Source organism: Phyllobates terribilis, unplaced genomic scaffold, assembly GCF_046119375.1.
Source record: "Phyllobates terribilis strain yellow unplaced genomic scaffold, ASM4611937v1 Scaffold_4__5_contigs__length_816908805, whole genome shotgun sequence".
Taxonomy (NCBI): Eukaryota; Metazoa; Chordata; class Amphibia; order Anura; family Dendrobatidae; genus Phyllobates; species Phyllobates terribilis.
This window is the reverse complement of record NW_027362764.1, coordinates 349,420,625-349,492,713: the sequence shown is the minus strand read 5'-3', so window position 1 is coordinate 349,492,713 and position 72,089 is coordinate 349,420,625.

Here is a 72,089-nt window from a genome sequence, read left to right as displayed (position 1 = left end):
CCCGCAGTCTCCTGGGTCCTTAGGGTTATCGATCCGGTACCCTGTTCTGCCAACCCGTCACCCGCAGTCTCCTGGGTCCTTAGGGTTCTCTCTTCCTTTTCGTTCCTGAGCCTTTCTGTTTCACTTGTTACTTCTGTTCTGGTCTTGTTCCCTTTCCTTTCCACTGTTCCTTCTCCTCTCTCTCTCTCTCTGGCCTCGGCCTCTGTGCTAGGCCTGCCCAGGGAGCAGAGCCCATGCAGCAGCTCTGCTCCCTGCCTTCTCCACTTCTCCTCATAGACTGAACTTCTTCTCCTTTCTCTTCCCAGAGCTAAGATGGTGCCCACCTTTTATACCTCCCTCTGACCATGAGCCCAGGTGACTAGCAACCAATGGACTCCTTCCTTTGCTCAGGAACCAACCCCTATCTGCCCCTACAGCACTGGGTATTCCACCCCCCTCCCCACTCCAGCCAGGGACAGATGCTGTCGTGCCTGCACTATGTCTAGTGGGAGCACCGTTGAGCTGTCCCTCGGAAATGGGGTGTGTGTGCTGTATGCAGCCTACTGAGCCTTGATCCATACTCCGTCCTTACCCAGGAGTGGGATATCACACCTCTGGTATGAGGTGCAATACCCTGGTAGCAGCCGAGCCCTCGGGGTGCTACAATTGCATATGTTTCCTTGGAGGTAACCATGGTTAACAGAAAAAGACAATGATTTCGAGCACCAGACCCCTTTTAAATAACCTATGTGCTCTTGTAATTCAATCAGCATGACAGATTTATCAGCTGCCTTATTAAGTCTTTCTCCTAATCTTACTAGAAGATCACTGAAGTGATGTAAGCAGATCATTTTGTGCAGGGTTGAAATTCAGTGGAAATGGGATTTTTGTGATTAAGTTAATTTTTATGTCACTGTAAGATCTAAAGCAGCAAATACTGTAAAAACTAAAATTTGTGTAAGTTTCAAAACTTTTGACCACAACTGTATATGTGTGTTTGTTGTATACAGTGCATATAAGGCTATATTCATATGTTACGTTTTTTTCTGCAGGTAAAACCTGCTCTCTGAGCAGTAAAGAATCTGCTTAAAAAAGCTGTTTTTTGGTGCAGTTTTGCTGCCTTTTTTGTCTGCATTTTTTGCTGCTTTTTTGGTGCAGATTATTTGTGTCATTTGTCTACAGAACATGTTTAATAAATTTAGTTATTCACAAAAAACGCAACAAAGGATTTGCTTTTTTTCCAGCGTTTTTACACTTTCTTATTGCTTTCTATGGTGACAAAAATGCTGCAAAACACTGAAAAGTGCAGATGTTAAAAATAGCAGCAGTTTTCCAATTCAGTCAGAAAAAAAAGAAGCGTTTCTGAAATCTCATAGGTTTTGCTGGTACTGTAAAAAGCAGCTTTTAATGTCCATAAGGCCTTGTTCACACGTTCAATATTTGGTCAGTATTTTACATCAGTATTTGAAAGTTAAAACCAGGAGAGGGTGATAAATACAGAAATGGTGACGTGTTTGTATTATACTTTTCCTCTGATTGTCCAACTCCTGGTTTTGGTTTACAAATACTGGTGTAACATATTGACTAAATACTGAACGTGTGAACGTGGCCTAAAATCGCACTGTGAACATAGCCTAATAGTGCCTATATAGTAACATATGTAGTATATAGTGCATATAATAGTGTATATATACAGTGTGAATGCAGTATATGTGGGGTGGCACAATGTACAGTAGGTGGACCCCTCTATTCTTCACTCCAGGCGCACTAACAACTCGGTGTTGCATTGATTTGGTGGTGAAACCAGTGGTGGGGACATTTTTTCAAAGTGTCCCAGGAGCCATTTTTCAACACAACACCGCCAGGCCACATGTTGCTCGGCCTTCTTTGAGCAGCCTGCCTGGCCTAAATGTGCTACCATGGCCTACTGCATCTCCAGACTTGTCTCCCATCTAGATCATCAGGTACGTCATTGGTCGGCACTTACAAAGGGAGCTGCCAGCCTTGGATGTACATTCCGCTGAAAGGTATTGCAGCGCGTGGGTTCGCACACCACAATACATGTTATCAGCCAATCAGAAGCTGATGTTGGGACTTGACGGGGTGCATGACAATGACATCACCCGCTCCCGTCGCACACCGAGTCCTGCTGGCTTCACAAGAGGAAATGCACTGCACGGGAGCGAAGGAGTGGTGAGTATTTATTTATTTTTTTAAAAATTATTGGCCATACTAGTATGGATTTGTATGGGGGTGCATTATACTAGTATGGATGTGTATGAGGTGCATTATATTACTATGGATGTGTAAGGTGCCCCAGCAAGGTAGTCGTGGGCGAGCTGTAGCCCCCTCTCGCTCTGGCACCCTACAGACAATTCGTGTCCTCCCTCTGATGTGTGGCTGTGTATGTGGTGCTCTCCACTTACTTCAAACCATCCGATCGCGGCTGTCTCCAGGCATTTCTCTTCTGGGACCAAGGCAGCAATAAATTCAGAGGACACGAGGTTCTTAACCAGAACTTGGACTTTACTTGGGGAAGAGGAATATGTACAGTATTTACAGGCAACATCTTCAGCCCTGGTTCCCTCTTTGAATGAAGCATCTCTGTGACTCTATCTCTAGCCCAAGAGACTCTTCTGCAGTACCAACAGCGCTCCGGATCTGATATCTCCCCCATGTCTTAGGCTGGAGTCCTATTTATCTTCCTCTGCTTCCTGCAGACTAGAAGTGCCCCGGGTCCTCAATACCTCTGAGTTTCTCTGGCCGGCTAACAGGACTCTTGCGTAGGCAGACTTTTGCACTGGTGATCCCAATGTCTGAGGGTATGGAGCTCCCGTCTACCCTAGCATCCACCATATAATCAGGCTGCCCGTACGGTTCACTGTCCTATCTCTTACTGAACATCTCTTCCTGCTTCTGGAAGCTAAGCAGGGATTTACCTAAAGTGCCCACCCTCTGTGGACTGTCATAACACAACATTAACCCCATCACTGCCTGTAACACGGCTAGCAGACTCAACCTGACATCTGCAACCAGGACAGTGGCATCTTGTGGCTGATTACAGGTACTGCAGCCCACAAGGAATTATGTCAGGAACAAGCTCTACCACACTCAGGGCTTGATCAGGGCACTAAGTTCCCCCTCTACTCTACTGACTGGACCACTGAAGCTAACCCCTTAGCTTGGCCTACCAACAGTTCAGAGAGGTCTAACTGCAGGAACACTTCTTTTAACTACCTCAGTGCCAAGGGAAGGCTACGTCCTTCCCCACTATTACATTTCCCCCATGCTTTAATGTTGGTCGTCCCCGACCACACTAAACAATCAATACTTATCAGCAGCTATAACATCATATCACATTACTACATTTACTAAAACATTTTAGTACACGACTGGTCCTGAAGTCTTCTTCTTGAGTAGGAGACCAGCCCTTCTCTGTTAAGGGCTCCAGAACTGCAATTCTGGACAGTCCATTACCAACTTTCAAACTTCTCAAAAGTACTGGTCCTTCTTGGTAAGGACCCTGGAAACACAATGTCCATGTCCATATTTTTAAGACAGGTCACACACCAATAGCCCTCAATCTCCTTTGAAGGCTGCATTCTGAGGCACACGGTCACAGGGAACACCCCGTGAGTCACTTTCTTCTTGGCCCTAGTGGGGGTCACTGGTTCTTCCCGCTAGGCCGCAAGTTTCTTAGAATTAAAGGACAGTCATCCTCACAGTGTGCCTCAGTGTTTTAAATTCCAGCAGAAAAGGGCGCATCAAGCGCAACAAAAATAAAAATAGAAGTAAAACAAAAATAGCAGCTCTCCTGGGCACACAACTTTAGTGCTGCTTAAGGCCCTTCCGGCCTGGGAGGTAGGGGAACAGTCCTCCATATATATCTTTTTCTTTAACTCAATTCAACATGGGGCACTCCGCCCCCATCGGGAAACAGTCCCAGAAACAGGACCACCGCTGGTGGGTCCTGATAAAGGAAGAGGTGAAAGGTCAACGGACCTTTTAGCCAGCTAGCTCACTTCCTCTGGGCCTCCTCCCGTTCCTTCATGAAGGCGGCCCATGCTGCAGGCGAAGGTGGCTTCTTCCACTTCCAAGGCTAATCAGGGTATCTGCTAGGCCCAGGGTCCTCATCCGAAGACGTAGCACTGCCACAGCCGACCTGGGTAGGGCCATAGCTGGTCACTGTAAAGTGGTGGACTTCATGACTGGCACCAGCCTGAGTCTCTCTGGCAGTTCCTTGCTCAACTGCCTCAGCCCCTCCTGGGTGTTTGGCTGCTGAGTCAACATCAGGCGCCTCACTGGGAGAGTTGGCCCTGCTGCAGCTCGGGAAGACTTCCTCCTCTTCATTCTCGATGTCTCCCCACTGCCGCTTCCTGGGTTCCTCCTCTTGTGGGACACTGGCCTTGGGAGGGGGTAGGAATCCTTTACTGGCTTCTCTAGCCCAGCGCTGCAGAGCCTCTGTCTTGGCCCTTCATTGGAAGACTTCCTTGTCCTTCCCAAGGACATCCTCCCATTTATACGGTCGGGTGAGCGCAGCCGCGTACCACCCCCTGGAATACTCGCATTTGACAAAGTGGACTATATCCCCCACACGTAGGTTGTGGAGACAGTCGGGCAGGTAGTCGCGCTTGATGACTTCACGGGTGACGAATACCTCATGCCCGGTCCACTCCTCTTCCAATAACCCATACCCCTCACAGATATGGAACTCGAGGACTCGCCCCCGAGTCTGGGACGCCTCCACCGACTCCCTCCGCGCCCCGTTGGACCCCTCCAGCCAGCCTCTCAGGAAGGTATCGGTCCATCGCCGCTGTTCTCGTGGCGATTGCGGGTAACATAGTAACATAGTCTTCCTTCAACCTTAAAAACTAAGTCCATCTAGTTCAACCCATAGCCTAACATGTTGATCCAGAGGAAGGCAAAAAACCCCATGTGGCAAACACTAAGCTACACATTGGGGGAAAAAAATTCCTTCCCGACTCCATACGACAATCAGACTAGTTCCCTGGATCAACGTGTGTCACCCTGCCCTGGATGCCACAAATATAATAAAGCTGTGTCTGAGAGCAAGGGGGAGGTTCTCTAGTCAGGGGAACATTAGCATGCAATACCTCCTGTCTCAGGCCAGTAGGGGGAGCAGGCTGCCCCTATAAAAGCTGGAACTGGGGGCAGGGTTAGGGAGAACTGGACGATCTGTCTCAGGACTGAGAGGTGTCCCAGAGCAGAGAGAAACAGTTGTGTTGCAGCCTAAGAGCACTTGTGGCAGTAGGAGAGCCACAAGCCAGGGAAAAGAGGTGAAGTACGCCTGTCCTGGCAGACAAAGAACCAAATTTACCGGACTTTGGTGTCTGAGGCTGTGAGGATTCCACGTCCTACAGCAGATAACCAGTCCGCAGGGGACTGTACGTTCCTTGGCCTAAGAAGCCCGGAGGCTCCGCCACAGCAGAAGGGACCAGCAAAGCCGTACCAGGCCGAGAGTAGAAAGGGACCCACGTTGCAAACCATACGGGCGAGAGGACACGGTGAGCTCGGGAACGTGGGCTGTTACCCTATAAGGAGGAGATAGCCAGAAGGAGTGCAGAGAGCACGGTAGGCCTACACCCTCACCCTGACCAGGGCCAACTTCCCATTTTCTCTCAGACATCCAGGTCCCCTCCTAGCCGGGACTGTTTGTGGGTCAGTTCACCTGCTCTAGTAAAGACCCTGGACTGCAATCTGTTGTCTGTGTGCTCCTTGCTCCTCCAGCACTAACGGTACTGGGACGCCCTACACCATCACCCCCATTTTCCATTATACTGCCCTGGGGCCGCACTCTTCCCGTGGGGAGTCAGACTATCCCAGCTGCGTACATCATCAGCCCCAGCGGTCTGCCTGGCAGCGGCGGTTCGCACTGACCGCAATCCACGGGTGGCGTAGTCGGACATACCAACAGCACATAGCAGACTACCACTGGTCTGACCACCCTGAGCCGCGGGACCGGGCCGCCACTACTACCCCCAACTTTTCCCTATTGCCCGGATCCGCGTGCCCCACGGCCCAGGGGGCGAGTCAGCTTTGGCGTAGTCGGCAGGATTGTAACCAACCCACCACAAACGGGTATTGCGTGCCTGAAAGAGACTGTACACGTACCTGAAAAGAGGTTTCCCGCCATCCGGAGCCATTTCCCGCCATTTCCAGCCGTCTCCCACCATCTTCCGTCGGTTCCCGCCATCTTCAGCCGTTTTCCCGCCATCGGACGCCATCTTCAGGATGCCGCGCGGGAAGAAGAGTGGCGTGGACGTCCAAACCGCGCGAGACTTGAAGCCCCGCCCTACGCACCGACGCTGCGCAAGGTCCTGGAAGGGAGAGAGAGAGCGACGCTGACGTCACCAGGACGCGACGCAAGGTCCTCGTCCAGAGCTGCATGAGCGGAGCCGCGGCCTACTGAAGAGGATCATCGGAAGGTAGGCCACGCTTAACTAGGGGGGAGGAAGATGTCGGACACAGAGGCGCCCACTACCACCAACGCGGCTGCAGCAGCGGTGATGCCATTTTCCCTTCCCTACATCCCTGAAGCAGCCTGGCTGCCTAAGTATTCAGGGGAGCCCCATGCCCTAACTGACTTTAAGGAAAGGCTGTACAGTTTATTCCAAGTTTACCCCCTGACAGAGGAACAGAAGGTCAGCATACTAACAGGGCAGTTAACTGGCGCAGCCCAAAGGGACGTAAAGTCATGGCCCACTGAGGAGAAAAGGATCGTGAAGGGTATTCTGGCCCAGCTGCGGGGTACCTTTGACACACGTACCTCCGCTGAGATTAAAATTAGGTTCTATGGATGTAAGCAGCGGGCACAGGACAGCATCAGAGACTATGCCCTAAATTTGCAGGAAGCCTTGAGGGCCATCCAACAAACTGACCCTGGCAGTGTGCAGGAAACGGATAAACTACTAACAGAACAATTCATAGAAGGTCTACTGTCTAGTGCCCACAGGGCCCAACTGCGCCTCATGTTCTTTCAGAACCCTGATCTGACCTTTGTCCAATTTAAGGACAGGGCCATAAGGGTGCTCCGTGAACCCGCAACCAGTGGCGCTATAAACCCCCGGCGTTCTGCTCTCACCTACCACCAGGAGGCAGCGCCCTCCTCTATGGACTGTGTGGGGGCTGAGGCACAGGCCCTGAATCAAGCCCCATCGAAAGACCTGCACTACCAAGTCCAGGAGCTGACCAGGAGCGTTGCGGCATTGACCAGGACCGTCCAGGCATTGCAAGTGGACCCGTCAAGACCCATCGAGTTGGCTTCAATTCCGGAGGATGTCCCGTGGCGTTGACAGAGAAGGATCCCGTCGTTCAGAGGGAGGCCCACAGACCACTACGCAGAGGATGGACAGCCCATATGCCATCGATGCAAAGAGCCCGGACACATTTCCAGGTACTGTAATTTAAACGGGTCCAACCTGGGGCAGAGGGCCAACCCCCAGGCATAAGATCACCAGGCCCTTACAATTGGCGTGATAAGTACGTTGGGGGACGCCTGGTGTTACCCGTGGTGCTGGACGGTATCCCCATGAGCGCCTTGCTGGATACTGGGTCGCAAGTAACCACTATCCCTTATGTACTTTTTAAGCAGTATTGGACTGATGCTGATATCACACGGTATCCAGACAGTAACTTGAGCATCATCGCCAGTAATGGCTTGCCCGTGCCACAGATGGGGTTCAAGGAGATGACCACTAAAATTGGTAAAGTTGAACTACCGGCACAGGGAGTAATTATTGTGGACATTGACCGTCGTGAAAGCCACCCTAAAATAACTGTGGGTACTAACGTGATTGAAAATTGTCTTTCAGAGGTAATTGTAATTCTACAACAGGTGGCGGTGAATGCTAGTTTCAGCCAACAGAGAGTCCTCAGCAAGGAGATAAAAGCCCTGATGAGACGGCAGCAGGTAGAACTGTCTGGTGGTGAGATCGGTAGCGTAAGACTGAGTGACCCATTCCCCATTTCCATGCCTCCCAAAAGTGAAATGATGATCTGGTGTCGGACTGCAATCGGGTTGAGAGGTAGAGACTACCAAGCCATGGTAGAACCCGTGTACTCGGACAGCAGGCCCACCATTTTGACAGCCCGGGGGGTGGTTGATGTCCGTCATGGCAGAGTGCCCATTCGCATCCTCAACATTGGGGAGAGGGAGGTACACTTACCCAGGTACGCTACACTTGCCAAACTGTTTGTTGTCGAACACAAAGCTATCAGGACCGTGGAGCCTTTGCCTCCATCTCCACATGCGGAGGGTAATGGCTCCCAGAAACAAGAGGAGGACTGGTGCCAGAAACTCCATGTGGGTGCTGACTCCACTCCCCTGCACCAAAAACAAGGAGTCTACCGGGTGGTACAGGAGTACGAGAGAGTCTTTAGTAAGCACCCGCTAGACTTCGGCAGAGTAAAAGGGATAGAACACCACATCCCCACAAGGAGCCACCCACCAATAAAAGAGAGACACAGACCTGTACCCCCTGCACATTATCAGAACGCAAAGGGCATGCTAAGAGAAATGAAAGAAGCTGGGGTCATTAGAGATAGCTGTAGCCCCTGGGCAGCCCCCTTGGTTCTGGTGAAAAAGAAAGACGGCACCATGAGAATGTGCGTAGACTATAGACAAATCAACCGTATCACCCATAAAGACGCATACCCACTGCCTGGAATAGAGGAGTCTTTAGCCGCACTAAAATCAGCTAACTTCTTTTCTACTTTGGACCTTACTAGCGGGTACTGGCAGGTGCCTGTGGCAGAGGCTGACAAGGAGAAGACCGCCTTCACCACCCCGATGGTACTGAGTGAGTTCAACTGTATGCCCTTCGGGCTTTGCAACACACCAGGGACCTTCCAGCGGCTGATGGAATGGTGTCTAGGGCACCGAAACTTCGAGACGGTCCTCCTTTACCTGGACGACGGGATCATCTATTCGAAGACCTACGAGGACCATCTAAAGCACCTGGCCAAGGTGTTCGAAGCCCTGGCAGGCTATGGCCTGAAGGTGAAACCATCGAAGTGTCACCTGTTGAAACCAAAGGTCCAGTACCTAGGACACGTGGTAAGCGCGGAAGGAGTAGCCCCTGACCCTGACAAGGTCACGGCAATCAAGAGCTGGCCAAGCCCTTCAAACATCAAGGAAGTGAGGCTTTTCCTCGGGTTGGTAGGCTACTACCGAAGGTTCATCCCCGGGTTCACTAAGATGGCAGCTCCTATGCAGGACCTCCTGATCGGACAGTCTAAGTCCAGAAGTCAAAAGCCACCCTTCAAGTGGGATAAACCGGAAGAGAAGTCCTTCCGCCAGCTAAAGATGGCCCTCACGGGGGATGAGATCCTGGCCTACCCTGACTATGGCCAGCCTTTTATCCTCCACACAGACGCCAGTAATGTGGGACTGGGAGCCGTACTGTCCCAAAACCAACAGGGCAGAGAACGGGTGATCGCATACGCCAGCCGGAAGCTGAGGCCCACAGAGAGGAACCCGGAGAATTACAGCTCCTTCAAGCTAGAATTCTTCGCGGTGGTGTGGGCCGTGACGGAACGCTTCAAGCATTACCTGGCCTCCGCAAAGTTCACCGTGTACACGGACAACAACCCGTTGACACACCTGGACAATGCAAGACTGGGTGCCCTGGAACAGCGGTGGATGGCCCGTCTCTCCAATTATGACTTTGTGATCAAGTACCGGGCAGGCAAAACTAATGCCATCGCTGATGCCCTATCAAGAATGACTCACTTACCTGAAGGTGACGAAGACCCACAAGAGCTGGAGGAGGTAGAACTCCCCGCGTTTCACCGGTATGGGGCCGCTCAGTACTCCCACCGCGTGAAGGAGGAGGTTTTGACCACCGTTATGATCAACCCTCTGCCTCACCACAGCTGGGCCGAGACCCAAGATAGTGACCCTGCAATCCGCCTGGTGAAAGATCTGCTGACCCGGGAAGATGCCCGCTTAGATCCGGATGCCCCAGAGGAAGCCAAGCAGCTATGGAAAGAGAAGAGCAAGCTATTCCTCTACGAAGGCAAGCTGTGCAGAAGGCTTGTCAACCCGGACACATGAGCTGACCTGGCAAGTCGTGGTCCCAAGGCGGGATGCAGCTATGGTCCTGGGGGCTTACCATGACAGAGCGGGGCACTTCGGTTGATAGAAACTAGAGTTCCTGCTAAGAGGACGGCTCTTTTGGGTTGGCATGAGGGGGGCTGTAGAGAAGTGGTGCAGGGACCGGAAGGTGAAGAAGAGCAAGCAATTCCAGAGGCAGAAGAGCCTGTACCAGCAGCCCAGGAGAGTCAACCCTCTGCTGACAGTGAGCCTGCCATGCCTGCGGTAAGCCAAAGGACCCGCAGACAGCTGCCTGCCCTACCTGTACTCCCAGCTGGTAGCTGTACCCCTAACACTAGTGGGGAAAGCCAGGTCAGTCCACCACCAGACAGTGGGTTAAGGAGGTCAACCAGGAGCACAAAGGGGCAGATACCTGCTCGCTGGAGAATATAGGGTGCACTAAAACTGTAAATAACCCTGTTGCCAAATGTTGAAATGTTTGCCAAGTTACCTGCATGATTATTAATAGTGTATTTCAGTTTCTTGCAGTTACCATACGGACTCAAAGGTAATGGATTATTTATAACCGGGACCTTGTATGGACTGCGTTCGGAGCCTAACCCAGGAATGAACTAAGACTGTAAAGGACTTGGGGTAGGACAGACCCCCACCTGGTTAAGGCTTCCCGTTGTGTTGGTGATATGTACACCCGGTCACAGACCACACTGTGACCTTAAGAACTCAACCTGTGCGTCGTTTGTCTACTAATGTTTTATAGTCATGTATATTATCTTTGTTTACTGTTTAGTCCCGGAGTACTAAATTCTACTAGGGGGGAATGTGTCACCCTGGCCTGGATGCCACAAATATAATAAAGCTGTGTCTGAGAGCAAGGGGGAGGTTCTCTAGTCAGGGGAACATTAGCATGCAATACCTCCTGTCTCAGACCAGTAGGGGGAGCAGGCTGCCCCTATAAAAGCTGGAACTGGGGGCAGGGTTAGGGAGAACTGGACGACCTGTCTCAGGACTGATAGGTGTCCCAGAGCAGAGAGAAACAGTTGTGTTGCAGCCTAAGAGCACTTGTGGCAGTAGGAGAGCCACAAGCCAGGGAAAAGAGGTGAAGTACGCCTGTCCTGGCAGACAAAGAACCAAATTTACCGGACTTTGGTGTCTGAGGCTGTGAGGATTCCACGTCCTACAGCAGATAACCAGTCCGCAGGGGACTGTACGTTCCTTGGCCTAAGAAGCCCGGAGGCTCCGCAACAGCAGAAGGGACCAGCAAAGCCGTACCAGGCCGAGAGTAGAAAGGGACCCACGTTGCAAACCATACGGGCGAGAGGACACGGTGAGCTCGGGAACGTGGGCTGTTACCCTATAAGGAGGAGATAGCCAGAAGGAGCGCAGAGAGCACGGTAGGCCTACACCCTCACCCTGACCAGGGCCAACTTCCCATTTTCTCTCAGACATCCAAGTCCCCTCCTAGCCGGGACTGTTTGTGGGTCAGTTCACCTGCTCTAGTAAAGACCCTGGACTGCAACCTGTTGTCTGTGTGCTCCTTGCTCCTCCAGCACTAACGGTACTGGGACGCCCTACACCATCACCCGTGGGAGTCACACTATCCCAGCTGCGTACATCATCAGCCCCAGCGGTCCGCCTGGCAGCGGTGGTTCGCACTGACCGCAATCCACGGGTGGTGTAGTCGGACATACCAACAGCGCATAGCAGACTACCACTGGTCTGACCACCCTGAGCCGTGAGACCGGGCTGCCACTACTACCCCCATCTTTTCCCTATTGCCCGGATCCGCGTGCCCCACGGCCCAGGGGGCGAGTCAAATGCACTAATGGCACTAGTGACTTGTATAGAGGTAAAATTATGTTCTCCTCATGAGCATCTATGCCTCTTTTAATGCATCCCATTATTTTATTTGCCTTTGCAGCAGCTGCCTGACACTGGCCACTAAACGTAAGCTTACCGTCCACCAATACACCCAGGTCTTTTTCAGTTAGTTTTGCCCAGTGTTTTACAATTAAGCATATAATTATACATTTTATTTCCTCTGCCCAAGAGCATTACCTTACATTTATCCCCATTAAAGCTCATTTGCCATTTATCAGCCCAAGCTTCTAGTTTACATAGATCCTCCTGTAATATAAAATTGTCCTCCTCTGTATTGATTACCCTGCAGAGTTTAGTGTCATCTGCAAATATTGAAATATTACTCTGTATGCCCCCTACAAGGTCATTAATAAATATGTTAAAAAGAAGGGGGCCCAATACTGACCCCTGTGGTACCCCGCTGTTAACTGAGACCCAGTCTGAGTGTTTTCCATTAATAACCACCCTTTGTTTCCTATCACTGAGCCAATTCTTAACCCACATACATATATTTTCCCCTATCCCCATTGTTCTCATTTTATGTATCAACCTTTTGTGTGGAACCGTATCAAAAGCTTTTGAAAAGTCCATATACACAACATCCACTGCATTTCCTTGGTCCAGTCCAGAACTTGACTCCTCATAAAAACTGATCAGATTAGTTTGACAGGAACGGTCCCTCGTAAACCCATGTTGATATTGGGTCATGAGGTTATTCTTCTTCAGATACTCTATTATAGCATCTCTTAGGAAACCCTCCAGAATTTTACCCACAGTAGAGGTTAAGCTTACTGGCCTATAATTTCCAAGTTCAGTTTTTGTCCCCTCTTTGAATATTGGCACCACATTTGCTATACGCCAGTCCTGTGATACAAACCCTGTTATTATGGAATCTTTAAAGATTAAAAATAATGGTCTATCTATGACGTTACTTAATTCCTGCAGTACTCGCGGGTGTATCCCATCCGAGCCCGGGGATTTGTCAACTTTAGTGATTTTTAGACGCCGCCATAGTTCCTGCTGGGTTAAGCAAGTGACATTTAATGGAGAATTTTTGTTATCACTGATCAGGTTTTCTGTCATGTGATTATCTTGTGTAAATACGGTTAAAAAAAAATAATTTAGTATATTTGGCTTTTTCCTCATCCTCATCCACCATTTCACCCAGACTATTTTTAAGGGGGCCAACACTATCATTTTTTAGTTTTTTACTATTTATGTAGTTAAAGAATATTTTGGGGTTATTTTTACTTTCTCTGGCAATGATTCTCTCTGCCTCAATCTTTGCTGCCTTGATTTGTTTTTTACGTAATTTATTTAATTTTCTATATTTATTTAATGCCTCATCACTACCTACTTGCTTTAGTTCTCTAAATGCTTTCTTTTTGTCACTTAGTGCGCCCCTTACAGCTCTATTTAGCCATAGTGGTTTCCTCTTATTTCTAGCATGTTTATTCCCAAAGGGTATATATTCTGCACATGTCCTATTCAGGATGTTAATAAATGTCTCCCATTTGCTTCGTGTAGTTTTATGTCTCAGGATATCGTCCCAGTTTATTGCACTAAGATCATCTCTCAACCTTTGGAAATTTGCCTTCCTGAAGTTTAGTGTCATTGTAACCCCTCTACTACACATCTTATTAAAGGATACATGAAAACTTATTATTTTGTGATCACTATTACCCAAGTGACCCCCAACTCGTATATTTGATATGCGGTCTGGCCTATTGGTTAATATTAGGTCTAGCAGTGCCCCCCTTCTTGTTGGGTCCTGAACCAGTTGTGAAAGGTAATTGTCTCTCATAGTTGTCAAAAACCTATTACCTTTGCTTGAACTACATGTTTCTGTCCCCCAATGTATTTCAGGGTAGTTGAAGTCTCCTATAATAATGACTTCTCCTTGAGTTGCTGCTTCATCTATTTGCTTTACGAGGATATTCTCCGCTACTCCCATTATTTTTGGAGACTTATAACAAACCACTATCAGTAATTTATTATTTTTTCCCCCTCCCCTTATCTCCACCCACAGGGACTCTACATTTTCATTAGATTCACATATATCCTCCCGCAAGACGGGTTTTAAGGATGATTTTACATATAAACACCCCCCCCCCCCTCGCTTGTTTGTACGGTCATTTCTGAACAGACTATAGCCCTGTAAATTAACTGCCCAGTCATGTCTCAGATATCCCTACCATGTCATAATTATTTTCCAACAAAATTAATTCTAATTCCTCCATTTTGTTGGTGAGGCTTCTGGCATTAGTGTACATGCATTTTATGTATCTCTCTGTACCTCTATTCCTTCTTACTTTATTGACTGTTCTAACCCCACCCCCAATTTCTTTATTTGTGCCCAGGTCACTATCTGCACTATCTTCCCCCACCTATAAAATGAATACCCTCCCCCCCAATCCATAGTTTAAACACTCCTCCAACCTTCTAGCCATTTTCTCACCCAGCACAGTTGCACCCTCCCCATTGAGGTGCAGCCGGTCCCTAGCGTAGAGTCTGTAGCCAACTGAGAAGTCGGCCCAGTTCTCCAGGAACCCAAATTCCTCCTTCCTACACCAGTTCTTAAACCACTTATTAATCTCCCTTATCTCCCGTTGCCTCTCTGGCGTGGCACGTGGTACCGGTAGTATTTCAGAGAATACCACCTTGGAGGTCCTTGCTTTCAGCTTGCAGCCTAATTCCCTGAAATCATCTTTAAGGACCTTCCACCTACCTCTATCTTTGTCATTTGTGCCAATGTGCACCAAGACCGCTGGGTCCTCACCAGCCCCTCCCAGTAATCTGTCAACCCAATCAGCGATATTCCGGATTCGAGCGCCAGGTAGGCAGCACACTGTTCGACGATCCCTGTCTTTGTGACAGATTGTCCTATCTGTTCCCCTAATAATTGAGTCCCCCACTACCAGCACCTGCCTGGCCTGCCCTGCTCTCCTATTTCCCTCTTTACTGGAGCTGACACTCCTCCAGCTTTCAGGGGACATGCCTTGCTGCAGCAGTGCTACCCCTGTACTGTCACTCCCCTCATCTGCCAACTTTGCAAACTTATTGGGGTGTGCCAGATCAGGACTAGCCCCCCTGGCACTCTTCCCTCTACCCCCCCTTCTAACTGTCGCCCAACTAGTGGCCTCACTGTCCTGCAGGTCCCGACTACCACCCTCCCCCACATCTACCCCAGTGAGCTGTGCTCAGTGAGCAGCCGACTCCTTTCCATATTGTCAATGGATCTCAGTGTTGTCAGCTGCTCATTTAGATCCAGTACCTGGGCTTCCAAACACACAACGTGCACACATCTCGAGCAGCAGTAAGCAACCCCGACTGGCTGTTCAACGATTGCATACATGTGGCAAGATGTACACTGGATAGCATTGTCAATAATGGAGCTCATTTTCTAATGGGGATTGCAATAGACAGAATGTTAAGTAAAAAGAAAAGTAAAGAATTAATAAAATACAGACAGCAATTCAGTCCAAAGTCCTCCCTTCCAAACTCCCTGAATCCAAAGTCACTGAAAAACAAGTCACACACTTACTTTGGTTCGCACTTACGCTCCGGTCACACTCAGCTCGTTCACACTCGCAAACTAAGAGATTTAAAGAGTTTTTTTTTTTTTCCCCTTTTACAGCAATGCACCCTTAAGCTCAATGCACTTCGGCGTAACGCTTTGCCGAGGAGGCGTTTATGGCCTCCAATGCCAGCTGCCAAAAATTCTCCCGGGTGGCCTTCCTTCTAGGGGGCCTCGCCTCCGAACCATCCTCTTCAGGCCTAGGGGCCCCTGTCGCCACAGAAGCTATCGTGGCAGGCGCCGCAGGCGAAACCGGCTGCTGGGGTATAGACCGCTCACCTCCATCAAGCCCCGCTGCAGTTATTGCTCCGGGCCCACCGGGATGTTCTCCACCCTCCGCCAAGGGGGACGTGTCTTCCGGCATCCGGCTCCAGCAGCACATACGGAACTCGTGGACGAGCAGGCCCAACTCCGGATCGGGCCTAGTGGACCACTGGACAGCCACTGGGGGCAAAGACTCACGGGCAGCATCCGCGGGTGAGCAACTTCTGATTGCGGCCCCTGGGGTAATCAGCTCTAGAATTTCCTCCTCGCCGCTCATCTCGGACAGATTATCCGATCCTCCGGTTGCCATCTTCTTGGAGCGTCCACTACAGCACCTCCTTCCTCTCGAACGCTGAGCATAAAATGGCGCTGGTCGTTTACCGATGACACGCGTCCTGCGCGTCCAACTCCTCCTCTTCATGGGCCGGCCTTCTGATGTGACCGCCGAGTCACCCATCGCTCTCGGCAGCTCCGCCTTCAGTCGCGCCCCTTCTCTGTGCGCGCTGATACTCACGGGGCCGGACTTCACCTTGCGCCGCGCCGTCTTCCTCGCTGGACGTCCCATCCTGGGACGCATCTTCACTGCTGGTCCCATCCTTCTTTGGGCTGGAACTCGTACAGATTGGACATCCTTTCGTGCGCTCAGGTACCGTCCACTCCCACGATAGGCGGTACTTCTCCCAGACTTTACCGCCACTGTCACCATCTTGGAATCCATGCTTTGGGCCGCCATCTTGGGCCGCATGCCTTCCAACACTTTCTCCTCAGTGTTCTGCGTCAGCTCTTCCCCGCTTTCTTCATGCGAGGAGCTCGCATCCTGCCGACTACGCCAAATGTAAGGTGCCCCAGCAAGGTAGTCGTGGGCGAGCTGTAGCCCCCTCTCGCTCTGGCACCATACAGACAATTCGTGTTCTCCCTCTGATGTGTGGCTGTGTATGTAGTGCTCTCCACTTACTTCAAACCATCCGATTGCGGCTGTCTCCAGGCATTTCTCTTCTGGGACCAAGGCAGCAATAAAGTCAAAGGACACGAGGTTCTTAACCAGAACTTGGACTTTACTTGGGGAAGAGGAATATGTATAGTATTTACAGGCAGATATAATGGATAAGGCCCGACAGATTATTATCTCTCTCACAGGCGCTGGCAACATCTTCAGCCCTGGTTCCCTCTTTGAGTGAAGCATCTCTGTGACTCTATCTCTAGCCCAAGAGACTCTTCTGCAGTACCAACAGCGTTCCGGATCTGATATCTCCCCCACGTCTTAGGCTGGAGTCCTATTTATCTTCCTCTGCTTCCTGCAGACTAGAAGTGCCCCGTGTCCTCAATACCTCTGAGTTTCTCTGGCCGGCTAACAGGACTCTTGCGTAGGCAGACTTTTGCACTGGTGATCCCAATGTCTGAGGGTATGGAGCTCCCGTCTACCCTTGCAGCCACCATATAATCAGGCTGCCCGTACGGTTCACTGTCCTATCTCTTACTGAACATCTCTTCCTGCTTCTGGAAGCTAAGCAGGGATTTACCTAAAGTGCCCACCCTCTGTGGACTGTCATAACACAACATTAACCCCATCACTGCCTGTAACACGGCTAGCAGACTCAACCTGACATCTGCACCCAGGACAGTGGCATCTTGTGGCTGATTACAGGTACTGTATGCTCCAGTAATGAGGGGGAGGGGGGAAGTGTAGGGCAGGCAAGACAGGTTCTGGTAGTGGGTGACTCTATTATTAGGGGGACAGACAGGGCAATCTGTCACAAAGACCGGGATCGCCGAACGGTGTGCTGCCTCCCTGGCACTCGAGTCCGGCACATCGCGGATCGGGTTGACAGGTTACTGGGTGGGGCTGGCGAAGACCCAGCGGTCATGGTCCACATCGGCACCAATGACAAAGTGAGTGGTAGATGGAGGGTCCTTAAAAATGATTTCAGGGACCTAGGTAGGAGGCTTAGGACAAGGACCTCCAAGGTAGTTTTCTCAGAAATACTACCAATCCCGTGAGCCACACAGGAGCGCCAAAGGGAAGTTAGGGAGGTGAATAAGTGGCTAAAGAGTTGGTGCAAGGCAGAAGGGTTTGGGTTCATGGAGAACTGGGCCGACTTCGCGGTCGGCTACAGGCTCTACCGTAGGGACGTGCTGCACCTCAATGGGGAGGGTGCAGCGGTGCTGGGGAAGAAGATGGCTAATAGGTTGGAGGAGTTTGTAAACTAGAGACGGGGGGGGAACCAAGGAAATAGGTGGGATGTGAGGCAAGCAAGGGGGAAGGGGAGAAGTGAATATAATGAGGGTGGAGAGGGGGGTGGGGATAGTACAGTTAGATCATTAGAGAAGAATAGGATGCTAAATAACCCCAAAGTTTTATCTTGCATGCTGACCAACGCAAGAAGCCTGACCAATAAGGCGGATGAGCTGCGGGCGCTTATATCGGAGGAGAGGTATGACATCGTAGGTATAACAGAGACTTGGCTAGACGATAGCTACGACTGGGCGGTAAATTTATTAGATTATAGTTTATTTAGAAGGGACCGGAAACAGGGGAAAGGCGGAGGAGTCTGCTTATATGTAAAGTCATGTCTAAAACCCAGACTAAGGGAAGATATAGGAGAGGGAGAAGAGGGGGTCGAGTCCATGTGGGTAGAGATAGAGGGGGCAAAAAATAATAATAAAATATTACTGGGGGTCTGCTATAAGCCACCAAATATAACAGAGGAGAATGAGAATCTGCTATTAGGACAAATAGACAAAGTAGCAAAACATAATGAAGTGATTGTAATGGGGGATTTCAACTACCCCGATATTGACTGGGAAACAGAAACCTGTAGATCTCAGAAAGGAAAAAGGTTCTTGACAAATATTAAGGATAATTATCTCTCCCAACTAGTGCAGGAACCAACGAGAGGGAAGGCCGTGTTGGACTAAATATTGACTAATAGGCCTGATAGAATAACTGAGGTACAGATAGGGGGGCACCTAGGTAATAGCGATCATAATATTATCGACTTCAAAATGCCCTTCAGTAGGGTTATCAATAAGGGAACAACAAAAACATTAAACTTTAGGAGGGCGAAGTTTGATCAGCTGATAGAAAACCTTCAACTTATTGACTGGGACAAAGTACTTAATCAAAGGAATACGAATAGTAAATGGGAAACCTTCAAAAGAATTCTGAATACTCAGTGCGAGAGGTATATACCGTATGGGAATAAAAGGGCCAGAAATAAGAGGAAACCAATATGGTTGAACAAGAACGTAAAAGAGGCGTTAAATAGCAAAAAAGAGGCATTCAAGAGATTAAAACAGGAAAACAGTAAGGAGGCACTAATGTGTTACAAGGAAAAAACGAGAACCTGTAAAAAACAAATAAAATTAGCGAAGGAGGAAACAGAGAAACGTATTGCTAGGGAAAGTAGATCAAATCCCAAACTGTTCTTTACATTTATAAATAGTAAAAGGATTAAATCGGATAATATTGGACCGATAAAAAGTGAGGAAGGCAAAATCATAGAGAAAGATGAGGATAAAGCTAATCTATTAAATAATTTTTTTTCGATAACTTTCACAAAGGAAATAGAACTAACAGGAGAAATGAGAAGTGACAAGCTTAATCCTCCACTAAGTATGACAAATCTAACCCAAGTTGAGGTACAGAAACGCCTCAGTAGCATTAAAATAAACAAATCACCAGGACCTGATGGCATACACCCACGGGTACTAAGGGAACTAAGTAATGTGATAGACAGACCGTTATATGTTATATTTAAGGACTCTGTTGAGACTGGGTCTGTGCCACTTGATTGGCGACAGGCGAATGTAGTGCCAATATTCAAAAAGGGAGCGAAAAGTGACGCCGGAAACTATCGGCCGGTGAGTCTGACGTCCGTTGTGGGCAAAATTTTTGAAAGCTTCATTAAAGAGGCAATTACGGAGCATCTTGATGCTAATAATCTTTTAATCCCGAACCAACATGGATTCATGAGGAATCGCTCCTGCCAAACAAACCTGATTGACTTCTACGAGGAGGTTAGCTCTCGAGTAGATCAGGGGGAACCAGTGGATGTCGTGTATCTCGACTTCTCAAAAGCGTTCGATAGCGTGCCACATAATAGGTTGGTATACAAAATGAGAATGATGGGGCTGGGGGAAAATGTCTGCAAGTGGGTAGCAAACTGGCTAAGGGATAGAAGGCAGAGGGTGGTTATAAATGGAATATACTCAGATTGGGTAAGCGTCACTAGTGGGGTACCACAGGGGTCTGTACTAGGCCCAATGTTATTTAATATCTTTATTAACGACATAGTCAACGGGATAAATAGTAAAATATCAATATTTGCAGATGACACAAAGTTATGTAAAACAATTAATACAAAAGAGGACAGTGCATACCTACAGAGGGATTTGGATAAGCTGGGTAGGTGGAGCATTAAATGGCAAATGAGGTTTAATGAGGAGAAATGTAAGGTCATACATATGGGAAGGAAAAATGGAAGTCACCAGTACTCACTGAATGGGAAATCATTGGGGAATTCAGAGATGGAGAAGGACTTGGGCATCTTGATTGATAGCAAACTAAATTGGAGTGCCCAAAGTCAGGCCGCTGCTGTAAGGGCAAACAGGGTAATGGGATGTATCAGAAGAGGTATAGCTGCAAAGGATGAGAACATTGTTCTTCCACTGTACAAAGCACTGGTCAGACCACACTTGGAATACTGTGCTCAGTTATGGGCCCCAATATATAGAAAGGATATAAATGAGCTTGAAAAGGTACAAAGGAGGGCAACAAAATTAATAAAGGGAATGGAGGGACTGCAATACCCAGAGAGGTTGGCAAAACTAGGACTATTCAGCCTGGAAAAGAGAAGGTTGAGGGGGGACATAATAAATGTGTACAAATATGTTAGGGGACAGTATAGAGATCTTGCCCGGGATTTGTTCAAAAGGAGGGATATTACGGTAACAAGAGGGCACACACTAAGACTGGAAGAGAAAAGGTTCCAGCACCAGCATAGGAAGAGGTTCTTTACGGTAAGAGCAGTGAGAATATGGAATTCACTGAGTGAGGAGACGGTAATGTCAGATTCACTACACCAGTTCAAGCGGGGACTGGATGCATTTCTAGATACCAGGCAGATTTCAGCATATACTTAAAAATAAAATAAAATAGTAGGTTGATACAGGGATTTATTCTGACTGCTGGTTTCAGAGTCGGGAGAGAATTTTTCCTCCGGTGAAGATTGGCTAAATCATTTGGGGTTTTTGCCCTCCTCTGGATCAACTTTAGCAATTACAGAACTAACAGGTCGAACTTGATGGACGCAAGTCTTTATTCGGCTTTACAAACTATGTTACTATGTTACTATGTTACTGCAGCCCACAAGGAATTATATCAGGAACAAGCTCTACCACACTCAGGGCTTGATCAGGGCACTAAGTTCCCCCTCTACTCCACTGACTGGACCACTGAAGCTAACCCCTTAGCTTGGCCTACCAACAGTTCAGAGAGGTCTAACTGCAGGAACACTTCTTTTAACTACCTCAGTGCCAAGGGAAGGTGTTGTGCCAAGTTTTTAACACTAAGGTTCGGATACGGCTTTAAAGAAGGCAACCCTTTGCGATATAACGCAATTTTATTTATAATTGTTGATTTAAAAGGTAAAATACATAATTAAAGGAATAGTATGATATGATGATATTGCATACACTTTTGTATATGTTATAATACACAGGTTAAGTACATATATATATATATATATATATATATATATACTCACTTCGTCACCAAGGAGCTTTTAAACATCATCCGTCTGGAACATCAGAGAAGCAATTTCACCAAGACAGAGAGACCCCTGGAAGTCTTCACAACACTGCATGGGCAGGTACATACAACACTACACATCAGTGCAGGTATAACTTATGGCTTCTGTCTGTATCATGATTCCAGTGTCTTTTATAAGGTTTAGACAATGGAAGCATAAAGCTGGTTAATGTTTATAAGTATGACTCGTCGATAATCCAGAATTGGCCAGGTTCTGTAAACTCGAGAAGTTTATCCATAAACATTGTTTTAGACAATAGATCTGTGTATTTCTTATGGAACATAATAGTAAGTGTACATACATTATCTGAATCAGTATTTTGGTTACAATAACACTATTTGTCAAAGCAAATATAGCACTGGTCACTTGTGTACAAATCAGGATAATGAATCTTTGAAACACACAACTTCATAGACCATAGAACAATTAACATTGTCTTACTGTATTGACACCTAGCAAACACTTTGTGGATAGCATGCATCAAGGACAGTTCATGTGAAAGAACTACTTTATCAGTATCAGAGTATATCAATGATATTACACTGCAGTATATTGCAATATATTCCACACTTGGTCTAATGACCACACTTTATCAAAGCATATAAACAATATGTTACAATATGTAGGCTATAAGATATCCATATTTTGATTAGCAATGCAATCCACACTTGGATATCTTATAGCCACACATTATTTATACAAAGCACCCTATCCAAAGTGGATGGTTTTAGCGGATGATTGACATAAAATTAATAATGGAAGTGTACACTGTGTACAACAACACAAAGCAATGCATGAACAAATTATAGCAAAAAATAAATCAGCTGGCCTAATACTCAAAGTCTTCATGGCAATCATCTCCTCTGCCAAAAAACTTTCCCCAATGCAGTTCACACAGGCACAACATGGATTGCACGTGAAGTTCTGGGTCACAGCATCTCCTTCTGTGTCCTCATCTTGAGTAGCTACCCCTATAAGCTTTGTCCATAACTGTAAAGGGGGTCGGTACTGCCACCAAGTCTCAAATATATTGATAGCAGTGGTAACCTTTGTCACGCAAAAATGGCTAGTGTTCATCATTTGAGCTAAGTAAATCCATAGATTCTGTTTGGTTTTCCATGACGCCACATTTTCCATGGTTGGCCTCTCGATTTTCGGTCTGAATATCGCTTGGGTCATCATTTCCAGATTTTGATCTAAAGGGAAAACACATATTATTCTCTGCACAAAATCCCGGTCAGTTGGGACGTGTTCCCCTTTCTTTTGCCCAGGTTTCATAACTATCAACACATTGTCTGCTCCTTGAACAATTACCTCAGCAGGTTCTGGAGGACCTTTGTCACCCAGTTGTTTCACCCAGATTTTTGCACCATCATTGATAGGATGTGAGGATCCAAATCCTTCACCTCCTCTGACTTTCACAACTGCAGGGGTCCTTACTCTGACCACCTTCGTTTTAGAAATAGACAGTACCAGTAACTGAGTTATCTTATCTCTCTTCTGTATTATCATGACTTTTTCTTCATCATTGATTAAAAGTACTTTAATTTCTTCCTGATAATCCTTGTCTATCACTCCTCCCATTACCTGAATACCCTTTAAGGCCAAGCCTGACCTTGAGGTTATAAGACCAAAATGCTCAGGTGGCATTTGCAAGCCTATAGCAGTCCTGATTTTCTTTACAACTTCTTTGAAGTGACTTTCATTGTCACTTTGAATCTGTATTGGGATACAGTACAATACCATTGTTTCCAAAGTCTTAATAGTATTGTTAGCATTGGCCATTTTACAGGTACAAATCAACGTAAACCCAGAATGTGCATCCACAGCCATGCATACGCATCCTCCATCATGTAGAGTAGGGCCAATGTAGTCCATTTGCCAAATTTGCCCAGGAAGTTTTCCTCCAGCTTTCTGGCCTCTCACCACATGAGGGATTGGTCTCTGTTTTGAATGTTGACACTTCATGACAGTTTCCTTTATCAAATCTAACCTGATGGGCACCCCTCTGGTCTGTGCCCATTGAGTCAGTCCAAGCAGCTCCTCAGCGGTGTCAGTCTTTTTACTGGATTCAGTGACTGATATTTTGGACTGTTCGTCTGTTACTGAGTTGAAGAGTCTTTCCAGGGTATCTGAAGCACAAATAGCATCAACATGAAACACAGTCACTTTAATCATTTGCACAATTGCCCAGATATCTTGCCACAACTCTTTTCCCCATACTTCTTTGCTATGTATACTTGTAGTCTGATAGCCCACTGCGTTCCACACATGGTTGTTGCCTTGGTAACTAGCTGACCCTTCTGTAAACCACACTTGTTTCCTCTGCTCAGATATCAATTGTTCAAAGGGTATCTCCTGCTCCTGAAGTCCCATAGAGACTTTGCTTAACTTCTCATGCAATGTGGAGATTCCACTAACTCCTGCTTTTGCTCTGTCCTGAATTGCCTCAATTTGCTTTCCTCCTAATTCTGTAGTTATAACCTTGCACTCACTGAATTGTTTTGGAGTTCCCTTAATCACACTGGCCTCCGCCCCTGTATCTACCAACATATGTGGGGCGTGGCCAGCATGTCAGTCACTTTTATCTGTCTCCCTCCATCGAGCCTCCATTTCAGATGAAAACATCTTATTAGGAGAAAATGATGCCCCCTTCTGTTGGGCTTTGAATTCCTGTATCAAGGATTTAACTTCATCATAAAGATCCTCAAACCCCGGTGCTGTGGGCTTTGCTGGCGACGAGGAGGGAGTGGGCCCTCTCTCTCCCCATGTCCTGCCCGGCCCCTGCTGTGGGGATTCAGGATCTTTTCCTGTAACCTTTCTATTATGTGAAACCCCTGACTTTTTATTAAGTCCTCTCTTTAGATACAATTTCCACATCTCGTCAGTACCAATCCCATCTATTTTATCCCTGTGGACACCATCCTTTATCAGGGCCATAAACATATCTTTCCGGGTAATGCGGGATCTAGGATTGTAGTTACTTTTGACATTGTCACTCTGCTCTTCAGATGGAAAATTACCCTTTTGTTTGGGACCCCAATCTCCCAGATCCCCTAACTGTCTAATTACCTCCAATGTATTGGCGATAGTTTTCCCAGTCTGATTTACCATTAGGGTCATCATGATATGCTTATAGGCTGGAGGGGCATTTCTAATGATACGATTTCTAATAGATACACTTACAATAACTTGCATGTAATCGTCATATGTATTTGCTGAAATAGCATTTTTCATGACCTCCTCCTTCAATCTCTGAGCACAATCTTTCAATGTAAACCATGGTTTTTCATTTGGTGGCCAATTTGCCTCTGATGGGTATTTATGCTGCAATGCCATGGCCACAACATCAAGCATACTACACGCCACATGTGGCTGCTGAATTGTCAAGGTACGGAAGGCCTCCTTCACTACAGGTTCATGACTGAGTTGGACATCCACCTGCACTCCATGAGCCCCCATCTCCCATAATCTGACAGCCCAAGCTACCAAAGATTCATTTGGCTTTTGAGAAAAACGATCATGAAGGTCATTAAGCTCCTGCTGACTGTAATCCTCTACTGCATTCTTATTCTGTTTACCTGCAGCAGTCTCTACCATCCGTCTCCAATATATAGGATGAACTTTCACTGGGTTAAGAGGAGGATCAATTTCTCTCTTTCCATTGAAATATTCATCCTCAGTCTCTGGATCGGTGATCTTTTCGGAGTCAGTTGAATCCCATACATCCCCATCCCACTGATCAGGGCTCCACTCTATCCCTGCTTTGGCTATGGCCAAAGCTACTTTCTTTTTATTAACCTTCCCTCGCCTCCTTTTGTATTTATACTGCGCTACACATACAGCAGCCTTTTCTGCAACATGCTGATATCCATCACATCTGTCCATTAATAACTGATTCTGACACTGTGTTATAACCAATGCATTCTGGGCCTCACACAACTGTCTTTCCAATTCCTGAACTTTTGTTAATATACGTATTGTTTCCTCATGCTGTTTTCTATATGCATACAGCAGGATCCATCCACGCCTGCCAACAGCGCCCAACTCTTTACCTTTTTCTACTTTCACTTTCTGCAAGCATGAAACCACATCATCAGGTTCAGCATCATTCAAACATTTGTCCCACGCTTCACTCAAACCAGCACTGTGCTATCATTTGGTTGCCAAAATATTATAGGGAGTCTGTTCCCAACCTGGAATCTCAACAGACTCACTTACACCTACCTTTCTCTTAAAGAAAGGCATGTTTTACGCAATATAACAATATCACTCTATCACACCTTATCACACAGAGTCCTTATCAATTCAAGATGATTGTAATTTTTAACAAAAAAGAACTTCTGAGACTTCTGCGTATCCTGCCGACTACGCCAAATGTTGTGCCAAGTTTTTAACACTAAGGTTCGGATACGGCTTTAAAGAAGGCAACCCTTTACGATATAACGCAATTTTATTTATAATAGTTGATTTAAAAGGTAAAATACATAATTAAAGGAATAGTATGATATGATGATATTGCATACACTTTTGTATATGTTATAATACACAGGTTAAGTACATATATATATATATATATATATATATATATATATATATATGTATATATATATATATATATATATATATACTCACTTTGTCACCAAGGAGCTTTTAAACATCATCCGTCTGGAACATCAGAGAAGCAATTTCACCAAGACAGAGAGACCCCTGGAAGTCTTCACAACACTGCATGGGCAGGTACATACAACACTACACATCAGTGCAGGTATAACTTATGGCTTCTGTCTGTATCATGATTCCAGTGTCTTTTATAAGGTTTAGACAATGGAAGCATAAAGCTGGTTAATGTTTATAAGTATGACTTGTCGATAATACAGAATTGGCCAGGTTCTGTAATCTCGAGAAGTTTATCCATAAACATTGTTTTAGACAATAGATCTGTGTATTTCTTATGGAACATAATAGTAAGTGTACATACATTATCTGAATCAGTATTTTGGTTACAATAACACTATTTGTCAAAGCAAATATAACACTGGTCACTTGTGAACAAATCAGGATAAAGAATCTTTGAAACACACAACTTCATAGACCATAGAACAATTAACATTGTCTTACTGTATTGACACCTAGCAAACACTTTGTGGATAGCATGCATCAAGGACAGTTCATGTGAAAGAACTACTTTATCAGTATCAGAGTATATCAATGATATTACACTGCAGTATATTGCAATATATTCCACACTTGGTCTAATGACCACACTTTATCAAAGCATATAAACAATATGTTACAATATGTAGGCTATAAGATATCCATATTTTGATTAGCAATACAGAAGACTACTTCCTTCCCCACTATTTCAGATGTCTATGGGGGTGCATTATACTATTATGGATGTCTATGGGGTGCATTGTACTAATATGGATGTCTATGGGGTGTATTATACTACTGTGGATGTCTATGGGTGCATTATACTATGAGCTGTGCAGTATATTCTATGAAGGACTATGGGGAGTGCGTTTATACTTCTATGGAGCCCCATGATTTCTATGTACATCCCTGGTGAGTATAATGGATTATTTTCTTCAATAAGTTAAAGAACAGCGGCAGATCGAGGGACATATATACCAGGATGGGGGATATATACCAGGTTGGGGCCCAGGATAAGGGACATATACCAGGATGGGTGATATATTTAGTAGAATTGGGCCAGGAAGACGGACATATATATCAGGATGGAGAAAACTTATTCAGGATGGGCTCCCCGGTCCAAATCTTGCATCGGGGCCCATCAGACTATAGTTACGCCACTGATTATGCATATCACATACTTGCAGTCACGTGTCCGCTCAGTCCCGCCGCCAGCACTGGAGGATCCTCATAGCGTGCGCTGCTTGCGATGTGAGAATCCACCAGTTTGCAGACACGTAGAGTAGCTTCAGATTTTTGTGAAAATCCTGGACAACCTCTTTGACTATTACAGGTAACACATGTAGGTCGCTATCATTGTGTTTGTCTGTTGTGAATGATATCTATGGATCACATAGTTCTAAGCATTTCTTCTTTGATCGTCTTTCATCCATTATTATATATTATGTATGGAATTATGGTGTATTGGAGTATTGTGTTGTCTCTACACAAACCACTTAGTGCAACTCCAGACAATGTTCCTGTATCCCAGGCCTCACTAACAACTAGCGGCCAGGGTATGAGCACATGGTGTCTTTTAGACGTTGGGGTATCTTCATTTTTCTTGTAGGAAAACACTTGCGTTAAGCTCTGATGGTGTTTTACGTGAATCGTCTTTTGTAATTTTTTATGTATGTTTTTATGTGGCGGCTTCACTGCCGAAATCTCTATATACAGTCTTTATATAAAATAGTGGTGACTTCCAAGCGGAAACTGCTAGAAGAAAAGACCAATCACTTCTTTTAGCCACTTCACAGATTTTGAAGCCTGAAGCCATTAAAAGAAGTAACAAAAGACGGATCATATGCTCAGCAAGTCATTTTGACTTTTCAGTACTTATGTTCATTCTTTTTGACATTTATACAACTTTTTTTTTACACTAGACATTTACCATCTATCCACCTGTTTTGTGCACCATGTTATAGTATTCTCAATATGCATACCATGCAAATAAGGTGAAAGAAACAAATAATATAACTGGTATAACATTCTTTATTAGATTTTAAATAATATATACTGTATATTATATATTGTATACCAGAAACAAGGTCATGTGACCAAAACGTTGCACATTGCACACAGGCGTTTCCTGATGGTTCTTGTAGTACTTCTTCAATGGAGTGTGGTGTTCCTCCTCTGAGGTAAGGCCGGTGTGATGGTTGTGACCTAACCTTTTGCATCCAACACCACATTTCCACCAGAGGGAGCTAGTATGCACTAGGTGCTGCTCCCCTGGTTACAGGGAGACTGGGGAACACAAAGTGGTAGGAACCAGTTAGTGCGTGTGGGTGGAGGAACAACTAGTGAGTGACACTTCAAATTTCATATTTAATAGAATGCCATCTTTGATCTTGGTCCTTTTTGGTTCTTTTCGTTGGTCCGTTCGTGCTTTTTGGTCCTTAGTCTAGCCTTTGCTAGTCTGTCGGCTGTCACTGTGCTGTCAAAATTACTGTGTATAATGTGACTTCCCTCCGGGAGCGCAGATCCTGTGTGGGCCTGCGCCGGCAAGGGACACAGCCCTCGTACCCTGGCCTTGGGACGAGAGGTAGGTTGCAGACAAGGAATGTCTCAACCCAGCCAAGGACCAGGATCAAGAAGGCCCGGGAGCTTTAGAGTGTGGCTCCCTAGCAAATGGGTCCCGGGGAGGATGCAGACGGAGCGGAGTACGCCACCTGTCCTCTTCTACCTGATCTATTCAGAGGGATTCCGGCTGCAAGAGGGATACCGGCCCCCGACACCCGACCTCGTACTCTATGTCCAGGATGGGAAAGCCCGGTTAGGCCCTGAGGATCCCGGCGGGTCTCGGCTGGAGAGGAATTGCCACCCGAGCCCTACACCTGAGAGGAGCTCAGAGGGAGACCCGGCCTATCTACACACGCACAGACGGGAAAGGGTGAAGTCTGTAGTGCAGGAACACTCTGGTGTAGGGTCGCTACCGAACACTGGACTTCCTCGGAGGTAGTCGGACCCCCGTCCCTGGTGGCCGCAGGACTCCGCGAGGAGCAGGGAGTCGCCTTCCCGCTAACATCTCTGAGTGAGTAAAGCCTTGGAAGTTCACCCCTATGGCCTCCGGACTGTTAATTACGCGCCATACCACGCGACGCGGTGCCCGTACTCCCCGCGCTACTGCTACCCCCCTTCATCCTGTTTGCCTGCCCTGAGGCCTTGCTCCGCCTGTGGGGAGCAGTAATAACTTTAGCCGCCATGACACCGGGCCTCAGCGGAGTGCTAGCGGCGCTGGTGACCCTTCACCAGACACCACAGGTGGCGTAGTCGTTAAACAGCCACTCAACCCGGACAAGCCCACATCATCTCTTTCTAATGTGACGGTCCTGAGCACGGTTCGGGCCCGGGCCACGGCTGCATCCCATCTCTCCATCACAGGGCCCGACACCAAGTCCCCCAACACCCAGGGTAAAACAAGGGCTTTCTGAGTAGAGGCGTCACAGGTTCATCCAAAATCGCCATGTGCAGGAGCAGGTTTCTTCTTCGTGAAAAAGAAAGACGGGTCTCTGAGACCATGCATAGACTATAGAGGTATCAATAAGATCACAGAAAGAAGACTGCTGTTCACTGATCCTCAGCTGAGAACGGTGTGACAAGAAAATAGGTGTTCTTTGTGATTGTCGGTGGTAGTAGCCCTTTATGCTTGGTACAATGTTACCTAAAGCTGATGGTAAACTAAAGAAAAGACAGAATAGAAGTAAGGGTGATTTTTTTTTTTTAGCATTTGAAAATAATACAGTTGTAATCTATATGTTAGAGAAGAAAGGCAAGCTGGTCGGCACTCCGTATAATTTCGTGGTGCACGTGGAGGAAATGCAGTTCAGACCAAGAAAGATCCCGGAACTCACGTGTAGAATAATTTTCGGTTTATCATGATGATTTTGTGTTGAAACTACAATAAACAGAAAATGATTCTACACATAAGTGTCGGGATCTTTCTTGGTCTGATGTAATGTATATGTTCTCTCTTACCTGGGCTGAAGTACAAGATGGACACTTATAGTGTCACTGTCAAACCCCTAACTACTGCCTTGAAGCTTTAAGATGTTCCTCTGAATTTTAAAAGCAAGCAGTGGTTGCGACACAGGGGGCACCGAAGGTTGGAGTTGAGCCAGGTAGAGATGCAACCCTGATGGAAGCAATGATTGCTTGGTAGCACAGTGACTTCCTCTCCGGTCTCATAATCCGTCATGCAGATGACGCACGACTCGGCCTCCTCCTCCGATGTTACAGTTCTTGTTGAGAGGTTCCTAATCTGCTGAGCTCGCCAAGTCTGCTGCCTTTCCTGCAGAAGATTATATTGTTCGGGTGGTGATGGTGGCCGCATTTGTGGTGGAGGCGTCATCACTCCCATTCCCTGCCGCTGAAAGATGATGTTGAACAGATGGTTTGCTTGGTGTAAATGTACGGGAGATTGACTTGCAGCTGGAAACTCCCTGGGTCTGCCGCTGGGAGGAACTGGTAATGGCCGTCTGAACTCAAACTCAGTGGTGGTGTCTGAGGATCCACTTCCATCCCTTCTGCTCTCTGATGTTTTTCTGGAGGGCTCTGCAGGGATCGGTCTAAGTGGAGAGTGGCTTCTTTCCCTGCTCTCTTGTTCTCTTTGCCGCAGAGGAGTTTTGGTCTGTCTCCCTCTCGCAGTGACGACAGTGCTGTCTGTTCGGTGTCCGTCAGTAGTAATTGGTCTTCTATGATCGCTTTGAGAATATCTCAATTGATGGACAAGTATAGCCTGACCTATAAAGAAATAAAATGTACTGTAATTATACAAAATTTGATAAAAAACATTTTTGGGCCAAAGAAATAGAACCTGCTGTCACTTTGGTTTTTGGGGAGAGGAGGAAAAACTGATTCATGTTTGGGCTAAATAAACCTGCTCAGTGTATCCCCTCTCACCAGACCCCACAAACCAGGGGTGGAACCAGACTGCCACTAACACAGCCCCCAAGGAATATGAATGGTGGAGGATGCACTGAGTGTCGTGAAACTGCTTATTCTAGGGAAAACTCCTCCCAGAAAAGCTCCTATAACGTGGGAATATTCTCGCACTTACCCTGATTTTCTGGTTGGCTCATACTTGTCTTGTTGTCAACCATAAGTTGATGCAGCTCCTGGGAAGTCATGGCTTACTTTCTCTGGGCTGAGATGACAGAATGTTATAAAATAAGAACTAAGTTCTCTGATGGCACAGATGTTATGGTGCCAAATATCAATAAGACGCTGTAGAAGTAAAGAACTAGATGTATGAAACAAACTAGCTCGCACTTCCAAAACCAAAGTGGAGTCTCAGCGAAGGCTTCAACTCTGAAAATGGCGCTGATGTCACCGTGCGCAGAGATTGTATAACCTCACAGCATTCTATGTCGTTGTGACATCATATGTGAGAGCAACAACGCGCTGTCATAATGGCTGACTGTCCAATCTGTTATATAGATTATAAAATGGTATATTGTTATATATTACAATACATATTGTAAAAAAAACATTATTATTACTAGCCATCTAATACTCTTAAGGAGTGTATATATGTCTTAAACAGCTTAAGAATATTATATATTTATATATATACATCCTAAGAATATCTCATGCCTCCAAATAATAATCTTATACTTACCTTTTAGATCCCCAGTAGTGCTGCTGTCAATGCCCCCCCCCCCCGCGAACTTCTGGCTTCTCCTTCTAGCAGGGGCCATTTGGTGACCGCTACAGCCAATCAGTTAATAGAAATTTCCCATTTATATGTTTCATCTTGATGTAAAAATAAACCTTTTTGGAACTTAAATTTTCATCCGGCTGCCATGAAGCATCAAAGTGGTGATGACTGTGGCCCCCTGTGTAACGGCTTAGATACCATGATGGCTGCTCACCATTTAATCTAAGGGTTTAAACTGCCTCAATCAGAGTTGGCTTGAATTGCAGCAGTTACGTGTGGCTGTCTGCTGTGTAAAACAGCCGGCACCCACTGAGTATGGAGGGGGCTCAGCATGTGAGTCTGCTCCTTATAAATCATCCTAACTTATGCTGTACATATACGGTATAATCAGGGGATGGGGCTATTCCCTGTTAATGCAAGCCATAGCAGTCTTGCGGTCTGCCGCTATTGGCTGCATGCTACTGAGGTCATACATAGCCGTAGCTAACTATTTCTAAACTTATTGCCCCTCTAACTATCACCCTACACCTAACTAAAGGTACCTAATGATGGATGGATAGAAAGTTAAAATGACATGAAAAAAACTAGAAAAGTATAGGAAAATAATATACAGTATATTTATTCGAATCAGAGCTGTGCTGCTGTTTACGCCTTTCTCACATAGGATATGTGCTGTGATTGGATATTTACATTCACTACCCAATCACAGTGATTAGAGAGCAGGGACCGTTGTAATTGGTCCCTGCATTGATAGCCAACAGTGACAGTTCCAGTACATGATGGGTATAGCATATCATATTGTGGGAACTGACATCTGCTCATGGCATACCATACCTGTAATTCAGCGTTAAAGGGTTAATAACGTTTCCAGTTATCGCCAACTGCAATGCTTCTCCTTTGCTCCAATTACCAGAGATAAGACCTTCCCGTTGGGTACACCTTGTCGTGGTTGATGGCTTTTATGATTTTTTGATCAAAACAGTGTTAACTAAGTACTGTATGTTATTTACATGTACTATTACTGTTTACTTATTTCCTTGCTCATCTTTGTTTTTTTTTCTTTGGTTTTATAAGTAAAAAAGATGGCAGGATTTTAAAATCATGGCCATCATCCTCAATACACCTGAAATGGCTGGAAATGCTGTTCAGCCCATCACTGGCCTCACCGATGTTTCTGTCCATTTACAGTGAGGCAAGGATGGGACCAGGAAGCGCAGACCAGTGAGATGGGTCTATAGTTTGACCACCAAGTTTGGTCTGAATTTGGCTTGGGTTTCATAGTTATTGATTCCATACAGGGTGGCTGTACCAGGTGCACACCCATTTCTTAAGGAGTTAAAATAGCTAGTTAGGTGGGGGCTAAGGGTAGTCGATTTATATAGCATAGGGCCGAAAACCCACGTGGGCCTGATTTTCTTTCGAAAAAAAGTAAATTGATAGTTTTTTTTTCTACTTCAGAAGAAGCAATAAGTTGGTTTAGAAGGTTTGCTAAGGAAGGATCCAGGCCAGGGAGCAGGATAAAGCTAAGGAGAGAAGCAATCGTGTGTTGATCACAAGAGGAAGGGTCACCGTGTAGTTTTTAAGGTTTAGTGGCATATAATTTATAAAATGAAATGTCAACAAGAGATGATAGAGGGGCGAAGACGGCACGGAGAGATATTTCTATATTTGTAAGTAGATAATTACGTCATTAGCATACAATCCAATAACATGTTCAAAGTTACCAACGCTCACACCAGAAATGTTTGATTTGGAAAGAATGGACTCTGCCAAGTGCTCCATAATTAACACAAAAAATATTGGGGATAACCAGCAGCCCTGGCAGGTTCCATTCATGCTTTTGGAATTAGACCAGGGGTCTCAAACTCTGTAGAGTATATGGGCCGCACATAAAAATGAATTTAAGCTGGCGGGCCGCATTTCTTTCAAATTTAATGCAGTATAAAATTATTGTTAAACAATAATTATTTGAACTACTATAACAATTCTACATTAGTGTACTATAATACTGCTAGGTTTAAACGTAACGGAAATTTGCAGGCTTACTCCACATGCTTACTTTAACAATCCAGTTTTCCAGTTCAAGTGTCGCAAAATTCAGTCTGGCTGCTCAGTTGGCAGCGTTTGCCAGATACGAGAATGTCAAGATTGGGCTTGAAATTATGAGCATTGGCCAATCGCAATGTTGCACGAAGATGTTCATCTGTAAGTCTTGACCGTAATACTGATTTGTTAAGCTTCATTGAAGAGAAAAACTGTTCGCATACGTATGTATTTCCAAACATGGCCATGATCCTGGCAGCAGCTTTAAGAAGTTTTGGAAATTTTTCTCGTGCGACAAATCTATAGAAATCTGGAACACCAATGTCCATATACTTCTGTTTAAGAACTGTGTCTCATTGCAAGTCCACAATCTCCATCTGCAGACCTTCTGAAACACAAGCAATGTCTACCGCAAATGGAGTGTCGAAGAGTGTAAATTCAGCTTCAAGTTCCTGAAACTCATGAAAACATCTATCAAACTCTTGTAGTAACTGAGAATTATATTGGAATAGTAGTTCAAGTGTTCTGGTTCAGCTCGTACCAGCGACTGCATAGCTGAGAAATGAGCCAAATTGCCAGACTGCAGCTGCTGGGCCCACAAAGACAGCTTACATCTGAATGCTTTTATATTATCAAACATCATTGTAATCATCTGCTTTGGGCCCTGGAGCTTCAAGTTGAGTGCGCTGAGGTGTTCTGTGACATCTGTTAGAAACGCTAAGTCAGATAGAAAAGCTGGGAAGGAAAGTTGGAAAACGTCTTTATCTTTCAGTGCCATAAAAAGCGCTATCTCCTGTCTCAAAGCAAAAAATCTTTTCAACACTCTTCCCCGACTCAACCATCTGACCTCGGTATGATACAGCAAGTCTCCATATTCACTGTCCATGGAATGAAGTGAACTGCCTGTGGTTAAGACCTCTTGCCCGTATAAAGTTAACAGTCTTAACCACAAAGTCCATAACTTCTTTCATTTGTACACTTTTTCCGTACAGCGCTTCCTGATACAGAATGCAGTGTATAGCACTGAAAGGACCTGACAATGAAAGCTGGTTTCGTTTTCCTTTCAATAATCCCACAACACCAATGTTTTCAGAACTAATTACTGGTGCACCATCCGTAACCACAGACACCAGTTTATCCCATGGCAGTCCTGAGATGGCCACATTGCCTTAAATGGGGACATCATGAGGGAATAAGCCCCTAATGTATTACATGGTCAAATCAGGTTATGAGGTAACTGACAATATTACTGGGAAGTTTCAGAAGTGGTACAAATCTGGCCTTAACCGGTTTTTGAGCGGGAAATGGAGAACAGCTGATTGGTTCTGTAATGGGGGGAGGATGGGGGCATATGCCTATATAAGGTGACGGCTCCTGTCAGGAGGGGTCAGTTTTACCTCAAGAGCTGAAGAAGCCTGAAGACGGGATGGAGGAGCTCCTGAGCCGGCTGCTGGAGAAGGCGAGCGCTGGGGGAGGTCGGGACTGGCTTCTGCGGTGCCTGGAGGAAGATTCAGCGGCACAGGAAGAGGCAGTTGAGGGGGCAATTGAGGAGCCCGAAGATGGCGAGATACAGGATGGAGCGCCGGTTCCCCGTCACAGTGCGAGACCCAGGAAGCTGCGACGCTGGTCCCCATCACCGCCGCCATCAGGAGGCAGGCGGAGCCAAGGCAGTAAGAGGCCGGCGGCATCGCTAAGCGGGGAGCCTGTCAGCAGGCTCTCGCGTAGTCCCGCGAGGGGGCGTGGTTCCGTGAGCCAGCCGGCATCCGGGTCCCCGGAGCGCGGGACGGATGAAGACAGCGGTGCAGCGGTAGTGGTCTTTTGCTTGCAGCCGCAGCAAAAGAGCTGTCAGGCGGCTGCAGCTGTGTCCCAGGCCTGGAGCCCAGCAGTTGTGGCTAGTACCGTGAGGGCCCCTTTCACTGAGACCGCTCAGGGGTCTGGTGTGAGAATAGAGAAGACGTCAGTAACGCAAGGACAGATGCAGACATCTCCGGCACGATCTTCGGATGGTGAGATACTAATGCATAATGACAGTTTAATTGATAATGTTATTTCTAGCTCAGCCTCTCTTAAAGAGATAATTAATATTGCTGTGCAGGATGCCCTTAGGGGATTTTCTAGGTTTGATATGGGGTCCTCCCTTAAGGTTTCTCAGAGGCCTCATGTACCTGCAGCTTGCTTCAAGGAAGCATTGTCCTGCGAGGTTTCCCCTTTGGGTTTTCACTTGTCTGCGTCGGTGAAAGAAAGGATCTGGGCTGGGGAGTATTTGGATGTTTTTTCCCTGCTTCCTGGTAAAGATGCTTTTCGGAACGATAAATCGGATGAGGAAAAAAGAAAAATTTTTAAATCTTTTCATTCGTGGCTACAGGCCTTCTTAATTTTTGCGGTCGTGTTGGGGGAGAAATCCACGTCTCTTTGCTGTGGACTCCTTCAACATATAGATATTGTATTGGAGGCTTACCGCCATTTTGGTGGTACTGCTTGGCTGCTGTATGATGAAGCCTTTAGGCAAAAATTGTCTGTTCACCCTTCATTAAAATGGGGGGTTAAAGACGTAGGCCTATGGCTACAAATGATGGTCCCACAGAGGCAACCTAATATTGTTAAGAACCCTGTTTTTTGCGTTTAATGAGTCCTCCTGCAAATGGCTACACAATTGTCGTTATAAGCATGAGTGTTCCATTTGCGGGGGGGCTCACCCAAGGAATAAATGCTTCAAGAAATTTACTCAGTCGCCTCAAAGGGCTATTGCAAAAGAGCCATTTCTTAATGGCAAAGACACCGGTGAAGGTGGTAGAAATGCTACCGTTTCTAAACAAATATCACGACAGGGAGAAAGCCCTGCTACTGTTTAAAGGTTTCACAGAGGGTTTTTTTTGTACCTAGTTTTGAAGGGTCTGGTTGCAAGGTAATTGAGAATTTACCTTCAGCCAGGCGTTTTCCTGAGGTAGCGAGAGAGAAAATTGTTAAGGAAATTCAGCTCGGTAGGTGTTCTGGTCCATTCATTGATCCCCCTTTTTTGAATTTTAGGATCTCCCCATTAGGGGTTGTTCCAAAAAAAGAGCGGGGTTCCTATCGCCTTATACAACATTTCTTTTCCTCCAGGCGATTCATTGAACGACCAGGTGGATAAGACTTAAGCGTCTGTCCATTATGCCTCATTTGACATGGCCGTAGATTTATTACGGAATGTCGGCGGCAATGCCATGCTAGCTAAGACGGATATTCAAGCGGCTTTTCGCCTGCTTCCTGTTCATCCGTCTGGTTATTGTTCATTGGGTTTTGTTTCTGAGGAATTTTATTTTTTTGACCGATGTCTCCCAATGGGTTTTTCGTTATCCTGTTTTTATTTTGAAATTTTTCTTCCTTTTTGCAATGGTGCCTTCAATCTATTTTTCCACAAGGACATGTGTTACATTATTTAGATGATTTTTTTATTCTTAGGCCCTTCTGGTTCTGACATTTGTTCTCAATTGTTGACACGTTTTTTGTCCATTATGGCTATTTTTGGGGTCCCCATTGCAGAAGATAAGACGGGTTTTCCTTGTACGAAACTGGAATTTTTAGGGATAGAGTTAGATTCTATTGAAATGGTATGTAGGCTGCTATTGGATAAAGTGATTAAGCTGAAATCACTAGTCTACCTTTTTCTGCGACGGGACACTGCTTCTTTGAGGGATTTTCAATCTTTATTAGGAGCATTAAATTTTGCTTTGCGCATAATACCTGTCGGGAGAATTTTTTTGAGGCGTTTGTATGATGCTATCAAAGGCCACACCTCCCCGACGTCCTTGATTATTATTTCTCCTAATCTGAAGGAGGATTTATGGGTGTGGGCCCGGTTTTTGGACGAGTATAATGGTGTGTCTTGCTGGCAGTCAGAATTTCAATCAGTGGATAAACTGCAATTGTTTTGTGCAGCCAGTCTTTCCGGTTTTGGGGGATTTTTCCGCGGTGCATGGATTTCAGAGCTTTGGCTGGGTTTTTTCTGCGGTAAGGATTTTACTATATCCTTTTTTGAAGTCTTTGCAGTCTTTGCTATTTTTTCCATTTGGAGTTCTCGTCTCGATAATTGTAGAATTTTGTTGCGCTCCAGATCTCCGGGTCTTTGTTTTTCACTTAACACTGTCTTCTAGAAACGGGTTGATCTCTAAAATTTTGAGGCATTTGATGTTATTATTACTTCAGCACAACATTTGGCTTAAAGCCTGCGTTTCTACAGAGTATAGTAATGTAATGGCGGATCTTCTGTCTCAGCAGCAGGTGGAAGAATTCCTTGCGCGGTATCCAGAGGCGGATGCGGACAGAACGAGGATTCTCACGTCCCTGTGGGATCTGGTTTAATTCATGTTCCTAAATATATTATCCATTCCTTAGCTCCGCGCACATGGGCTGGTTATACATGGGAGCGATGGCGGGGATTTTGTCAAGTTAATGGCTTTGATCCTCATGCATGTTTTGCTACTTCAGCCTTGTCATTTTTAGACATGTTAGTGAATGAAGGGTTGTCTCACTCAGCTTTGGCAAAAATTATAGCAGGGATATCATTTTTCTTAAAGCTATATGGGTCAGCTCTCTTGTCGTCATTATTTGTGGTAAAGCAATTTTTAAAGGGTTTTAAACGTAATTCTTTTTCTGCAGATACCAGACGACCAGTTACGATTGAACTTTTGTCCAAATTGTGTTCAGTGGTTTCTGAGGTTTGTTTCAACCTTTTTGAAGCAACTCTTTTTAGGGCCATTTTTATTACTTTATTTTTTTTCAGCAATGAGGACGGGGAGTTATTGTCAGATAATGGGCTTCGGCCTACGGGGCTTCTGTTATCTGACGTTTCAGTACTACAGCACAGTATGGTCCTTTTCTTGAGGAGGTCTAAGACAGATCAGTTAGGCAGGGGCACTAAAATCATAGTAAGGGCAATCAGAGATTCTCCCTTATGCCCTGTGTCTAACATGAGACGATGGCTGTCAATTCGCCCCCTTGGTTTTTCCCTTCTATTCATTCATAAAAATGGTAGCCCAGTAACTAAATTCCAATTTTCTTTCATATTGAGGAAATGCTTGGGCAATTTGAAACTGGGGAATTTACGTATTACAGGTCATTCGTTTAGGATAGGGGCAGCAACTACGACTGCCCAAGCTGGCCTAGATGAGAATTTGATTAAGCAATTAGGGAGGTGGAAGTCAAATCGATACCAGTTGTATGTTCGCCCTGACTTGTTATTTACATGTTGATTCTTTTTATTTTGTAGGGCCCAGATGTATATGGATTATTGGGCACTCTTATGTTTATTGGGCGCAGAGAAGGGCGAGTAAAAGAAATTATTCTGAAAATTTATCGTTCAGTTCATCCGAATTTCAAATCTTCTGGCATGGTATTCGTGGTATGCGTTGGTCACAGTTGAAGAAAGTATTATTAGATTTATCTTTGCGTTATCCTATACCTGATCTTTTAATTTTACATTTATTGGGTAATGATATTGGCAAGTTTAGGTCTTCTGATCTGCTCTGGCAAGTTAAACAAGATCTTCTTTGGATTTCCAGTTTTTTTTCTGCTGCTACAATTGCCTTTTCGGAGATTATATCCCGCCTTCGTTGGAAATCGGATGGGGTATTTTTTCTTGAAAAGATCAAGCGTAAGGTGAATAGGGATCTTTCCAAATTTTTGCCAAGCCTCAACGGTTTTTGCTATAGGCACAGAGAGTTGGAGGGATATGTAGTGGGGATGTATAGTAGAGATTCCGTTCATCTTTCTGATGTCGGTTATGACATTTTGAATTTAGACTTTCAGACTATGATTGAGCATTGGTCGGGTGGCTTTGTGGGGGGGCCTCTGCTTTTTAAGCAGAGTCCTGGTGGATGGGTCACCCAGATACTTGGGTGGATCCGTATGGAGATAATTATTAATGAGTTATTTGTTAAATTATTTATGTCTGGTGCAGTTTTAATATTTAATGTATTTGATTATTCATGGATTTACTATATTATTTTATTAAACTTGACAAAGGTACCCGACCAATAAATAAGTTTTACCCCATATGTAATGGTAGTGACGCGCCCCTGGGCCTGTGTCGCGCTGCGTTGCGCACGCGGGAGCTTACCCGGAGCCGGATCTGTTGAGGGTTGTAGTCTCGTGGCGGTGACCCAGTCCGTGCCCAGGGAGTCAGACTAAGTGGCAGAGTACTAGCAGTAGATGGTTGATGACTACGCCACCCGTTGAATGCAGCTATGGAGCTGCCGCTGCAGGGCAGACCGCTGAGGCCGGTGGAAGGATGGTGCAGCGTGGATGGTATAACCCCCAACGGGAGGGGTATGGCCTCAGGGCAGCCGACGTGGATGATGGGGGTAGCAGGAACCACTCAGAGACGGTGCGGTGTAGTTCAGGGTCTTTACTGGTGACAAAGATAGACCCTCCCGGAGTACTTGCTAGCGATCGGGGCCTGGTCAGTCCTTGAGCAGATGGGATCTCCCCTGGCCAGGCGGAGTTGTAGGCCTCCCCAACTAACTGTACTCTTCTGGCTACCTTGCTAGAGGCGGGTAAAAGTAGCCCACGTCCCTGAGTGTACCGTGTGGTGCTCACCCGTATGGCCGGTGACTCGGGGCCTTCTAATGGCTTCCGCTCCACGATGGCGGTGCTGGTCCCACGCGTGTGACCGTGCCTTCGGGTTTCTGGGCCAGGGGACCTGCAATCCCCTGCCGGTCGGTTTCTGCTGCTGGGTAGAGATTAGGCCCCACAGCCTCGGACTCCGGGTCCGGTGATAACTCCTCAGTCAGGGCGAGCTCTGCAGCTGCCAGCCCCTGACTCTTTGTAGCACTACTCCCACAGAGCTCCTGTTGTTTCTTGCTATGCTGCTTCTCTGTCTCTACTTCTGCTCTTCTTCTACTCCCTAACCCTGCCTCAGCCCCGGGTTTATATAGGGGAAGTTCTTCCCCTCCCAAGACTGGGCAGGAGGTGTGGCATGCACAGGATCCCTGACCAAAGGACCTCCCACCTGCTCTCAGACATAACATTACATTACTGTGGAAACCAGACCCCTGGGGTGCCACATTCCCCCCTAGTAAAATTTAGTACTCCGGGACTAAACATATTTTTGTAAACATAACAGAGTACAACCAAAACATTATAATAAAGAGACACATAACGATGGTTACGGCGTGTCCGCAACCGGGTGCAGTCTTTGAGGGAAAGCAAGGTGTCCATTTCACCAAAACAGGGAGACGTAACCAGGTAGGGGCCTGTCCTGCCCCGAGTCCTTAACAGTCTTTAGTCCATCCTGGGTTACGCTCCAACTAATTGTACAAGGATTCCCGGTAAATCCACCAAGGACTCCTAAAAATAACTAGAAACACAAAATTATACACAAGCAACAATACACAGGTAAACATAAGTAAAACAATTTATATACTTCAAATCCTCCAGCGTGCGGGTAACTGGCCTCTAGTGGCCCTAGTGGACCTACGGAGCTGACTGTCTGGCCCCGAACTACGGGGTGTAGGAGCTGTCAAGGGTAAACTGGGCAGCTGTCTACGGGTTCTTTGACTCACTAGGGATATGGCAGGCTCACTGCAAGCAGAGGGTTGATCCTCCTGGTCTGCGGGTGTGGGGTCTTCTGCCTCCTGGACTGGCTGTTCTTCCAGCTCTACCTGTTGCTCCGTAGGTGCTTGGGATGATGGTTGGAGGAAGGTGAGTACGGGTACCACAACTGCACCATTGACTTGAGTCCAAGACCGAGGGAAGTCCCCGAGCACGGTACTAACCATATCTTCCCTTTCCTCTACGGGTCGATGGTCTTCTTGTTCCTCTTCAGGGTTCCTCAGTTGTTCGGGACACTTCTTCAGGTGGTCCCGGGATACAATGGCTGTGGTTTCCCCTCCGTCTTTACTGATGGTACAGACCTTCGGGTTCTCGTGGCTTGAGGGCAGTACGGTGTACGGGTCCTTCTCCCACTGGTCGTCCAACTTGTGGAGCCGTCTTTTCCTCTTCAAGACCTGCTCGCCGGGTACCAGGGGAACAGCGGGAGCATACTGGTTGTAAGCTTTCTCTTGTCTTTCCCTAGCCTGACAGAGACTTCGCTCCACGCTCTCCTGTACTTTCCGGTACTGCTGCTGCCTCTCTGTGTCCCAGTCTGCTTCTGGTGAAGTGTCCTCAGGTGTCAGGACTCCCATTTCCAGGTCAACAGGTAACTTACCAGGTCTCGCCCTCATTAGGTAAGCCGGGGTACAGTTGGTGGAACCTACCGGGATGTGGTTGTATAGGTCCACCAGATCGGGCAACTTCTCAGGCCACAGACTGCGTTCTTCCAGGGGCAACGTTTTTAGAAGATCCATTACCACCTGGTTCATTTTTTCACAAAGTCCGTTAGTTTGCGGATGGTAGGGTGTCGTCCTTATCTTCCGGCAGCCATACAGATTGCAGAATTCCTGGAAGACCTCCGCTTCAAAGGCAGGTCCCTGGTCCATCAGCACTTGGTCCGGGTACCCGTGTGGACGGCAGAAGTGCTGCTGGAAGGCTCTAGCTGCTGTTTGAGCTGTTAAGTCCTTGACGGGGACGACAACCAAGAACCGGGAGTAATGATCCACGATGGTTAACGCGTAGACGTAGCCACTTCTGCTTGGGGTCAGTTTTACATGATCCAAGGCTACCAGTTCCAACGGTTGCCGGGTGACGATGGACTGCAGGGGAGTCTTCTGGCTGGCCCGGTCCTTCCTTCTCAGATTGCACGGGCCACAGTCTCTGCACCACTTCTCGATGGTTCCCCTCATGCCTACCCAGTGGAACCGCTCGCGCAGCAGGAACTCCAGCTTCTTCCACCCGAAGTGTCAAGCTCCGTCGTGATATGCCTCCATCACCATGGCTGCGTCTCTTCGTGGCACCACTACTTGCCAGAGTAGTTCATGCGTCCGGGAGTTGACCATTCTGCGGCACAACTTCCCCTTGTAAAGGAACAGTCGACTCTTCTCCGCCCATAGTTGTTTGGCTTCCTCCGGAGCGTCTGGTTCAAGGCGAGCCTCCGGCCGAGTCAGCATCTCCTTCACCAGTCGGACGGCAGGGTCGCTGTCTTGCGTTTCCGCCCAGTTGTAGTGAGGTAAGGGGTTCAACGTAGCAGCCTGCTTACTCCTTACCCGGTGGGAATACTGGATAGTCCCATGACGGTGGAACGCAGGGAGTTCAATTTCTTCCAGTCCCTCCGGATCTTCTCCTTCGTCCGGCAGGTTGGGCATCCTGGTCAGGGCGTCCGCGTTAGTATTGGAGCGTCCTGCCCGGTATTTGATTGTGAACTCGTAGTTGGACAGACGGGCCATCCACCTCTGCTCCAGGGCACCGAGTCTTGCCGTGTCCAGGTGTGTCAACGGGTTGTTATCCGTGTACACGGTGAACCGGAAAGAAGCGAGGTAATGCTTAAAGCGCTCGGTGACTGCCCATACCACGGCCAGGAACTCTAGCTTAAATGAGCTGTAATTCTCGGGGTTCCTTTCGGTGGGTCGCAGTTTTCGGCTGGCGTAGGCGATTACTCGTTCTTTCCCCTGCTGGATCTGGGACAGTACGGCCCCTAGCCCGATGTTACTGGCGTCGGTGTAGAGGATAAAGGGCTGGCTATAATCCGGGTACGCCAAGATTTCATCCCCCGTGAGGGCCATCTTCAGCTGGCGGAAGGACTCTTCTTCCAGCTCCTCCCATTTGAAGGGCGGCTTCTGGTTCTTGGCCTTCCGGGACTGGCCTATCAGGAGGTCCTGCATAGGCGCTGCCTTTTTGGTGAAACCGGGAATAAACCTTCGGTAGTAGCCTACCAACCCGAGGAACTGCCGCACTTCTTTTACGCTGGAGGGGCTTGGCCATCCCTTAATTGCGGTGATCTTATCAGGGTCGGGAGCCACTCCGTCAGCGCTCACCACGTGTCCCAGGTACTGCACCTTTGGTTTCAGGAGGTGACACTTGGAGGGTTTCACCTTTAGGCCGTAACTCGCCAGAGCTTCGAACACCTCCGCCAGGTGTTTCAGGTGGTCCTCATAAGTCTTGGAATATACGATGACATCGTCCAGGTACAACAGGACCGTCTCGAAGTTTCTGTGGCCCAGACAGCACTCCATTAATTGTTGGAAGGTTCTTGGGGCGTTGCAGAGTCCGAACGGCATGCAGGTGAACTCGCTAAGTCCCATCGGGGTGGTGAATGCGGTCTTCTCCCAGTCCGCCTCTGCTACAGGAACCTGCCAGTACCCGCTAGTGAGATCCAAGGTAGAGAAGAAGTTAGCAGATCTTAAAGCAGCCAATGACTCCTCTATCCTTGGTAAGGGGTACGCATCCTTGTGTGTGATACGGTTGATTTTCCGGTAATCTACACACATCCTCATGGTGTTGTCTTTCTTTTTGACTAAAACTAGTGGGGCTGCCCAGGGGCTACAGCTATCCCGGATTACCCCAGCCTCCTTCATGTCTCTAAGCATCCCCTTGGCGTGTTGGTAATGTGCAGGGGGTACGGGTCGATACCTCTCTTTTATGGGAGGATGATCTCCCGTGGGGATGCGGTGTTCTACCCCCTTGACTCGCCCGAAGTCTAACGGGTGTTTACTAAACATTCTCTCATACTCTTGAACCACCCGATAGACTCCTTGTTTCTGGTGTGAGGGAGTGGAGTCAGTACCCAGATGTAGTTGCTGACACCAGTCCTCCATGTCTTTCTTAGAGCCATTACCTTCCTCCGGGTGAGATGGAGGCAAGGGTTCCACAGATTGTATAGAATTTTGGTTAATGGTATATAATTTGGCTAGCGTGGCATACCGGGGCAGGTACACTTCCCTCTCCCCGATATTTATTATGCGAACGGGCACCCTCCCATGGCGTACTTCAACCACCCCCCGTGCTGTCAAAATGGTGGGCCTACTGTCTGAGTAAACTGGTTCTACCATTGCCTGGTAATCCCTACCTCTCAGACCAATAGCTGCCCGGCACCAAATCATCATTTCACTTTTTGGGGGCATGGCAATAGGAAAAGGGTCACACATTCTTACGCTACCAATCTCACCGCCGGAGAGTTCCACCTGTTGCCGTCGCATCAGTGCCCGGATCTCTTTCTGGAGCACCCGCTGCTCGCCGGAGCTGGCGTTCTTGGCAACCTGCTGTAAAAGGAAAATCACCTCTGCAAGACAATTTTCAATTACATTAGTTCCTAGAGTTATTTTTGGGTGACTCTCATGTTTGTCAATATCTACAATGATCAATCCCTGTGCGGCCAGTTCAACTCTACCGATTTTGATGGTCACCTCTTTAAATCCGATCTGTGGCACGGGCTGGCCATTGCTGGCGATGATACTCAAGTCGTCGTCAGGGTAGCGGGTAATATCCGAGTCATTCCAGTACTGCTTAAAGAGCACGTACGGGATGGTGGTGACCTGTGACCCGGTGTCCAGTAGGGCACTCATGGGAATGCCATCCAGTACCACAGGCAAGACTGGACGTCCTCCCACATATCTGTCGCGCCAGTTCGATGGGCCTGGTGATCTTTTATCTGGGGGTTGGCCCTCTACCCCAGGTTGTGCCCGTTTAAAGAACAGTACCTTGCCATATGTCCGGGTTGATTGCAGCGGCGGCAGATGGGTCGTCCGTCCTCGCTGTATCGGTCACTGGGTCTTCCTCTGGCCGGTGGGGTCCTCCTTGGTCGACGCCACGGGATGTCCTCCGGTCCGGATGCCAGCTGGATCTTCCCTGGGGTGGAAGCCTGTAAAGACTGCACAGTTCGGGTTAGCGCAGCAACGCTCTTAGCTAGCTCTTGGACCTGATAGTGTAGGTCTGGAGCCGGGTCATTGTCCAAAGCCTGCGCATCAGCTCCCACAGGCCCTGCCGACAAGGGCGCCGCCTCCTGGTGGTAAGTGGTAGTGGGGCGTCTGTGGGCCACAACGCCACCTGGTGCCGGTTCTCGGAGCACCCGGATGGCTCTGTCCTTGAACTGTGCAAATTCCAGATGAGGGTCCTGTAAGGCCATTGCCCGCAACTGGGTTCGGTGGACATTGCAATATAAACCCTCTATAAATTGTTCGGTCAACAGCCTGTCCTCGTTTCCCACTCCATTAGGGTCGGTCTGCTTAATGGCCCTCAGGGCCTCTTGTAGGTTTAGTGCATAGTCCCTTATACTCTCATGCGCTCGCTGCTTGCACCCGTAGAATCTAAGCTTAATCTCGGCTGAGGTGCGGGTATCAAAGGTGTCCTTCAGCCGGGTTAGTATCCCTGCGACAGTCTTCCTCCCAGGTGGCCAGGATTTTACTTCCCTTTTGGCTGCCCCGGTTAGTTGGGCCACCAGGATGCTCACTTTTTGCTCTTCTGTGAGGGGGTACACCTGGAAGAGGCTATCCAGCTTTTCTCTAAAGTCATGCAGGGTATGTGACTCCCCTGAGTACTGGGGTAGCCAAGCTGCTCCCGGGATATAGGGCATGGTGAAGGGCATAACTGCAGCAGCGGTAGCGCTGGCGGGGGTTGAGGCAGTGAAGCTCTCCTCCGTATCCGACATCTTCCTCCCCCCTAGTGGACCGTGGCCTACCTTGCGATGATCCTGTTCCGTAGGCCGCGGCTCCGCAGTGGATCGTCAGGGTTGAGGACCTTCCGTCGCGCTCCGGTGACGTCAGCGTCTGCTGGGCTCCTTCCAGGACCTTACGCAACGTCCGGACGTGAGGCGGGGCTTCAGTTCTCGCGCGCTTTCGGAGTCCACGCCCCTCCTCTTCCTGCGCGGCGTCCTCAAGATGGCGTCCAATGGCGGGAAAACTCCACGGATGGCGGGAAGAAGGCAGAAGATGGCGCCGGATGGCGGGAAACTTCACCGATGGTGGGAAGAAGGCTGAAGATGGCGCCGGATGGCGGGAATCTTCACCACAGGTAAGTTTGAAAAGTCTCTTTATCAGGCACGCAGTACCCGGTGGTTGCGGGCACGAAATCCTGCCGACTACGCCAAAGTTGACGCACCCCTGGGCCTGTGTCGCGCTGCGTTGCGCACGCGGGAGCTTAACGGAGCCGGATCTGTTGAGGGTTGTAGTCTCGTGGCGGTGACCCGGTCCGTGCCCAGGGAGTCAGACTAAGTGGCAGAGTACTAGCAGTAGATGGTTGATGACTACGCCACCCGTTGAATGCAGCTATGGAGCTGCCGCTGCAGGGCAGACCACTGAGGCCGGTGGAAGGATGGTGCAGCGTGGATGGTATAACCTCCAACGGGAGGGGTATGGCCTCAGGGCAGCCGACGTGGATGATGGGGGTAGCAGGAACCACTCAGAGACGGTGCGGTGTAGTTCACGGTCTTTACTGGTGACAAAGATAGACCCTCCCGGAGTACTTGCTAGCGATCGGGGCCTGGTCAGTCCTTGAGCAGATGGGATCTCCCCTGGCCAGGCGGAGTTGTAGGCCTCCCCAACTAACTGTACTCTTCTGGCTACCTTGCTAGAGGTGGGTAAAAGTAGCCCACGTCCCTGAGTGTACCATGTGGTGCTCACCCGTATGGCCGGTGACTCGGGGCCTTCTAATGGCTTCCGCTCCACGATGGCGGTGCTGGTCCCACGCGTGTGACCGTGCCTTTGGGTTTCTGGGCCAGGGGACCTGCAATCCCCTGCCGGTCGGTTTCTGCTGCTGGGTAGAGATTAGCCCCCACAGCCTCGGACTCCGGGTCCGGTGATAACTCCTCAGTCAGGGCGAGCTCTGCAGCTGCCAGCCCCTGACTCTTTGTAGCACTGCTCCCACAGAGCTCCTGTTGTTTCTTGCTATGCTGCTTCTCTGTCTCTACTTCTGCTCTTCTTCTACTCCCTAACCCTGCCTCAGCCCCGGGTTTATATAGGGGAAGTTCTTCCCCTCCCAAGACTGGGCAGGAGGTGTGGCATGCACAGGATCCCTGACCAAAGGACCTCCCACCTGCTCTCAGACATAACATTACATTACTGTGGAAACCAGACCCCTGGGGTGCCACAGTAGTGTGGTTCTTTTATTAATTTAAGTATGTTTATCAATTGTGGGCTTTATGACTTCATGCTGTGTTCTTCAAGTTCTTTAAAAATGTCCCGACCGGTCGTTGTGCCTTTCATTGGTAATAAATTCAATAATTCCTCAGTTATGTTTAGGTTTTCATCAACCCCATGAATGAACACAGCACAGTATGAAGTATCTGTTACCCCGGTGCTCTTGTCAAGCGCTATGGAAAATGCTTCAAAACTTTGCGCTGCTGTAGTCAGTTGCTGATGAACGTCACTAGCAGATTCAGTGATTCTACTAGCAACAGTTTTTGCCGACAAGCTTACACCTTCGAACGTTTTTTTTTTTGTCCGGACAAATAATTTCACTTGCTTTTATCGATGTAAATACTTGTATGAAAAAAATGACAAAAGTATTCTCGGAGTGATACCTTTGTTGGCTAACCAGAAAATATATATGTAGCGCCCCGAGGGTTCGGCCGCTACAGGGGTATTGCACCTCTTCCAGAGGTGTGATATTCCACTCCCAGGTAAGGATGGAGTATGGACCAGGGCTCAGGTAGCTGCATACAGCACACTCACCCCATTTCCAGGGGACAGTTCAACGGTGCTCCCATTAGACACCAATGCAGGCACGACAGACCATGTCCCTGGCTGGAGTGGGGAGGGGGGCAGGCAGTGATGTAGGAGCAGGAGGGGACGGTTCCTGAGCGTAGGTAGGAGCTCATTGGTTGCTGGTCACCTGGGCTCATGTTTTAGAGGGAAGTATAAAAGGTGGATACCATCTTAGATCTAGGTCCAGTTCCGTTCAGTCAGTGAGAGGTGAAGACAGGGAGTGAAGGCTCTGTAGGAGCTCTGCTCAGAAGTGGGCCTAGAGAAGAGGCCGAGAAAGGAGGAGAAGGAACAGGAAAGAGGAGAAGAAGGAACAGGAAGAAGGAGAAAAGACAGAGAAACAGAAGGGCTCAGGAACAAGAAGGTGGAAGGGACCCTAAGAACCCATGAGAATACCGGGTGAAGGGTCAGGCAGATTAAGGGTACCGGATCCCAAGTTGGTGGAGGAGAAACTACCCTCAGCCAAAGACCGGAGGTCGTGATCATTTACTGGTGCGACACCTCATCAAACCTGCTAGTGTGGCACCCCAGGGGTCTGGTTGCCACAGTAATAGAAATATTATGTCTGAGAGCAAGTGGGAGGTTTCTCTGGTCAGGAGCCCTAAGCATGCAACACTGGCCGCCCAGACCTGGGAGGGAAGGAATCTGCCCTTATAAACTGGGTCTGGAGCGGGATTAGGTGAGTCAGAGCCTGCAGAACAAGCAGAGCAGTCAGAGCCTAGTAAGTGAAGTCCCAGACAGAGACGCAATCAGGTCTGGAGGACAGCAGACACAGGGAAAGCAAGAACTAGGAGCTCTGTAGGAGCAGGAGTGAGTGCCAGAGGCTGCAAGCTAGATAGCTCGCCTTGGCTGAAGACACTAAACCCGGACACGGAGTCTGAGGCTGTGGGGACATCCAGGTCCTGCAGCAGAATCCAACTGGCAGGGGATTCCATGTCCTCTGGCCATAGAAGCCCGGAGGCACGGTCACAAGCAAGGGGCCAGCACCTCCATCGTGAAGCGGAGGCTAACAGAAGGCCCCCAGTCAACGGCCATACGGGTGAGCACCACACGGTATACTCAGGGACGTGGGCTACTTCTACCCGCACACAGCAAGGTAGCCAGGAAAGAGTGCAGATAGACGGGGAGGCCTACAACTCCACCTTGCCAGGGGGAGATCCTGCTAGCTCTCAGACTGACCAGGCCTCTACTGCTAGCCAGTACTCCCGGGAGGGTCTGCCTTATATCATCAGTAAAGACCCTGAACTGCACCGCACGTCTCTGTGTTTCATCGCCGCACCAGCACCATTAGTACTGGGACGCTCACACCATCACTCCCATCATCCACACTAGCTGCCCTGAGGCAATACTTCTCCCGTGGGGAGTTACCCCATACTTGGCTGCGCATACAACATCAGCCTCAGCGGTCTGCAGCGCAGCGGCGGTCCCCAATGACCGCAATCCACGGGTGGCGTAGTCGGACATTTGTTATTGCACTAAGACTGCCACTGGTTTGACCACCCTGAGCCACGGACCGGGTCGCCGCCACACGGAGACTACAACCCCCAGCATCCCACAAGAGGCCCGGCTCCGGGTATCCCCTGCACAGCACAGGCCCAGGGGGCGCGTCACTAGGAAGGCACCATATAGGACAGCGGGGAACGGGGCCCACGTTTACCCGCGAAGATCCGCGGCAGCTGGACAAAAGTGGGTCACTGGTGAGGCAGGCCAGAGAAAGGATAGAAGGGGGGGTCCTGTGCCATGCTCCTGAACTGCCTGGGGGTTGACCGAGCCCCTCACCTGGTGGACGCAGCACGGCTCGGGCGGTCATTGCCTGTACAGAAGTGACCCGGAGCATATGAACTGTGAGTAAAAGGCATTGGACTGCAGTACGTTGTTTGTGTGTTCCTTGCTCCTCCAGCACTAACGGTACCGGGACTCTCCTCACCATCACCCCCACCATCCACTGCACTGCCCTGGGGCTACACTCTTCCCGTGGGGAGTTATACAATCTCAGCTGCACACACCATCAGCCTCAGGGGACTGCCTTGCAGCGGCGGTTCATAATAACCGCAATCCACGGGTGGCGTAGTCGGACATCACTTAGAACTGATAAAGGACTACCACTGGTCTGACCACCCTGAGCCTCGGACCGGGTTGCCACTACTACCCCATCGTCTCCCTATTGCCCGGCTCCGAGTGCCCCACGGCCCAGGGGGCGAGTCATATATATATATGCAAGCTTTCAGAGCACAGAGGCTCCTTCTTCAGGCAAGATTACAAATTAATTCATTTGCTTTTATAAAACAGTCTTTAATAAACTAACCCTCCGTAAATGGTTGTGAATGTTTTGCTATCATGTTACTGAGTACAAAACTCGCTTTTACAGAGGCTTCACTTGACCTGTTAACACTTGAGAAGAAGTTTTGCTGTTTTTGAAGAGATGCTTTCAGCTGCTGAAGCTTTTCCTCTGTCTGCCAGACAGTGCTTCGTACTGTTCTCCATGCTGCGTCATGTAATGTTGACGCACATTGTAGTCCTTAAGCACATGCGACAAACTGAAAACAAATCAGACACTGGGCTCTCTCTCCTACCTCTGTGACAAAATATAAGTTTTCCCACTTTTCCTGAAATATTTGTTTTTCATCAGCAATCTTGCACTTTTTTGATGACGATGCCATTTATGATTTTAAACAGGTGCCCTGTGTATTGAAAAATATGTCTGTTAGCAACTCTGTCCTGCTCCCATAGAAATGCATCATAGTCTGTGGGCGTATGCAGAGTATCTATATATATAATTGTCTTATCCCGTCTGTCTGTCTGCCTGTCTGTCTGCCTGTCTGTCTGTCTGTCTGTCCAGGAAATCCCACGTCGCTCATTGGTCCGGCAGTGGCCAATCAGCGCCGCGGGATTTCTGAAAAAAGATGGCGGCCGTTAGCGGCTCATCTGCGGGACGGAGCTCAGCGGCGATGCAGCCCGGCCGGTACCAGCAGAAGGACCCCGACCGCCAGACCCATCTGCGGGACGGAGATGCAGCCGGGAGATGAGCGGCGCGAGGCGCTCATCTCCCGGCCGGTAGCAGCGGAAGGACCGCCGGCGTCACTGACCTCCATGCGGAAGTGAGGACCGGGGAGCGGCGCTGCGGGTCGGGATACTTCTGCTGCGAGTGCACGCTCATGTCCCGGGTTCTCGCAGCCGAAGTAGCCGCACAGGCAGCGCCGCTCCCCGGTCCTCACCAAGACGATTCGATGATTGGTCGCGGTCTTCGGACCCGACCAATCACTGATCTTAGCACAAAAGTTAAATACCGCTGTGCTGATTGGTCGCAGATGCTGCCCGCGACCAATCACCGATTTCGGCGCCACATTTAAATATCGGCCGCGACCAATCAGCACAGCGGTGTTTAAATGTGGAATCAAGATCGGTGATTGGTGGCGGACGATATTTAAATTTGGCGCCCAAATCGGTGATTGGTCGGTGGCCAAGACCGCGACCAATCACCAATTTCTGCGGCACATTTAAATAGCAGCCGCGACCAATTGGATGTCAGCACCGCTCCCCGGTCCTCCCTTCACACCCTAGCCGCATGGATGTCAGCAGCGCTGCCTGTGCCGATACTTCCGCTGCGAGAACCCGGAACATGAGCGGGCGCTCACAGCAGAAGTATCCGGACCCGCAGCGCCGCTCCCCGGTCCTCCCTTCACACCCTAGCCGCTGATGTCCCCACAGTATCAGCATGGTGTTACAAAGGTCCGGACATTTGTGTTAAAAATCGCTGATTGGTCGCTGGCGCTGCCCGCGACCAATCACCGATTTGGGCGCCAAATTTAAATATCGGCCGCGACCAATCACCGATCTTGGCTCCACATTTAAACCCCACTGTACTGATTGGTCGCGGCCGCTATTTAAATGTGGCGCCCAAATCGGTGATTGGTCGCGGGCAGCGGCCGCGACCAATCAGCAGAGCGGTGTTTAACTTTAGCGCCCAGATCACTGATTGGTCGCGTGCGGAGAGCGCGACCAATCAGCGAATCGTATTGTTGAGGAGCGGGGAGCAGAATCGTATTAGTGAGGACCGGGGAGCGCCGCTGCCTGTGCGGATACTTCCACTGCGAGAAGCCGGGAGATGAGCGACTGCTCGCAGCATAAGTATCCGGACCCGCAGCGCCGCTCCCCGTTCCTCCCTTCACACCCTAGCCGCTGATGTCCCCACAGTATCCGCATGATGTTACAAAGGTCCGGACATTTGTGTTAAAAATCGCTGATTGGTCGCTGGCGCTGCCCGCGACCAATCACCGATTTGGGCGCCAAATTTAAAAATCGGCCGCGACCAATCACCGATCTTGGCTCCACAGTTAAACACTGCTGTACTGATTGGTCGCGGCTGCTATTTAAATGTGGTGCCCAAATCGGTGATTAGTCGCGGGCAACGGCCGCGACCAATCAGCAGAGCGGTGTTTAACTTTAGCGCCAAGATCACTGATTGGTCGTGCTCTCCGCACGCGACCAATCAGCGAATCGTATTGGTGAGGAGCGGGGAGCGGAATCGTATTAGTGAGGACCGGGGAGCGCCGCTGCCTGTGCGGATACTTCCACTGCGAGAAGCCGGGAGATGAGCGACTGCTCGCAGCAGAAGTATCCGGACCCGCAGCGCCGCTCCCCGGTCCTCCCTTCACACCCTAGCCGCTGATGTCCCCACAGTATCCGCATGGTGTTACAAAGGTCCGGACATTTGTGTTAAAGATCGCTGATTGGTCGCTGGCGCTGCCCGCGACCAATCACCGATTTGGGCGCCAAATTTAAATATCGGCCGCGACCAATCAGCATAGCAGTGTTTAAATCTGGAGCCAAGATTGGTGATTGGTCGCGGCAGATATTTAAATTTGGCGCCCAAATCGGTGATTGGTCGCGGGCAGCGCCAGCGACCAATCAGCGATTTTTAACACAAATGTCCGGACCTTTGTAACACCATGCGGATACTGTGGGGACATCAGCGGCTAGGGTGTGAAGGGAGGACCGGGGAGCGGCGCTGCCTGTGCGGATACTTCTGCTGCGAGAACCAGGGACATGAGCGGGCGCTCACAGCAGAAGTATCCCAACCCACAGCGCCGCTCCCCGGTCCTCCCTTCACACCCTAGCCGCTGATGTCCCCACAGTATCCGCATGGTGTTACAAATGTCCGGACATTTGTGTTAAAAATCGCTGATTGGTCGCTGGCGCTGCCCGCGACCAATCACCGATTTTGGCGCCAAATTTAAATATCGGCCGCGACCAATCACCGATCTTGGCTCCACATTTAAACACCGCAGTATTGATTGGTCGCGGACGCTATTTAAATGTGGCGCCAAAATCGCTGATTGGTCGCGCCCAGCGTCGTCGACCAATCAGCACAGCGGTGTTTAAATGTGGAGCCAAGATCGGTGATTGGTCACGGCTGATATTTAAATTTGGTGCCCAAATCGGTGATTGGTCGCGAGCAGCGCCCGCGACCAATCAGCGATTTTTAACACAAATGTCCGGACCTTTGTAACACCATGCGGATACTGTGGGGACATGAGCGGCTTTTTGTCAAGGGAGGACCGGGGAGCGGCGTTGCAGGTCCGGATACTTCTGCTGCGAGCGCCCGGTCATGTCCCGGCTTCTCAGAGCGGAAGTATCCGCACAGGCAGCGCCGCTGACATCCATGCGGAAGGGAGGACCGGGGAGCGGCGCTGCGAGTCCGGATACTTCTGCTGCGAGCGCCCGGTCATGTCCCGGCTTCTCGGAGCGGGAGTATCCGCACAGGCAGCGCCGCTGACATTCATTCGGAAGGGAGGACCGGGGAGCGGCGCTGACATCCATGTGGCTAGCGTGTGTAGGGAGGACCGGGGAGCGGCGCTGCGGGACTGGTTACTTCTGCTGCGAGCGCCTGCTCATGTCCCGGCTTCTCGGAGCGGAAGTAGCCGCACAGGCAGCCGCTCCCCACTCCTCACCAATACGATACGCTGATTGGTCGCGCCCTCCTGACGCGACCAATCAGAGATTTGAATGCTGAATTCAAACACACTGTCAGCTGCTTAGGAACACGGCACGCAACATTTAAAACCTGCTTCTATGATTGGTCGCGGACGCCGCCCGCGACCAATCACAGATTTCCGCACCAAATTTAAACACGCTCTCTGGCCAATTACCGCAACATTTCAAATATCTACGCCACCTTCGGGAGATAGCACGGCTAACTCCACCCATGTAGTCATGTGACTCACAAAATGCTCATAACGTACTAAGCAGGTTTTCTCTGTCACACTGTGTGAGGGACTTCAGTCAGACTGTGCAAGGGACTTCTGTCACACTGTGTGAGGGACTTCTGTCACACTGTGCGAGGGACTTCACTCACACTGTGCGAGGGACTTCAGTCACACTGTGCGAGGGACTTCTGTCAGGTTTACTGAACACGTTCTGCCAGTGACAGCGCGCTGAAGAGATACTTCTCTACGCTTCCTGTTTTATAATGGGTCTTAAGCGAAAATACGCCACGGAGGAAGACAGAAAATCAGCAGAAGCAGCAAGGAAACGACAACGTCGAGAGCAACAGACACCACAACATACTGCCGCCAGACAAGCCCAGGATGCAGAAGCTCACAAACAACGCCGGGAACAGGAGACACCGCAACACACTGCCGCCAGACAAGCCCAGGATGCCGAATATCACCAAAAACGCCGGGAACAGGAGACACCGCAACACACTGCCGCCAGACAAGCCCAGGATGCGGAAGCTCAACAAAAACGCCGGGAACAGCAGACACCGCAACAAACTGCCGCAAGACAAGCCCAGGATGCAGAAGCTCAACAAAAACACCGGGAACAGGAGACACCGCAACACACTGCCGCCAGACAAGCCCAGGATGCGGAATCTCACCAAAAACGCCGGGAACATGAGACACCGCAACACACTGCCGCCAGACAAGCCCAGGATCCGGAAGCTCAACAAAAACGCCTGGAACAGGAGACACCGCAACAAACTGCCGCAAGACAAGCCCAGGATGCTGAAGCTCAACAAAAACGCCTGGAACAGGAGACACCACAACACACTGCCGCCAGACAAGCTCAGGATGCCGAATCTCACAAAAAACGCCGGGAACAGGAGACACCGCAACACACTGCCACCAGACAAGCCCAGGATGCGGAAGCTCACCAAAAACGCCGGGAACAGGAGACACCGCAACACACTGCCGTCAGACAAGCCAAGGATGCAGAATATCGCAAGAAACAACGGGCGCAGGACACATCGCAACACACTGCCGCCAGACAAGCCCAGGATGCGGAATCTCACCAAAAATGCCGGGAACAGGAGACACCACAACACACTGCCAGCAGACAAGCCCAGGATGCGGAAGCTCACAGAAAAATTTGGAAGCAGGAAACAACACCACACACTGCCGCCAGACAAGCACAGGATGCGGAATCTCAACAAAAACGCCGGGAACAAGAGACACCACAACACACTGTCGCCAGACAAGCCCAGGATGCAGAATCTCACAGACAGCGTCGGAAACAGGAGACACCACAACACACTGTCGCCAGACAAGCCCAGGATGCGGAATCTCACAGACAACGTCGGAAACAGGAGACACCACAAGACACTGCCGCCAGACAAGCACAGGATGCGGAATCTCACAGACAACGTCGGGAAAGGAAACACCCCAACACACTGCGGCTAGACACGAACACGATGCGGAATCCCATAGACAATGTCGTCTGAATGAATCTCCAGAATCCAGGACAAACCGAGAACAACACGATCGACAAATTTATCAAAAAAGAATGCTCTACCAACTAAGGCAAACCCAGCAGAACATTCAACAACTTGCACGTTACGTAACAGACAATGAAACTATCATTATTCAACACTACTGTGGGAAGATGAATGTAGTTTGTTCAAAATGCGAATCTATGAATTTTATCGAGGAAAAACCATCTGACAATCAGTTTACTCAATGCTGCCAAAAAGGAAAAGTGATGCTACCAAGATGTCACTACTCAGATCTGTTTGAGCAGTTGATGAAAGGAACGCATGAACACAGTAGAAATTTTATGGAAAATATCAGAAGTATCAACAGTTCTCATGCGTTTGCTTCATTTGGTGCCAACATTGCACCGCCCCCTGGATTCGGACCGTATTGTTTTAAAATTCATGGCCAGATCTACCACCGTACTGGAACACTTCACCCAGAACTAGGACAACCACCAACATTGGCACAATTATACATCTTTGATCCAAATGAGGCTACAGAACAAAGGATGAACCGAAAAGAAAATGAAAAGTGTAATGCAGAACTGATGAACCTAATTGCCGTACATTTACAAACAATCAGCCCATTTGCTGCCGCATATCGCATGCTAAAAGACGTTGAAGCTGAGGAGGAACAGAGAGCTATACAAAATGGGACGGAAATGCCTTCCATTATCATGGCCATTAAACAAGAACGTCAACAAGATCCCCGATGTTACAACAAACCACGTGTAAGTGAGGTCGCAGTTGTTTTTCAAAACGATGATGGAGAGCCTCCTTTTCAAAGAGATATATTAGTCCATCTTAAGCCAGACAAAAACAACCCTTTCGTTCTTAAAACACAACGGATTAGCATTTTGCACAGCAACCTTGATGCTCTTCTGTATCCGCTATTCTTTCCAAGCGGTGATCAAGGGTGGCATGAAAACCTACACTAGCAAGGAACTTCAAGAAGAATTACACAACTACAGTGCTACAGTTTTCTTCTGTCTGTGCGAAATTACTTCAATCCTATTTTAAATGGTGAGAAACTGACACAACAGTACTTAGTAGACGCATACGTTAAAATTGAAGCAAATCGGCTCAATTTCATACGAAGGAATCAAAAACAACTTAAAGTTGAAGACTACTGCGTTCTTCAAGAACATTTGCAAAAACAATCCATTCAAAAAGGAATTCCAATTGGAAAAACAGTAATTCTTCCGTCGTCCTTTGAAGGTAGCCCCCGCAACATGCAACAGCGTTATCAAGATGCAATGGCAATAGTAACAAAGTATGGAAGACCTGACATTTTTTTAACAATGACCTGTAATCCTAAATGGCCGGAAATTACAGAAAATCTACAACCCTGGCAGCAAGTTGAACACAGGCCGGACTTAGTTGCACGCGTATTTCGACTAAAACTCAGCAGCCTTTTTGAAGACATCACAAAAGGCCTTTTTGGAACAGTCGTAGCAATGGTACACGTCATAGAGTTTCAGAAACGAGGTCTCCCACATGCACATATACTAATTATTTTAGACGCGGATTCCAAGTTTCGCACGGAGGATGAAATTGACAACATAGTGTGGGCTGAAATTCCTAACCAAGAAAAGTATCCTGAACTGTATAATATTGTAATCTGTAATATGGTTCATGGCCCATGCGGTGTAGCAAATCCAAAAGTCCATGCATGGAAAACGGAAAGTGTACAAAAGGGTTTCCAAAGCAGTTGAAACAGCACACTGTTAAAGATTTGGACGGCTACCCATCCTACCGGAGACAACTGATTGATAACATTGTACACAACAAAAAGATTATAAATAACTCATGGATAGTTCCATACAACCCGTACTTATTAAAACGCTACAACTGTCACATCAACGTTGAAATCTGCGCTTCAATAAAAAGTGTTAAATATCTTTTCAAGCACATCTACAAGGGGCATGACAAAGCTAATGTCGAAATCCAACAAAAAACAGTCAATCACGATGAATCATCACGGTTTGTTGACTCAAGATATGTCAGTGCTCCAGAAGCTGCTTGGAGAATATTTGCATTTCCAATGCATTCACAGTCCCATGCCATTATACGTTTAGCTATTCATTTACCAAATGAACAGCAGCTTTATTTCTTTGAAAATGCTCAAGTCGAAGATGTCTCCAAAAATTTAAGCACAACGTCAACATTAATGGAATGGTTTTTGCTGAACCAAAGTGACGAAAACGCAAGGCAGTATTTGTATCGAGAGATTCCAGAGCATTACGTTTGGAATAAAACTTGGAAGCCAAGACAACGAGGACTTGGCAGAATAATTGGACGCATGTATACTGTTAGTGTCAAGGATCAAGAAAGATATTGCCTTCGGCTGTTACTACTGCATGTCAAAGGAGCTAGAAGTTACGAAGATTTAAAAACAGTAAATGGAGTATTGCACGATACATTTAAAGCTGCAACTTTGGCTTTAGGACTTCTATTGGATGATACTATGTGGACACTTACTTTAGAAGACGCAGTTACTCTACATATGCCTAAGAAACTTCGTGAATTGTTTGCCTACATTTGTGTCTTTGGACCGCCTACAAATCCGGCTCAACTTTGGACAAATTTCAAAGAACATATAATTGAAGATTACTGCTTACGTCTTCACAACAAAAGTGGAAATTGTCACAATTGCGAATCTTATGCCATGCAAGATGTCCAAAATATCCTACTACTGCATGGAAAAATGTTTTCAGACTTTAATTTGACACAGCCTGCAAGTCAAATTGCACAAATTCAAGAGTATGACGAAGCTTATGAATTATTGTTGGCAACAGAGAAGAAAAACTCCTTAAATCAAGAACAACGGATTGCATATGACACTACTGTGAGCGCTGTAGAAAACCAAGCCGATCCAACGCCAAAATGTTTCTTTATTGACGGTCCTGGAGGCAGCGGTAAAACATACCTCTATGAAGTTTTAATGCATCACGTTAGAGGGTTAGGAAAAGTCGTATTGCCATCAGCTACAACAGGTATTGCAGCAAACCTTTTACGAGGTAGTCGCACTATGCATTCACTCTTTGGGATACCAGTTCCGGTCAATGAAATCTCCGTTTCCAGAATCAAACAAGACACATTTGCAGGAAAACAGTTGAACAGTGCAAATCTTTTGATACTTGATGAGTGCACCATGGCGCCCAAATATGCTTTGAGCTTAATTGACAGACTTCTGCGTGAAGTTATGACTACAAATATTGCTCAAAAAAATGAAATTCCTTTTGGAGGTAAAGTTTTTGTCCTTGGCGGAGATTTTAGGCAATGCTTTCCAGTTGTACCGAATGGAACAAGAACAAATATTATCAAGTCAACCTTAAAAATGTCAGACCATTGGAAAGAGTTTAATAAACTACAACTAATTAACAACATGCGATCTTCTGACCCAGAGTACAGCAACTGGCTTCTTAAACTTGGTAATGGTGAACTTAGCAATGAATATAACCTTGGAGAAGACATTATTGAAATACCAGAAGACATGGTGTGCACTGACTGCATCGTAAGTGATGTTTTTGGACAACGCGTTGAAATAGATGTAAACGACCAAAGCAGTGTTGAGAGGGCCTCTTCCTATGCAATTCTCTGTCCCAAGAATGATGACGTAGCTCTGCTAAATTCTCGTGTGATGGATAGAATGCCTGGAGAGTATAAATTATACAAAAGTGATGATTCGGTGGATGTTGACAATGAAGATGAACGAGAGCATTATCCAGTTGAATTTTTAAATAGTGTTACGCCATCAGGAATGCCATCCCACAGACTACAACTTAAAGTTGGAGCAATCGTAATGTTGCTTCGGAATCTAAATACAAGAAATGGTCTATGTAATGGAACTCGCCTTATTGTTACTGGACTCCATTCCCACATAATTCAAGCAACAGTGATCACTGGATCTGCAAAAGGAGAGGAAGTGTTCATTCCACGCATTGATTTATGTCCTTCAGACACCGGTCTTCCATTTAGGCTTCGACGTCGACAGTTTCCAGTAAAACCAGCATTTGCCATGACAATAAACAAGTCACAAGGTCAAACTCTACAACGTGTTGGCATATATTTAACGGAGCACGTTTTTGGACATGGACAACTCTATGTTGCATTTTCAAGAGTTAAAATGAGATCCAATGTCAAGGTGCAAGTTTTGGATACCCATTTACAAGGAAAGTTGCTTCCAGATAGTCCAAAAGTATTCACCAAAAATGTCGTGTACAAAAATATTTTAGGTTGATATTGTTAATAAATAAATTCTAGGGTCGTACTTCTTTTGACCGATGATTTATTGTAAAATATTGTTACATAGTCATGGAATAGTTTATATATTTTGATCATCTGTTTAATAATTTTGTTCAGTTGTATTAAGTTCTATAACCAATAATATTCTATAACCAAGATTGTTAAATCTTCATAGCGGCATCTGCAGCATGTGCTACTAAAGTGAATGCAGATTTGTGCCTCTCCACGCACTTAGTACCGGCGTGGAAAGCAGCGAATCTACAGACAGCAGCTAATCACAGCAGTATCTGAGGGCGCGTGCTGTGCCTCACATCCTGCGAGGAGCTGCTGAAAACAGGACAGACAGCGCTAGAGCAGAGAAAGGAAACAAGGGGAGGATTAGGGTTTAGTTTTTGAACTGTGCTGTAGAGATGGGGGAATGAGTAGGTCATACAAAACCAGGATAAGGGGGCCATACAAGCTAAGATGAGGAAGGCGTACAATCCAAAATAAGTCAGCCATACAAACCAGGATTAGAGGAATGACGCAGCCATACAAACCACATTGACAGACCGCGCTGTGGATGCTGGATGTGACACGATGAGGGATAACCCCGCCCACAACCCGTCATTCACTGTGGTGCGCGGAACAGCAGACCCCCGGCTGCAGCCGCAAATAGTCGTGATGTAAACGGAAGCAAGATACGGCTGCAGGCGGGAGAATTACGTGCTGGCTGTGCGTCATCACCGATGTTGTCACAAGCAGGATTGACAACATGACGTAATGACAAAATTCATTAGGGGCACCGAGGGGATACATTGTGAAGTTAATTAAAAGTAGTGCACAACCCATTTAAACACTACTTCGCTGCTTAGTGGCGCCCGGTCAGCCGCATGCATATTCTAGATTACCCGATGCATTAGAATCGGGCCACCATCTAGTGGACTATAATAGTGCTGGCTGAGCGAAAATGTGCTCTGTCGTGCATCGCCTACTTGAGGCCGACACTCGGACATAGTAGACTGCGTCCAGTAGGTGTATACGCCCGAAAATGATGCACGACAGAGCACACATTGAGTCTGTCAGCACCATTATATATTCTATGGCCCCGTCGGCACATACTTCCAAATCCCATTTTATACTTGTTCGGACATGAGCCCCGACGGGACCAATGAACATGGGGAAGAACACAATGTGAAAGGGGCCTCAGTAATATATGAGGCAGATGTGTTCTGCTCATACATTGCTTAGTTCACTGCCAGAGCAATTTTCAGCTGATAAAGGGATGTGTCGGGCGCTCGCACCCCACTGAGCTCAGATCACTGATTTATTCAATGAAGTGGCCATTTAATCATTAAAGGGGTTGTCAGACAATTTTGTTTTGATGGCCTATCATTAGGACAGGTGATCGATATCTGATCGGTGGGATGCAACATCCAGCTCCCCCCACTGATCAGCAGTTCCCGGTGCCCGTGGTATGTTCTCAGTTGCGGAGCGGAACTACACAGCTCCATCAACTGCATAGTGGCCACGGCTGGGCACTTCATATCCACTCTTATTGAATAGGCGTAGATTTGCATTACCCAGTTGCAGCCATTATAAAGGATAGGCCATCGATATAAAAGCAATGAACAATCCCTTTAATTCCTACAGAATCTCTTTATGTAGTTTCTCACCATATCAATGCCATACATGTCAATATTAAAGAGAACCTGTAATGTCAGAAAACTCTATTTACCCGGAGATATAGAGTCAAGCTGCAGGTAAATATCTTTACAATGCTACATGGCCGTCTTACTGTAAGTGCAGCTACCAGGAAAGAATTAACTTATTTCCTCCCGGGAGCTATGGGCTTTCAATCATAGAAGCTACATTCATCGCTCACAGCACTGCTCACTATACTGTAAGCACGCCCCAGAACTTTTGATTTTCTCCGCACAGATGCGCTGCACACTGAGCTGGCAATCCAAGCGCTGGAGCATGCTTACAGCAACTACTCCTAGTTTAGTAAGCAGGCTTAAGCAACTCCTTGCATGACTGAAAGCCGATGGCTCTTGAAAGAAATATAGTTCAGTTTCCCAGTAGCTGAACTTTTAGTAAAGCTGCCAGGAAATGTAACACTATTTACCTGCAGATTATTCCTGTATCTGACGTTTTCAGCTATACTATTTTTGGTATATGGCTTTTTGATAATTTTTTATTCTATTTTCTGTCAGTATGATGGAAAAGCTACATTTTTGGTGTGTTTATTACTTTTTATTCATCATAAGGCTATGATCACACATTACGTTTTTGCAGTGTTTTTTCTGCAACCAAAATTTGCTCTTGCTTATAAGGGCTCTTTCACATGTCAGTATCTCCAGTACGAGTGGTGACAGTTTCCAAACGTGCTGGAGACATTGATACACGTAGACCCATTCAAATGAATTGGTCTGTGCGCATCTCAGTGTGTTTCCACAGACCGTGTGTCCATGTGCTCCACATACTGACATGTCTGTTTTTTTGCAGATGCACGGTCCGCAAAATGTACCACACGGATGACATCCGTGTGTCATCGGTGTGACACGTACCAGTGCCTGGGAATCAGTGCTACAGATAGCGCTGTTCCCAAGCGCTGGGTGCTGAATGCTGCCCTCATCATGGTTCCCTGCCGGCGCTGCGATCAGCACCAGTAGGGACAATGATAACGGTAGTAGTGTCTGATCTCGCAGTGTCCATTTGTAAAAATAAGAATAAAAATAATAAAATCCATATACTCACCTCTCCTAGGTGTCCCCCGCTGTAATTCTCTGATCGCTGCTGCCAAGGAGCAGGGGAGAATGAGCGACTCCGGAGCTGCGCTCAGTGAGTGGCAGGACACGGCTCCTGAGCTCATCTCTGGAGCCACTCATTCTCCCCGGCTCCTCGGTATCAGAGGATTACTGCGGGGGACACCTAGGAGAGGTGAGTATATGGATTTTATTGTTTTATTCTTAGTTTTACACAGGGACACAGCGGGAGCAGACACTACCACTACCCTCATCCTTGTCCCTGCTGGTGCTGATTGCAGCGCAGGCAAGGAATCATGATGAGGGCAGCGTTCAGCACCCGGTGCTTGGGAACAGCTCTAAGGCTGTGTGCACATGATGCGTTTTTAATGCGTTTCCGCAGCGTTTTTGCAGCTGCGGAAACGCTGCAGAAATGCATTAAAACGCATGGTAGAAGGGCAGCAATGTTCCCCAATGATAATCCGCATGTGCTGTGCCCATGCTGCGGATTTTTCCGCAGCGTTTATGCTGCGCTCAAAAATCCGCAGCATATTCATTAATTTTGCGGAAACGCGGCGTTTTCGCCGCCATTGACTTGCATTAGAACGCGCCAATACCGCAAGACTCCATTTGTACTTGCGTTATTGGCGCGTTCTAATGTGCGGATGGTACCCGAGTGTGGAGAAGATGAGACTCTCCTCCACACCCAGGTACCATTAAAAAGCTGTAAAAACAAGAATAAAATAAAAAATAAGATATATTCACCTTCCGATGGCCCCCGGTCTCCTTCCCTCTGCTTGCGTGCAAGACTGAAGGACCTTCGGTGACGTCACAGTCATGTGACCGCAGGCCCTTCAGCGCAGTGTCTCGTGATATCCCGGCAGCCAGGAACAAGCCAGGAGCGAACGCGGCAGCACACGCCGGACCATCGAAGGGTAAGTATAGCTTTATTTTTTTATTTTTAAACATTCTTTTACGGTCACACTATATAAATCCATGCCGGTTGCATGGATTTATATAGTGTGACCTAGTTGTCAAGCACTTTCCAGGTGATGCTAAAATTGCCTGGAAAGCGCTTGTCAATCCGCATGCGGAAACGCATGTGGAAAAGCATGTGAATCCGCATGTATTCCGCAGGAAAAACGCATGTACAATCCGCATGTGTTTTTTCTGCCAGGGAGATGCAGAAATTTTCTGCTTCATTTCTGCATCGTGGGCACATACCCTAACTGTACGCTGATTCCCAGGCGCCAGTATGTGTGATCCTGATGCGGAACATGGGCTGCACACGGATGCAACATGTAAAACGGATATCTCCAGTAACGGAAATATATGCAAAACCGGCCTAAAAACCAGGTTTTGTGGCGTTTTTTGGTGGAGATTATAGGAATCTACAGTACGTTTAGTAAAGTCAGTTTTATTCACCAAAAAAGCTGCAAAATCAGTGTTTTCCCACTTTCTTATTGCTATGGGTGAAAAACGCTGCAAAAACGCTTTTGTTCAATGTCCCCGTTGGGGCATACGTTCGAACCCTACAAAAAAATGGGATACGGATATTTGTGCCTACAGGGCCATAGACTGTAATGATGCCGGCAGAGCAAACGTGCACTCTGCATAATTTTCGGGAGTGCATGCCTACAGGAGGCGGACACTCAGACATAATAGACTGCATCTGAATGTCTGCTTCCAGTATGTGTACACTTCCAAAAATGATGCCAGCAGAACGCACGTTCGCTCTGTCGGCACCATTACAGTATATGGCCCCATAGGCACATATGTCTGAATCCCGTTTTGTGGGGGGGTCCGGACGTATGCCCCGACGGGGACATTGAGCGTAATGTGAAAGCACAGTAAGCCAGGGATATGGTACAGATTTATACCACAAATGTGTACTTTTTTATTTTCACTTTTTTTAGTAGCAGAATACTTTTATTTCATATTTTATTTAGATTTTTTTTTTTATGTAGCTTTTAACTTTTACTTTATAGTCACTGATCTAATATCCTGCAATACTTCTGTACTGCAGAATATTAGGTCTGTCTGTCTGTCTTATATTGACAGTTCACATGTAGGTGACTCGCCCCCTGGGCCGTGGGGTACTCGGCAGCCGGGCCCCTGGTTGCTGGGGGATATTACGGTGGCTGGCCCGGTAAAAGAAAGGAAATATTTATAAGGGATTTAAAGTGTTCGTGACGCCACCTTTGGAATGCGGCTAAGGGGTGCCGCCGCTGCGGAGCAGTCCTCTGGAGCTGGTGTTACGGCAGCAGGGATAGTGTGGCTCTCCACAGGTAGAGCTAGCTCCAGGGCAGTGTAGGACGTGTAGGTTGCGCTGGGCGTTGCAGTGCCGGGTGGGAAAGATGGCGCAGATGAAAGAAGGGACGGAGGCAGTACGGTGCAGTCGTCCGAGTTTTTACTCACAGTTCTTATGACAGTTCCACTGGTGCACTGACAGGTGTCAGCCTCCCACGTCGCGCTGCGTTCACCAGGCTGGGGTTCAGCACTTCCTCAGGCAGGTTAGGAGTACCTGACAGAACCCCACTTTCTCTTGTTCCTAGCTAGACCGTCTTCACGCTGGGTCTTTCTCCCTCCTGCCCTGCGCTTCCCACTCTCAATCCCGCTCGGGTGCTCTGAAGTCCCTCCTGTCTCGTCGGAGTTCCCGGACCTGCTTGACCCTCACAGGGATTAGAATGAGGCTTCAGCAACTAACTATAGAAGCCAGAAGCCTCCGGTTTTCCCAGCCGAGACGTAGAGTAGCACGGCTGGACCAGGGGCCGGTCCCCTTCTTGCAGCCTACGATCCCTCTGTCTTCTGACAGATGCGGGGCGTACGGGTACCGTCCTGCATTCGCCATACCCCCTAGGATCCCTTCCTTAGAACGGAGCCTACTCCTCTGCTCCCCACCTGGGCCTCTAGGACTGGGCCCTACTTGTGGAGCAGAGCTCCTAAAGAGACTCTGCTCCCAGACTGTCCTCACTCACTGACTCTTCTTACTGAACTGCCACCCTAAAATGGCTTCCCTTTTTATACCTACTGTCAAAGTGCTCCTGTGACGCTCACAGCCCTATCCTGGGAGATGGGGGACTCGGAGCCGGGTCTGATGTTTTGGTGGGGGCGCAGTCGTGGCCTGGACCCGCTCCGTGCCCAGGGCCGTCACATTAAAAAGGGTGTAAGGGCTATCAGGGTTGAGTGGTTGCTATCGACTACGCCACCTGTGGTACCTGGTGAAGGCCACCAGCGCTGCTGCAGTTGTGGCACCCCAGGGGTCTGGTTTCCACAGTAACAGCAATGTTATGTCTGAGAGCAGGTGGGAGGTCTCTTGGTCAGGGATCCTATGCATGCCACACCTCCTGCCCAGTCCTGGGAGGGGAAGAACTTCCCCTATATAAACCTGGGGCTGAGGCAGGGTTAGTGAGTAGAGAAGAAGTAGAGACAGAGAAGCAGATATAGGAAAAGAACATCAGGAGCTCTGTGGGAGCAGTACTACAAAGAGTCAGGGGCTGGCAGCTGCAGAGCTCGCCCTGACTGAGAAGTTATCACCGGACCCGGAGTCCGAGGCTGTGGGGACTAACTCCTATCCAGCAGCAGAAACCGACCGGCAGGGGATTGCAGGTCCTCTGGCCCAGAAACCCGAAGGCATGGTCACACGCGTGGGACCAGCACCGCCGTCGTGGAGCGGAAGCTACTAGAAGGCCCCGAGTCACCGGCCATACGGGTGAGCACCGCACAGTACACTCAGGGACGTGGGCTACTTATACCCGCCTCTAGCAAGGTAGCCAGAAGAGTATCGTTAGTTTGGGAGGCCTACAACTCCGCCTGGCCAGGGGAGATCCCATCTGCTCAAGGACTGACCAGGCCCCAATTGCTAGCCAGTACTCCGGGAGGGTCTATCTTTGTTACCAGTAAAGACCCTAAACTACACCGTACCGTCTCCGAGTGGTTCCTGCTACCCCCATCATCCACGTCGGCTGCCCTGAGGCCATACCCCTCCCGTTGGGGGTTATACTACCACGCTGCACAATCCTACCACCGGCCTCAGCGGTCTGCCCTGCAGCAGCAGCTCTAAAGCTGCATTCAACGGGTGGCGTAGTCATCTAACATCACTGCTAATCCAGCGCCACTTAGTCTGACTCCCTGGGCACGGACCGGGTCACCGCCACGAGACTACAACCCTCAACAGATCCGGCTCCGGGTAAGCTCCCGCGTGCGCAACACAGCGCGACACAGGCCCAGGGGCGCGTCAACTTTTGGCGTAGTCGGCAGGATTTCGTGCCCGCAACCACCGGGTACTGCGTGCCTGAAAAAGAGACTTTTAAAACTTACCTGTGGTGAAGATTCCCGCCATCCGGTGCCATCTTCAGCCTTCTTCCCGCCATCGGTGAAGATTCCCGCCATTCGGCGCCATCTTCAGCCTTCTTCCCGCCATCCGTGGAGTTTTTCCGCCATTGGACGCCATCTTGAGGACGCCGCGCGGGAAGAAGAGGGGCGTGGACTCCGAAAGCGCGCGAGAACTGAAGCCCCGCCTCACGTCCGGACGTTGCGTAAGGTCCTGGAAGGAGCCCAGCAGACGCCGACGTCACAGGAGCGCGACGGAAGGTCCTCAACCCTGACGATCCACTGCGGAGCCGCGGCCTACGGAAGAGGATCATCGCAAGGTAGGCCACGGTCCACTAGGGGGGAGGAAGATGTCGGATACGGAGGAGAGCTTCACTGCCTCAACCCCCGCCAGCGCCAGCGCTGCTGCAGTCATGCCTTTCACCATGCCCTATATCCCGGGAGCAGCCTGGCTACCCCAATACTCAGGGGAGTCACATACCCTGCAGGACTTTAGAGAAAAGCTGGATAGCCTCTTCCAGGTGTACCCCCTCACAGAAGAGCAAAAAGTGAGCATCCTGGTGGCCCAACTAACCGGGGCAGCCCAAAGGGAGGTAAAGTCCTGGCCACCTGGGAGGAGGACTGTCGCAGGGATACCAACCCGGCTGAGGGACACCTTTGATACCCGCACCTCAGCCGAGATTAAGCTTAGATTCTATGGGTGCAAGCAGCGAGCACATGAGAGTATAAGGGACTATGCACTAAACCTACAAGAGGCCCTGAGAGCCATTAAGCAGACCGACCCTGACAGCGTGGGAAACGAGGACAGGCTGTTAACCGAACAATTTATAGAGGGACTATATTGCAATGTCCACCGAACCCAGTTGCGGGCCATAGCCTTACAGGATCCTCATCTGGACTTTGCACAGTTCAAGGACAGAGCCATCCGGGTGCTCCGAGAACCGGCACCGGGTGGCGTTGTGACCCACAGGCGCCCAGCTATCACTTACCACCAGGAGGCGGCGCCCTTGTCGGCAGGGCCTGTGGGGGCTGATGCGCAGGCTTTGAACAATGACCCGGCTCCAGACCTGCACCATCAGGTCCAAGAGCTAGCTAAAAGCGTTGCTGCGCTAACCCGAACTGTGCAGTCTTTACAGGTTTCCACTCCAGGGAAGATCCAGCTGGCATCCGGACCGGAGGACATCCCGTGGCGCCGACCAAGGAGGACCCCACCGGCCAGCGACCGATACAACGAGGGCGGACAACCCATCTGCCGCCGCTGCAATCAATCCGGACATATGGCAAGGTACTGTCCTTTAAACTGGCACAACCTGGGGTAGAGGGCCAACCCCCAGGAAAAAGATCACCAGGCCCATCGAACTGGCGCGACAAATATGTGGGAGGACGTCCAGTCTTGCCTGTGGTACTGGATGGCATTCCTATGAGTGCCCTACTGGACACCGGGTCACAGGTCACCACCATCCCGTACGTGCTCTTTAAGCAGTACTGGAATGACTCGGATATAACCCGCTACCCTGACGACGACTTGAGTATCATCGCCAGCAATAGTCAACCCGTGCCGCAGATCGGATTTAAAGAGATGACCATTAAAATCGGTAGAGTCGAACTGGCAGCACAGGGACTGATCATTGTAGACATTGACAAACACGAGAGTCACCCAAAGATAACTCTAGGAACTAATGTAATTGAAAATTGTCTTGCAGAGGTGATTTTCCTTTTACAGCAGGTTGCCAAGAACGCCAGCTCCGGCCAGCAGCGAGTGCTCCAGAAAGAGATCCGGGCACTGATGCGACGGCAACAGCTAGAACTCTCCGGTGGTGAGATTGGTAGCGTGAGAATGTGTGACCCTTTCCCTATTGCCATGCCCCCAAAAAGTGAAATGATGATTTGGTGCCGGGCAGCTATTGGTCCGAGAGGTAGAGATTACCAGGCAATGGTAGAACCAGTTTACTCAGACAGTAGGCACACCATTTTGACAGCACGGGGGGTGGTTAATGTACGCCATGGGAGGGTGCCCGTTCGCCTAATAAATATCGGGAAGAGGGAAGTATACCTACCCCGGTATGCCACGCTAGCCAAATTATATACCATCAACCAAGACTCTATACAGTCTGTGGAACCCTTGCCTCCATCTCACCCGGAGGAAGGTAACGGCTCTAAGAAAGTAATGGAGGATTGGTGTCAGCAACTACACTTGGGAACTGACTCCACTCCCTCCCACCAGAAACAGGGAGTCTACCGGGTGGTTCAAGAGTATGAGAGAGTGTTTAGTAAACACCCGTTAGACTTCGGGCGAGTTAAGGGGGTAGAACACCACATCCCCACGGGAGATCATCCTCCCATAAAAGAGAGGTATCGACCCGTACCCCCTGCACATTACCAACACGCCAAGGGGATGCTTAGAGACATGAAGGAGGCTGGGGTAATCCGGGATAGCTGTAGCCCCTGGGCAGCCCCACTAGTTTTAGTCAAAAAGAAAGACAACACTATGAGGATGTGTGTAGATTACCGGAAAATCAACCGTATCACACACAAGGATGCGTACCCTTTACCAAGGATAGAGGAGTCTTTGGCTGCTTTAAGATCTGCTAACTTCTTCTCTACCTTGGATCTCACTAGCGGGTAATGGCAGGTTCCTGTAGCAGAGGCGGACCGGGAGAAGACCGCATTCACCACCCCGATGGGACTTAGCGAGTTTACTTGCATGCCGCTTGGACTTTGTAACGCACCAGGAACCTTCCAACGATTAATGGAGTGCTGTCTGGGACACAAAAACTTCGAGACGGTCCTGTTGTACCTGGACGATGTCATCGTATATTTCAAGACTTATGAGGACCACCTGAAACATCTGGCGGAAGTGTTCGAAGCCCTGGCAAGTTACGGCCTGAAGGTGAAACCCTCTAAGTGTCACCTCCTGAAGCCAAAGGTGCAGTACCTGGGACACGTGGTGAGCGCTGACGGAGTGGCTCCCGACCCTGATAAGATCACCGCAATTAAGGAATGGCCTAGTCCCACCAGTGTAAAGGAAGTGCGGCAGTTCCTCGGGTTGGTAGGCTATTACCGCAGATTCATCCCCGGTTTCACCAAAAAGGCAGCTCCTATGCAGGACCTCCTGATAGGCCAGTCCCGGAAGGCCAAGAGCCAGAAGCCGCCCTTCAGGTGGGAGAAGTTAGAAGAAGAGTCCTTCCGCCAGCTGAAGATGGCCCTCACGGGGGATGAAATCCTGGCGTACCCTGATTACAGCCAGCCCTTTATCCTCTACACCGACGCAAGTAACATCGGGCTAGGAGCTGTGCTGTCCCAGATCCAGCAGGGGAAAGAACGAGTAATCGCTTACGCCAGCCGAAAACTGCGACCCACCGAGAGAAACCCTGAGAATTACAGCTCATTTAAGCTAGAGTTCCTGGCAGTGGTGTGGGCAGTCACCGAACGCTTTAAGCACTACCTCGCTTCTTCCCGGTTCATCGTGTACACGGATAACAACCCGTTGACACACCTGGACACAGCAAGACTCGGTGCCCTAGAACAGAGATGGATGGCCCGTCTGTCCAACTACGAGTTCACAATCAAATACCGGGCAGGACGCTCCAATACCAACGCGGACGCCCTGTCCAGGATGCCAAATCTACCGGACGTAGGAGAAGATCCAGAGCGACTGGAAGAAGTTGAACTCCCCGCATTCCACCGTCATGGGACTATCCAGTATTCCCACCGTGTAAGGAGTAAATCCGCTACGTTCAACCCTTTACCTCATTACAACTGGCGGAGACGCAAGACAGTGACCCTGCCGTCCGACTGGTAAAGGAGATGCTGACTCAGCCAGATGCACGCCTTGACCCAGACGCCCCGGAGGAAGCCAAGCAACTGTGGGCTGAGAAGAGTCGACTGTTCCTTTACAAGGGGAAGTTGTGCCGCAGAATGGTTAACTCCCGGACGCATGAACTAATCTGGCAAGTAGTGGTGCCAAGAAGAGACGCAGCTATGGTGATGGAGGCATACCACGACGGAGCTGGGCACTTCGGATGGAAGAAGCTGGAGTTCCTGCTGCGCGGGCGGTTCCATTGGGTAGGCATGAGAGGAACTATCAAGAGGTGGTGCAGAGACTGTGGCCCGTGCAACCTAAGAAGGAAGGACCGTGCCAGCCAGAAGACTCCCCTGCAGTCCATCGTCACCCGGCAGCCGTTGGAACTGGTAGCCTTGGATCATGTAAAACTGACCCCAAGCAGAAGTGGCTACGTCTACGCACTAACCATCGTGGATCACTACTCCCGGTTCTTGGTTGTCGTCCCCGTCAAGGACTTAACAGCTCGAACAGCAGCTAGAGCCTTCCAGCAGCATTTCTGCCGTCCACACGGGTACCCGTACCAAGTGTTGACGGATCAGGGACCTGCCTTTGAAGCGGAGGTCTTCCAAGAATTCTGCACTCTGTATGGCTGCCGGAATATAAGGACGACACCCTATCATCCGCAAACTAATGGACTTTGTGAGAAAATGAACCAGGTGGTGATAGATCTTCTAAAAACATTGC